This window comes from Coptis chinensis, chromosome 3 (genome assembly GCF_015680905.1).
Source record: "Coptis chinensis isolate HL-2020 chromosome 3, ASM1568090v1, whole genome shotgun sequence".
Classification (NCBI taxonomy): Eukaryota; Viridiplantae; Streptophyta; class Magnoliopsida; order Ranunculales; family Ranunculaceae; genus Coptis; species Coptis chinensis.
Window position 1 is genome coordinate 4,835,164 of NC_141458.1, and position 71,630 is coordinate 4,906,793.

Below are 71,630 nucleotides of genomic sequence, written 5' to 3' on the forward strand. Positions count from 1 at the left end.
GATGGTAGTTTGTTTCATATAAGATGTAGTGCCCATATTTTAAATCTTATTGTGCAAGATGGATTGAATGTGATTGCTCCTTTTATTGTTAAGATTCAAGAGAGTGCTAGGTATGACAAGAATTCTCAAAGTAGGCATGAAAAGTTTTTGAATGCATTAGCTCAGACAAGGTTAACTGGGAAAGGGGTTTCTATGGATGTTCCTACAAGATGGAACTCTACTTATGACATGCTCTGTAGTGCCATCCGAGTGCGTAGAGCCTTTGAGCGTTTGGCAGAGTTAGCTTCCGACTATAAGCATTTACCTTCTCCTGAAGAGTGGGAAATGGGAACTAAAATTTGTGAGTGTTTGAAAGTTTTCAATGATGCTACACTTCATTTCTCAAGGCCCAATACCCAACTGCAAATTTGCATTTTAAATATGTTTGTGATATTCATCATGATATTCTTGAGTGGTTAGACTCGATTTTTATTATATCCGTGATATGGCAAAGGCTATGAAAGAAAAATTTGATAAATATTGGAGTGAATGTAATTTATTGATGAGTTTTTTGTGTTATACTTGATCCTTGTTATAAGATGGAGTTTATTGAGTATGCCTTTACTATGATTTATGGTAAGGAGTCTACACAAGAAGAAGATGTGAAAAATTCTTTGAATGAGTTGTACACCATGTATGCAATGTCCGATTCTTCTATGGTTGATGTCGGATCATCTTCTAGTTTGTTGAATTCATTTTCTAGTGACCAAGGGAGTTCTAAGATGGATGAAGGTTTCCAAAATTTCACGAAACAACGTTCGGAAAGTTCAAAAGTTCCGAAAACAGAGTTGGAGAAGTATCTAGAAGAAGATTTATTCCCATTTGATGCTAATGGGAAAGGTTGTGACATATTGGTTTGGTGGAAAAACAATGGTCCGAAGTTTCCTATATTAGCAAGGATGGCACGTGACCTTCTAGCAGTTCCTGTGTCGAGTGTTGCTTCAGAATCTGCATTTAGTTCCGGTGGTAGAATAATTACCGACTCTCGTTCATCATTGGGTGTTGATTCTGTGGAGGCGTTGGTATGTTTGAAGGATTGGTTGCCTAAACTTAATGGTAACTTCCTTCTCTTGAACTTTATTTAAGAATATATATATATATATTCAAGAATTACATCATGTCTAACTTTCTTTATATCTTAATTCATTTATGCATTAGTACCGATTGTTGGCTTGGATGCTTGACTTGTGATAGAACAACTTTTTGTCTCGATACTATGAAACAAGGTAAGAATAAGACTAGTAAGGTTAATTTATATCTTGTCTACTTTTTTAAGTAATTACTAATTAGTGATACATATGTTTCTTTAAGTTTTCGTGAAGTATTTACTTATTTATTTTCAAATATAATCTCTAAATGAGTTGGTTGTGATTTTACCTCTATGCAGGTGTTAATGTGTTAATTGATTGGAACTGTTTTGGATGCGAAAAGTGTTGTATGGGTAGGGGCCAGATTTCTATGTTTATGCAATAGAGATGATCTCTAGTTTGTAATATATTTCTATGTTTGTAATAGGTTATGAGGGTATTTTCTTAAGTTAGAAGTATTTTATTAATTAAGAGGTTGAACTGTTGAAGTTTGTTTAACAGGTTAATGAAGCATGAACTGACTGCTATGGTAATGTTAATTTAGTGTTTAACAGGTTGATTTTGATGAAATATGAATAAGGTACTGCCGGAGCTTTTAACAGGTTAATTTAGAACATGATTTGGACTGTACTAGGTGATAAGGTCCATGAAAATATGAAATCATGAAAGCCCATCACGAAATCATGAAAGCCCATGTTTAGTGATCGGATCGGATATTATCCGATATCCGAATCGGATATCGGATATCGGATTCGGACATTATTTTACACATCCGGTCGGATTCGGATTCGGATTCGGATGTAGGTAATATCCGATTCGGATAGGATGAAGGCATATCGAATCCAAACTATCCGTCTAGCCCCTACTACCGCATAGCCAAATAGTGGTTTGATTATCTCGTTCGCAAACTTTAGAACGAGACGCGCGTTATTTTTTTTATGCTAAATAGTGACATTACTCACATAATGGCTTTCGTGTGAGGGTTACCTAGTATGTGATATCCTGTTTAGGGTAATTACGCACGAAGTGGTCCAGTATGTAAGGGGAGGCATGTGGATGTACATGTTCAGCGTTGGATAGCGATTGTGGTAGCCATAGAAACTAAGTAAGACATAGAGACGACGTGATTCTAGAGACACTTAAAGAAACTCTAAACAATAATTGTGATGATATAACAAAGTGTACGTTAAATCTTAATTAAATGATTTATTGTAATTTATGTTGCATTCACAATGGTTCTGCAGAAGGGTGAGTTGAATTGATTATTTATGCAGGTGTAACCCACTCTGTGATTAAGCCTATACCAGTATAAGTATAGAGTAAGTTTTAGTTTTGTCCTTTTATTATTAGATGCAGTTGATCTAGTATGGTTTGAAGCTAAGGCGCCTCAGTGGAGGACTAAATGCCTTATTATTGTTGAATTGGAAGTTAAGGCGCCTCAGTGGAGGAACTACCTACCTTAATTATTGTAATTAAGAATGTTATATTTGTCGTTGGAAGTTAAGGCGCCTCGGTGGAGGAACTAACTGCCTTATGGATTGTGTATTTATATATATAAGTATATTTTGTATTTTAAGGCTACTCATACCACCATTGTTTATAATGTTGACCCAATTTGCATGTTTGCTTATCGGGTGTGTTCATAAAATGAACCCTGTTGATAAGTCTTGACAGGATTAGTGTTGAAGAAGGTTGATTGCTGCTTGTTGTTTGCGTTAGTGTCTCATTTCAGAATATGTTTTGTTTTCCCTTGAGGTGCAATAGATGTGTAATTGAGACAATGTTTTTGTATTTTCAGTTGTAATTATAATTAAAGAGTTGTTGAAAGAAAATTTGTAACTTAATCATATTTGTGAATTTTTGTAATGAAGAGGACTTTTGTTTATATAAAAATTTTATTGGTTTCAAATTATTGGAATAATTAAACAGGTTATGGATTTTACGGGAGTTAAGAGTGCATCACACCTCGAAAGTCGAAGAGTCGGGAACAAATATTGTTTTTCTAATTTTGTCGAAATTCGGGGTGTGACATGTGGGTTTCTACCTACGACCTGATGTTGAGGCTGAAGGGGAATGTTTGCACTCATGCTTGGGATAAGAGTTGCCTATATATCAAGTTTCTTAGGTGAACTTGAATCAAGCATTACGTAGTTTATCTCTCTCTATTTATAGGTGTTTGATCTGACTTTCCTTATTTGCCTCAGACCATTGTCAAGTGTAGATCCATATTTTGTGCTCTCTTGATGATTCATCATTACTCCTGCTGTTACAAAATAAATGTCTCCTTTATTGGTGCGTTGACTGAGCTTCAGGATCGCGGTAGATCATTTGTTTCCATGTATGATTGTATTTGATATTTGGGATGACCTGAGTTTGGGTCATGGTTACGTCCTGGTGGCATGGTACGACCTTGTGATATACGAGCTGTGATGATATGACCAGATGTGTGGACACGTGTCCTATAGTGATTGGTTTGAGAACATAGGGTACTTACACTCTCTCTTTTTCGTGTTCCAGTCTGAATTTTTCCCGAATTCAAAATTTTCATTAGAGCATTCTCAATGCAAGCAACAACTTGCTACCTCCACATAGGCGCCACATAGAACTATTTCCCCTCATAGTTACCTTCTTGGTGATAAGCTACTAAGGGTTGCACAATGTAAATGTGACTTTAAAATTTGGATGGAATGTTTTATTCCGTCTGAATGTAAAAAAATTGAAAAAAAAAACACGCCGGACGGAATGAAACATCTCGTCCGAAAAAAAAAAAAAAAAAAAAAAAAAAAAAAAAATCGCAGGATGAAATTATAAGACCCCAAATTATTTTTACATTATTTCGTAACAATATTTAGCATTTCGGAATTTGATATTTATTTCTTGGTCAACGGGCTAGTAAATGTGGGCTTGATTTTTTGATAGAAAGAGAAAGGAGGGAAAATTAGTGTTTTGAATTTTGAATTTTTGTGTAGAGATTTTTATTATTTGGAAAGTTTTCAAAAGATATTAATATAAGATATGTAATAAATAGAGAACTTTTAATAAAAAATTATATTCCATAATTAGGAATAGAGATAGTTGGTAAAATATGAAGTTTCTAAAAGGTTAAACATAATATATGGTAGGTAATATTATTTAGAAAGGTCTCCGGAAAGAAAAAAAAAATAAGGTTTTCTTAAAACAAAAACTAAACAGCTAAAACAAAGAAGAACGGAGACATGGATTTTGCAAGCTAGCTTAGAATGGGTTTTCTTGCGTAATTTTCTATATACACTTTTTCGCGATACAAGATAAGTAGATATTTATGAATTTTCTTAAATTTCTCGTTTACTGTAGATTGCACGAGGTTGGAAAAAAAATATGATTTTTTTTACTGTTCACATAATGTTTTACGATTCGGTTTTAGTATTGTATACTATTAGGTGTTAACTGCATTTACATGTTGTTTATCGTTTGAAGAACTAGTCTGGTCTCCGGAAAACTTGTCCAGATCTATGTATTATATGCGTTTTTTCACGATTTGGTTTGATGGAGGATTATTGGTTTGTGGGTGCTGTCGGGATTGAAATCGGTGGTTAAATTGTCGGGGTGTATGGGTGAAGTGTGTTGATTGAACTGTGTTTGGGGATGTAAAGACTCAAATTCTCGTTAAGGGTATTTTCATAAATTACATAACAAACCTAGGGACATTTATGTAATTGGTCGGTCGGGTTTACATTTCAAACGTACATAAATTAATGAAACTTAACTCCGACTCATAAGCCACGTTAGGTAAGCAACTTATATGCAAAAATTAGACAAAAATGTCGGTTAGCGGCTTTTCTGCGTTCAAAGCTGGCACGAGTTAACAGCTTACATGCATGAGTGGGTTATCGTTATAGCATGCGATGGGATAGAATGTAGGAAATTAAATTAAGCTGGATGGGCCGGAAAATAATTACGACGCTAAGTCAAATTAGTTAGTAGTTAGGAGTTTAATTATGCTTTATGCCTAGTTTAGATATTGGGCTTGGGCCTTAATTAGCTTAACAAGTAAAGACAAAAAAAAAAAAAAAAAAAACTTATCGCACCAAACAAAACAAAATTGCACGACACCAAAATCACACCCAATTCTCCAATTTCGCCACCTCTTAAAACCTAGGAGAGAGAACCCTCAATTCTCCCCAATTTCAGTGATTAAAACAAATAATTCGAACACCCAATCCTTAACAACAATAAACGCTAGTGTGGGGATTCAAAAATTGATTGGAATTTCGTCGTATTCCCGCGAAAGGTGAGTTTAATTTCGTTTCAAATTAATATTTAGATTCAATTTTGATAGCTTGAGGGTGTATTGATGAAATTGATTTAACTGGGGGTGTTGAATGTCGGCAGTAGCAGTTTGGAGGAGCTAGAGTTGAGTGGAATATCGGTGGAGCCGAAAGCTAAGGAGAGATTTTGTTGGCTTGGTAAGAATTGTATATATTCATTCTATTTTGAGAAGTTATGTTAGTTATATACTTGTTTAGGATTAGGTCGAGTGAGGAACGATGAATAAGGAACACAACCGTAATTGTTGCTAGATTTAATAGGAATCGAAGGGTGTGGAATTTGATGTAGTTGGAAATTTGGAAGTGATATGATTGGTGTTGACGTGAGGTACAGTGCTAGAAATGGCTTGTAGCTCTGTTAACTGTAGTTAGAGAAAAAATTTCCGGAAACCAAATTCGTAGTATCGAGACTTCTTCTCGGCTTGCGTTAGATAAGAATTTCTCGTTAGTTGATCAATTCTAATAACCGACGTATATGTATATGATGTTATAGGAGTTAAATAAGAGTGGGCTTGAGGAGAACGGAGCTTGCTAAGGTAGGAACTTACATACCAATATATAACATGCTTATTTTCATGCATGATTTGATTGCTTTAAATTGGGAAAGATAGTTTGTGTATCAACCATGCATGTATATGTGATATTCATGTTTTGCATTGTATTTACTTGATATAAACTAAATATATTAATAGCTTTCGTGTGAAATGGTTTTGCGAAATCTGGGTAGCGGGGATTTATTTTCTTTGTTAAAATAGCAAAACTGGTTTTGGGAAGGGTTCTCAACTCTTGTCTCGGTAAGGAGACAGAGAGATGGATTTTGTAATGCGGGTAAAGATTACCCGGTTGTTTGTAACTATGTGTGAGGTTTTGGATTGTTCCACGGATGGTTCGTTGTTATTTACGATGATTCGCTGTTTGGGAATCATCGGTTGTCATTTGCTATGACTGGCCCGTTTGGGAGTCATAGGTTGCATTACTCGATTGTTGGAAATCCAAGAACTCACACATACAGAACCAACAGTTTTAAAAGAAAAACTAAATATGTATCTATAGTATTTGGAAATAACCGGTAATACGAGTATATATATATTACTATGCTTATCACGAGGGGATTTAGAAAAGGAATTGTGAATTCCTATAAAGAAGGAACTGTTGTCGCATTTCGAGATCTAGTTCGCTTCTAGAATTCAACCGTGGTGTACACCTTTCGAGGTGGTGGGCCACCTTTAAAGGGATGCATCCTTTGGATGTAGTCCCGAATTCCTTTTCTACTTTTCTAGATAACCATGTTTGTGCGTGTCATTTGTATGGTGCTTAGCTTGTGTGAGGTTACATGTTACCTCGATGAGGTTTAGACGCCGAGGAGTGAGAGTTTAGTCCACTCACGGATGTGTATATCGGGGATCCTAAGCAGTCAAGTAAATCGTCGAACGGTTGACCACTGTAAGTTAGGTGACAGCCCGTATGGAGGTCGTGGTTATAGGGCCCACCTGAGCCCTAAAAGCTTTGAGGATTTTGTGTGTACGAACACAACAACGGCATTTCATCTCCCTGCTGGTAAAATCAGGAAAACAATGGTGCATGGTTCACACTGGGAAGTCTTGAACCGAGATATGCCTGTGGATCGGGCCGAAAGTACCCGGTCATTACCCCACCATTCTAATAGGATGCAACGGCCACAATAGTTGTATGATGATTGTGAAAAACTCTATTTTGAATATTAAAGAAGCATGCCGATATGATTGATGTTAGCTAGTGATTTATTATATAGTCACGATATTTTGATTATTATTATGGAAAAAAAACCTGCATGTTTTAAATATTTTGCTATAAGTAGTCTATTTATTGGCTATGTGCGTTTCTACTGGGCATAGTTGTTTGCTCATCCTACATTAACATTTCAGACGAGCCAGTTGGAGGAGACTTTCCCTACCACCGATGATGATGGGTATGGGGATTTGGGTGGTTTTCCCTATGCTTGACGAGGGGCAGAGTCAAGTTCATTTTGGGTTGTATAGAGAGAGGCTAATTCATTCTTTTGTTGTATATATAGAGAGCTAGTTTATTTTGATGTAATACTCGATGTAATTGAGTAGCAGTTACACTTAAATATTTTGTGGATATATAGATATATCACTGTTGTTTAGAAAGTTGGTTTGTATATATATGGTTGTTGGAAGGATGAATTATGCGATGTCCAGGTTTTATGACAGATTTTTGTATACGAAACGTCGATTAAACAAAGGAAACTCCGCCGAAATTTTAATAGAATCGTGATAGTGACTGCCTCGAGATTTAGCTCTACGTCCTCGGGATGTGTGTTGGGTCTCAGGGCGTTACAGGGGAATAGAGTTTTGATTGTTTAGTGGGATGGGTGTTATTGAAGCTCCGGAGGGGGCGTTAATGGCGGTCGAGATCTATGTTTGGGGAGTGATCTCAACAGTTAATAAAATCGATATTGGTGTGAATTAAAGTTATAGGGTTTTGCACCAGGACCAAAACCGCTGGGTTGAAAGGGGAGGAAGAGGAAAGGTGGTGGTGGCTGAAACATGGTGGAGGAGAGCTGCTGGTGAGGGAGGAAGACGACTTGTTAGTTTGGTTGGGCTTGGGCTTAGGCCAAAGCCAATGAGTTTGTTTTCTTTGGGCCAGGTTATGATCTTTTGGGCTCAAGATTTGTTTAATTGGTTTGGATCTGTTTGGTTAGCCTTGAGTTGGGCTTGTTGAGTTTGAGTGGACCAGATCTGTTGAGTTTGAGTGGACCGGAATCTATTAAGTTAGATGGGCTTTGGTTAGAGTTTGTTTGTTTCTTTGGGCCGAAACCAAATTAGTTGGTTTCTTTGGGCCAGTTTCTATTTTTTGTTTTGGGTTGGGTCCATATGACTTGAATTGGGTCAGGTTGAATAAATGGATTGGTTTTAGACTTTTGGTTTTGGGTTTTTTCCTTGGTTTTGGTTAGTTGGGTTAGAACTATGGCCTATGGGTGGAAGTGTTCAAACATGGGTTTGGGTTAGGACCTGTTTGGATGACCACCGGTTTAGGACTAGTGACTGTTGGGTTTGACTTGTTGACCAGTCAACCCTTTGACTGTTGACCGTTGACTGTTAATTATTTATTGTTTTACTTTTTATATTAAATTTTATGGACTAATCAAATGGTAGAATGTTGTAGAAGCTTGTATAAACTGGTTAGTCATTATCTAAGAAAGATTTGACGTTGATATTGTGCAATTTTTGACACGTGACGAGATTGAAATTTTAGGAGACATAATATTTTTAAAACGTTATAAAAAAAATGTTATGCGGTACGTTTGGAGCAATTGTGACATTATGGGGTATGTTGAAACTGTTGTTCTGTTAAATGATATCATATGTTAGGATATCTATTAAATGCAATATCTTTGAGAAATAAATGTAAACGCTCCATCATTATATCTGTGAAATGCTACTATGAAGTAGTATAATATTTGTGGATATTTCCCAAGGGATTGTGGCTTAATGCAATAATTTATTTGGCACATGAAAGAATGAAAGTTGTTATGAGATGTATTGAGATATTTCTAAATATTGTGGCTTAGTGCAATAATGTATTTGGCATGCACGTGGTAAAGTAAAATAGTTATGAGATACTAATGTATGATACCTGAATAAATTACGTAATGAAAATCTTATAACCTAGCTACCACAACTCATGTGATTTGGCCCTTGTGTTGGGCGTATGTGATATGATTGGCCCTTGTATAGGGTGTATGAGATGTTGATTGACCCATGTGTAGGGCAATCGTAGCCGAATAGTGGCTTGATTTTCTCATTCGCAAAATTAGAACGAGACGCGCGATATTTTATGGCGAATAGTGGCAGTACCCATATAATAACGTTCGTGTAGGGGTTAACTGGTATACGATATCCCGCTTAGGATAACTACGCCCGGAGTGGTTCATTATGTGATGGGAGGCATGTGGATGTACATGTGCGCTTCTTCAATTTAGAATTTCCTTATATTGTTTGTATGCAAAAAAGTCAATGATTGTTGTAATTAAGTTGCAACTTTAGTATCATGTTAAAGATAAGGTGGAGAAGTACAGTTCACTATAATTGTCCTAGCACGTATGGATTGTCATGGGAGAACTAGATTAGCCTATGTGTACTTGCCTATATGCATATCCTTAATGGAATTTTATGAATCTATATATGATACTGAATTTTGGCCCTTTCTGCTAAATAGTTTATCCCAAAAGAGCCTAAAGTATGCAACTTGACAACATTTGTGGGTATCTGTATATCTAACTCAGTGGACCTAAGCCAGTTAGCTAATTTAATATTTTAACATACTGAGTTGTGTGTTAGATCTTACGTAGTAGAGTTATATATGTTTCTTGAGTCACCAACCTATTTTGTGGCGTAAAGATATTATTCAATCTGCATTCCATTGTTTGTTATTTATTTTATTGTAAAGGTGCGAAGTGTGATGCCCTAGAATGAGTAACTCCTACGACCCGAAAACTTTACCATCTTACGTATACATAGGAATAAGATTTGTTGCAAAGGCTTTTCCAGTACTGAGATATGCTTATCTTCCATTTGTTTTTACTTGATAGGTGTATACTTATCTTGAACCACTAGAGATATGTAAAATTCAAAGAGCAAGGGGCGTGGAACAAATTTTGCTCGAATTGGAGAAGCTTTTGGGGTTTGTATAAGTTCTCTTTAAGATTTGATAGTTAAAACAAATAGAACTAAAAGTCCTAGATACTTTTTTGCAAGCAAATAATTGATATATTTCAAAGTACATCCTGGTTGTCTAAAATATATTTGGGGTGCCTTCGTTAATAGATTTAAATGATTTCATCATTATCATCCATCGCTTCTAATAAGTTGTTTTAGACTTTAGTTGATTTGAACTTATTGCTACCTTAGTTTAACGGGGATTCCTAATTGTACCATTCTTGCAGTCAAACTTGCCCACAATAAAGCTTTTTGGTTCTTATATTTATCACTATGTTTCAAATGTTCAATTGTTATTATATTTTTTTTTTTTTTTCTTTTTGTCGTTATGTGTATAGTACTGAATTCCCAGCCACCATTAAAAATTCAGTTAGAAAATAAGGGTTGTCCGTGTTAATAGGTGCAAGAAATTAATGAGCTTCTTACTGAGTATATGGTTAAGTTAGAAATCTTAGTCTTGCTTAAACTTTTTGTTGACAAGCGTCCTAGAAAATTTGGACAACCCACAGTGTGAGATACATACCTAAAGTACATAACACTTTTTGTCTTGAAATTCGAAAAACTAGGTAATTTATTGGAATCTCTCGATGAAAAGTGTTGTTTTTACTCAGGTGAAATCTTCACCTATGCAACTCATTGAGATGGCGGATAGCACTCCTCCAATTAGTTAATTTATCGACAAGTAAAACCTTGAAGTTTGTCAACAATAGCATTCACATCATTATAGTGTATGGATGAACATTCTAGCAGTTATCTCATACTAACTCCATGACACATGATTGCTATATATCAAATATGCTTGTATGATTCAAGCATACCCACTGTGACGTATGTGAATCTACTGTTCATCGACTCCCATATTTTTCTATAAAGTAAAGATATGCTTGCATGATTCAAACATAAGCATTGGCACCAAATTTAGTAAGAAAAGACGAAGCAAGGGATGCCTTATAAATAAAACCTTTTGAAAGTTTGATTATTAATACGAAGTTGAGTGTGAGTGTGATTGCGTGCAATGGCCAAAGAATTATGCTAGAATTTCAGAAGAAACGGTACATAAAATTTGCTAGGCCTCCTTCGCTATCTCGAGTTATTAGTCCAAACTATAGGGAAGAAATGCAGTAATAATCCAATTCCCATTATTTGGATCTTATTTGTTGGGGCCCCTATTTTGTTTGGTAGTATCTCTGTCTGTTTAATACAACGTGCGTGAGTATGTGCATGAGGCTAGTATGTATTAATGCCTCACTACTTGAGCATGTCTCTTCAACTTAATCAAATAATGGCAACACACCATAATTCTGAAGAAATTCATACTATTTTGCTAGTCTCAAGTTCAATCATTTTATCGACAAAAATTCTGAGCTTTATTTATGATATCATACGATAATATCATACTATAAGTACAAACCATGGCACTCCCTGGGGCTAATGCACGCACCAGTGCTCATCGCCCTCTTGAAACCTAGCCACACGCCAACCAGATTATGGCCTAATTTTGTATCCTTTCACTCGCTATAAGCCCATGACAAAGGGAAGCCCAACAAAGTGAGTGAGGACCTGCTCACGTAAAACGGTAAAAGGTGACACAACTTACAAGCAAGAATATACAAGGCCCAAAATGACAGTAATGCGAACACTAGTGTTGCAGGCTTGCAGCTCATCCCATTACGACAGCACCTTCTCAGGATCTCCTTAAGATATATTATGTAATATATATTGAAAAGAATTATGAAATTACTTGATCATCTAATTCTCATTTGTCGACCGTGAATATTGTGACTATCTACAGACTTATTCGTGAAAGCACATTTAAGTTGTAACACACTTGGATCTAATGTAGATTGTACAGACACGAGGATGTATATGCATGCGTTACACGGGTATTAAGAGCAGTACATAATGCACTCCATTGATTAGAAACAAAAGTGTTGACATGTGAGATATACAATGTGTCCAACTAACGAATTCTTCTGTATTTAGTAATTAATTCTGCATAAACCTCTAGTAGACAACAAATAGTGAGTGAATGTACTGTTGTATACTTGTATTCCTCATGGAAGAAATAAAAGAAGGGTACCTCAAGGGTAGACACTAGACAGAACCATCTAATAAGAGGACATTCAATCATGAAGGGTGGAACTCCAGATGACTTGAAGAAGGACTGCAAAGCAACAACACCAGAGAATCCAGAATATAAAGGTCCTGGAAAAAAGAGAGCATCCCGGTAAGTTGATGCCAATCAAAATGGCGTCATATGGAAGAAGTTCAAGCATAAACTGAAGCGGGCTTCCTGCTTTCCATAAACTGAAGTGGGCTCTGATGAAGCTTTTAAAGCTAATAAAGCATCTCTCTGGATGTAAAACATCATCAATACGATATTAATGCCAGTCCCATCACAACAGTCTTCCTTTTACCTCATTTTCATAGGTAAGATTGATTAGGGACGATGGTACATGAAAGTACAGAAAGCTGATAATCAGTGGGTTACAAAAGTCCCAATAGCATCTAACACATTAAAAAGTTAAACATGAACCCCGGAACACTGAGGTACAGATCAAACAACGAAATATTTCCGAAACAGTACACGTCAACCGGCTATCTCTTCACGTCAGTTCACAAAGATATATTACGAAGACTTGGTACACTTACACCAAGCAAATGACTGGACGAGTGTTCCGTATCAGAACTATAGATTGTGGCATGATGCAGCCCGCATATGTCATACATGTCTAGCAAAAGTTAAAGAAAGTCCCCAAATAAATGTTAATCTAAGCACAACCAGTTCTCAATGATTTCTATTAATTATAAACTCTTTGCCAGAGTGACAGAATTCCAGAGCTCAAAGTCCGGCCAATATCATCTCTTTGACCACCAAATCCAATTTCTCAGACATCCCGGCTCTACGATACCCAGCAACCAACAAATCATAGGCTGATCGAGTTAACCTGTAAGATCCACGAATTCGTTCCAAGAACAACTCTAACCTCTCATAAGCGGCACACCTGAAATAAGAACAAATAGCCTTCTCAACATCATCTGGACATGTGAATGATATCCCTTGTTCAAGCATCCTTCCAACAGAGAACTCCAAATCATCCAATCTGTCTGACAAGGCATACATCCTTATAATCCCACAGTGCACCTGTGAAAGCACCCCCAAATCTTGATTCGTCCTCGTAACTATCAGCAGTAACTCCTCCATTTCTTCAACCTTCCAGACCTCCGAATATATCTCCATGAGCTTCTTAGCCATCTGACCACTTAATTTCAACCCACCATCCAGTACAAATTTCAAAAACTCGTTAACCTTACTATATTGCTTCTTTTGGCATGTGTTGTCAAGCATATTTTGCAACATGCACATATTAGGTGCAATCCCCAACTGTAACATCTCTTCATAAAACTTATCAGCACTATCAAATTCTTGTGTCTTCGAAGAACCAGTAATCAGATATTCAAAGGTACGAACAGTGGGAAGAAACCCCACTATCTTACTTGCCGAGTACCAGACTTGCATAGCTGCAATATCTCCCAGCTTTGAGTAAGTAGATATAAACATATTGTATGTTTCTGAATTGGGTTTACAGTCTTCTGATCTTTGCATTATCTCAAATAAACTAAGCGCCGTGATAATATTATCCGAAGACAAACAAACCGATATCAAGGAGTTGAAAACGACCGAAGTAGGCCGAACTCCCTGACCCTCCATCACTGTAAAGACCTTCAACGCAAATTGTACATTTCGAACTCTCCCACAGATATAAATGAGCTCAGAATATCGACATTGGTCTCTCTCATTCTCCTTTAGCAGTTTCTCTAATTTCCATTCCAGTACCTTTCAAATATAAATATGTCAAGCATAGAAATGCAACTCTGAACAAGTCATTTACCCAATCGAAAATCGATAACAAAGACTGTAGTATGCATTTCACATTAAAATCAAAATGACTTGAATTGAGATTTATTCACACCCTTTAATTATTTAAAACTCTCTCAAATTAACTTTAATTACAAGACAGTATGTACAAAGAGTTGCATAGAAACCGTTCCATTAAAGAGAGCTGTTTCCAAGCATTTTTCTAATATTACAGTGAAGTAACTGAAGAATGAAACAAAAGTTAGGATTAAATACCAGTTGAGCTTTTTGAGGAGAAGAAGATTTGAGAGATGTAAGCAAAGGTTCCCATATAAGTGAATCCTGGTTTTCTGCTTCACAATCTAAAGTGGGTTTTATGTTTGAGGTTGAACCTTGAAGTAGTTTTAAGAAAAGGGGGTTGGAACAAGTTGAAGAGGTTGTTAGAAATCTTAAACACCTGCTCGTGATTGACAAAACCCTTCCAACCAAAACCATTTTATTATTACTTTTCTTTTCCCAACTTCATATCATAGCCCATATTCGTCGATCGATATATTTGAAATTTTCAATTTCGGAGGCAGGCATTAGTTTCGTTTGATACTTTGATCTGTTTAACATAGACGCGTCCCAGACATCGTACAAAATATGGAGCCAGATTTCAGGGGTGAGGAAAGTTGGCCGGCCTTCCACCTAAAATAGTCTTTCAAACGGATATCATTATTTATATTTCTCCTAGCTCGAGTCACTCCCAACCATGAGGGTAATTGTAATTATGTAGGAAAGACTCATCTATTTTTTTAATAAAAAATAATTATACTAGATAACTGTAAGGCAGTGGGGCGTGAGCGGAAATGGAAAAGAGAGAGAGAGAGAGATGAGTTTGTAGTGGGGAGAGAGAGAGAGTTGGTTTGGTTGAGAAGGAAGGAGAAGAAGAGAAAGATTGGGAGGTTGGAGAAAGCAGGGAGAAAAATAAGAGAAGGGGAGAGATTGAGGACACGTGTAAAGTGGTTCTTGGATAGTGACCTCAAGAAGAAACGGATTATTTAAGAGATATTAGAAAAAAAAATTCTAAATTATTAATACAAAAGAACTTGTTCTAATATTAGCAAGGAAAATTGAGAATAATTATATAATTTAAGTGATATTAGAGAAATTTTTCTAAATTATTAATAAATAAGGAGTTTGTTCTAATTTTTGTAATGGAGGTGTTTTGAAATTGAGCAACTATAAATATTACAAATTGCCTACTCGATAGTGGAGAGGGGTTCCTAAATACCCGGCTATCACATAGCATATAGTGTAGAGATGAGCAAGAGTGATATTTACACAATTCGAAACAAGGAAAATTATATGTTCTCAAAATCAATGATAAATATGCATTTGAAGAGTATAGTTGTGAGTTGTGACAAGGACTTTTTTGTGATAGGTTTACAAAGTTTTAACCAAATAAAAGAAAAATATCAAGATGGGCAGAAATAAAACAGAGAAGACTGGAAGTACGAAATTTGAAGAAAGTTACGCGTTGAGGCCTGTGTTGGGGCTTTGGAATGCACCTGAGAGCTATTTGGCCAAATGGACTAAAAGTAACGGTTTGAGACTTGCGTCATTTACAACTAAAATAAGCAGGTTGGTTTTTCCACTCCAGTAAAAAGAGTATTGCCATGGATAGAGTAAAAGTGTAGAACATTGACTGCTAGTTGATAGAGCATAAAGTGAAGTATCTTCTGATTGGCACATTAACAAGCATCAATGCTTCCATGTGACCTAAGTCTTCTTTATGTTATTTTCTCTAATATGCGCCAATCAACTTTTCTCCCTTTGTCCACCGCAAACATAGAATTCCATACAATAGGCACCCATCTAAACTGCAATTACTGTATCCGATTAAAAGTTTTAAACGCCAATACTCGAGCCCATAGTACAAAATATCAGAATATAGATATTTATCGATCTCTAATTTATAGATATGTATCGTGAATATATTTCTCTTTTTGAAAATATTTGACATTGTTTCACATACAAATATCGTAAATATATTTAAAATATCAACAAATATCGTAAATATTGTAGATATTTCTTAATATATCATGATACATTATTTATATTTATTTAAAATATAATAATAAATATTAAATAAAATTGTTACATATACAAAATATCGCCAAATATCTCTAAATATCAAAAATATCAAAAATATTATTAAAATATCACCAATATTTACAATCATATATATCTCTAAACATATCGAGATATTTATATATCTTTTTCTAAAATCTAAATAGATATCAACAAATATCACAATATATCGGAATATTTTGTACTATGCTCGAGCCCGCCCATCTTAACTGCTCCACTGTTTCACCCGGCAAAGAATTGACCGTTTAACAAATGTATGTAAAAGTAACTCGATTGATGCCAGCCTTGTTCTTTCAAAAAAAAAGGCCCAAGCATTGTACTATTGTTATATTGTAGCACCTTTGGGTACAACGCTTTAGCCATATAACATGGCAAATATAATGTCAGAACAGGAAAATTGATGGTTTCATCAGTAACAAATTTTTTTTATTAGGTTACTTTGGAACTCATTTGCTCCAAGGCAACGTGAATCCTTCTAAAAAACGATGGTTACTTTGCACAGGATACAGCCTTCAACAGTTCTAAGGACAAACACATAATCCAATAGTACTAGGTTAATTGGTAGTCAGATATTCAATAGTGACCATGAATATTGAATGGTATACACGGGCACCAGAGCAAGCTGTAGATCATTTCCATTCTGAGAGTAGTCACAGAAAGGTGACAGCCACTTAAATTACCAGGAAACAATAAGAAAGTCCTCGCATTCAGATTCAGATTCTTAGCTGCGTACACGTAAAATAAACATACAAATAGCCATCATAAACATCCAAAAATAAATACAAAAATGGTCTAAAATGAAACAGAATTGTGAACAAATAAAAAAACCAACACAAAGTGCTCAGAATCTTGTTAAGAATGGATACAAATTGTCCTCATGATATATGTAATCAGATTAACGAGATGTGAATTCCATCATTGCACCTTTTTTGAGTAAAATTAAACAAGTCTAGAAGTACAAAGAGCCACAAAAAGGCAACTGTAAGTCATACACAGCATTAGCAGTTGAATTCAGAATCCAACAGCGTACCATGCATTGAAAATCTTATCAATATCATTAACACCCATTTGTTTCGATCTCCTATAGGTTTACCACCCATTTTTCCAAAGCCACATCAACCTTTCCACAAATCATACACATTCTCAGAACACATAATCCCAACAACAAACGGCACACTGAAAAGACGTTCCAATATCCTTTAGGATTACCAACCATTAGTGTATATATTGTTAATCACCTTAACCATACTTTCCATTCAAATCAAAATAGCAGCTTCTACTGAGCAAGCAAAATATGATAATAACATACAAAAATAAAAATAGAGAAAGTAGAAAATGAAAATGTGAGCAAAAAAATCAAGAAACAAAAGAGGTGCTAAGAATGAATAAGTGATTTGTCCTCATGATGTATTTGTCATCAGATTAACGAGATATAAATCATCATTGCACCATCTATACATATACCGAAAAAAAAAAAAAAAAAAAAAAAAAAAAACAAACATAAGGTCTAGCGCCCAACCAATCAAGAATTAAACATTTGGCAGCACACATTAAAAACTGCAAGTCTCATTTGGATGAAATGATATTGACCTCCTTTGAGTGAGCACAAATTAAGTCCAACAAGAACATGCCAGCCACATGAGCAATCTTTTACTAGCATAGAAATATCATACTACATATGGATAGTTGGCTAATAGATCAGAAAAATCACATGTTTTATGATCATATAACCAACATGATATGCACATTCCAATGGTGCAACAATAAAATAATGTAACCATTTGCCAGCAAAGTCAAACATGGTACTTCTTGCGATAAAAGAGCCCTACACTATCACATAGAAAAAATATATCCAAATCAGTGCTCACCCATGGACTTTCATTCAACTCCCATTTGTTGATACTGTAGGTGGTTAAATCTATACAGTAACCACATTCATTCAATGAGCATATGACCTGATCAATTTAATCCTAAATTTTTAAACGCACTTTAAATGTTCAAGTCTAGTACAGCCTCAAGACTAAAAGAGTTCAAAGCCTAAAAAGATAGGGTGTATAAATATCAATCACTAGACACCTGCTCTATTAACAATGACATTTTACCAAAAGCAAAACAAGATTTACAGTACACCTATTGCTATGATGGGATTAAGATTTCCCAAGACACTCAAAAGTCTGGTTATATATAACACAGTACTCTTCTGTGAGAGCTCATTGCAAGTGTTAGTTTGAAGAATCAGACGCTAAACCAAGACATCAAATGACATCAATACAGTCTGCAGATCGTGGACAAGTCACGTGAAATACAACAGAATCCAGTACCTTAAGAAAGTCCCCCATATCCCAAACTATTAAGATTCATAAACTACGTGTTCAGTTCACATACAACCACATGACATACCACAATAGCAAATAAGAATAGGAGTCTGCCTTAACCACCCAAATTCTTACGAATTGTACAAATCACTAAATCATCTGTCAAGCAGTAGTATAAACAGAGACATGATAGAAAAACTCTTGCCACCCATATATTAACCTATTGATCACATACCAATTTGAAATACATGCAGACATGATCCACAGAGGTTCTCATAGTAGGAAAAAGTTTTGCAACTCTCTTTACTATTAAATCTATCGCTATCCACATATAGAAACAGAATTATGCATTACAAGCTTATAGCATCTGATCAACTGATCAAGGAGAGTTCACTTAACCAATTAATTGAACAAGCATATTCAACATCAGATCCCACTAGTGTGAGACATGTGCTAATAAAAGTAACTAATCTCAGCTTAGTCATAATGTTATCGTAAAATGGAAAATATCAAGTCATTCATTTCTCTAAACAGACATAAGACACTCTCAAATGTAAAATTCATTGCCCTCGATTCTAAAACAAATACAAAAACAATACCACATATCGCCACGTTCAATCAATTAAGAAGCAGCAGCAGCTCCCTTACTCCTGGGCGCAGCTTGAGTACCTAAAATCATTTCCCATTTTCAATAAACTATATATAAAACCAAACAACTAATAAAAAAAAATGCGGGGGCTTGCTTGCTTGTTTGTTTACTATATACCTTCTCTGAAGTTACTCTTGAATCTGCGAGGAAGATGACGAAGATACTGCATCCTTCCAGTTCCAGTAGTCTTCCTTCGAATAGCTTTCACACTCCAGTTATCTATTAAACCAAATTATTTAATAATAATAGTAGAAATAAAATACCAATATTTTAATGAACAAAAAAGAAATAGATCGTTACATTTTCTGATGCGACTAGCTGGGTAAGCACAAGCAGAACAACGACTCTTCTGTAGATGGAAACTTCTACGTCCACAACGAACACACAGTGTGTGTGTCTTGTTCCTTCTCTTACCGAAACTTCCGGTTCCTTTCCCCTGTTTGATTTCAAAACAAATATTAGAAACTATAGTTTTAAGGTGGATGAAAAACTAGAGGGGAAATGAGAGTACCATTGCAGTTGAAATAGGAGAAACCCTAGATTTTAGCTCCGCTGCTGAGAAAAATGGAAGAAAGTGGGAAATGGTTTTATTTATAGGGAGGAGGTGAGTTGATTTTAGGGCTTTTTGAGTGAGTCAGTATGCAAATCGGACGAGTTTTAAAAATTACTCAGTTTTAGCTAAATGGGTGCGGTTTTAGTTTTTGGGTTTGGTCCATAGACTGGGTGTATTGCACTGTACAACTGGGTCTGGCCTTAGATCATTTCCAATGCGGTAATGGTGGAATTCGAGCTAAACGAGCCGAGCTTTACCATGCTCAAGCTCAGCTCGTTAATTACATGAGCTTTCAATTGAGCTCTAGCAAGCTCAAGCAGCAGAGCTTAAATGAGCCGAGCCCGAGTGGCTCGGTCATTTTACACTACAAATATACTATTTGAGTTAAACGAGCCGAGCTTCATCAAGCTCCTTTGTTACACGAGTTTTAATTTGAGCTCGAGCTCGGCTCATATAGTTAAACAAACGAGTCCGAACCGCTCGGCTCAAATTCCACCCTTAAAGCCAATGGGTGTAAAATTCTGAAAATTGGGCAAAATTTACCTATACAAACTTGTATTTGGACTGGAAAATTCTCCACTCGGTTTATAAGCCAAATAGCCAATACCTATTACTTACGGTTTACATCTCCATTAGATATTTGAGCTAGATTGGACTATATGTCTTTAACTACTCGTGTTTTCAAAAAACTTTAAAAAGTGTAGAACTGGCTCCTATTAGTCATAGTCACAAATTCGGCGAAAATTTGGCAAGGGTTTAAATCACTAATTCGGGAGAAAATTTGGAACAAATCGTGAACCATAATTAATAAAGGGAGGGGTTCTAAAGACATATTTTATCTTTACACATAAACAAATTCAAAATCGTTAGGATATTTATAAGTTTTGGATTAGGCTAATTTTTTGTATATATGATCTCTTAATTATTCTAAACATTGTCACAAATAATCAAAAAAATATAAAATTTCCAAACTTGCCAAATGTAATTAACAATTTACAAAAATTGACTAATTGTATACTGTTCATTTTCACCATTTTTGATACTATATTTGGCAAGTTTATAATTTTTTTATTATTTGTGACAATGTTTAGAATAGTTATGAGATTATATCTACAAAAAATTAGCTTAATCAAAAACTTATAATGTCCTAACGATTTTGAATTTGTTTACGTGACAAGATAAAATATATTCCTAGAACCCCTCCCATTAATAAATTAATTAATTTACACTAGCATTAATTCTCCCCAAATGAGATTTTACTCTTGTAATTGTGTAGTTGTATAACTCTTTGATCCATCCTTCGTAATATGACTCCACATGGAATCTTTGCTCGTTGTCATATATATATATATATATATGGTTAACATACTCTAAATTTGGTTATGTACGGAGACCAACTTGTCTATTGAATAAAATGTTTTCCCTCCCTTTTTTCATATTTCGTTTCAAGTATATTGACTATGATACAACACTTCACATACTAAATCAAACAATACCCAAAATAATAAACACCACAACAGTCAAACAAATCATACTTAAGCTAACATAATTCAACCCACTTCCAAGGGCGGACCTAGGAGAAGGCTACACTAGGCTTTAACTCTAAAACCCACCCAGTTGCCCAAACTAAGAATATTGATCCAAAAGTTTATAAGTAACAAATATAATATATCTATTTACTTGAAGCCCGGGTAGGGCTGGTCATCGAGCTACTCGTGTCGAGTACTAGGGTGCTCAAGCTTAGCTCATATGTCTCTCAAGTTGAGCTCAAATTTTGTTCGAGCTTTATTTCGTGCTCAAGCTCGTCTCATCGAGTATTCAAGTAGCTAAACGAATCTAAATTCCTATTATTTTTAACTACAAATTTGAATTCAATCATAGATTCTCGGGTTTAATTCGACTTGTATTGTGTATAGAATTGACTTCAACCACAAACTATAGATAATTGAGCACAAATAGACTCGGAATGTTATCTCGATACCAAAATAACTTGCTAAACCTATCTAAAGAAAACACAAAAATGCAATTGCAATCCACTAATACCACAATAATCACTATCAAACAACTATTTCAAGGTGTACACATTATGAATACAATCAGTATGTGTTAAATAATTATAATCCAACATACTAACATAAATAATTATTCAAAGTAAGTGTTAACAAAACTATGTAAAATGCGAACTTGAATAGCTTGAGAGCATCTCGAGTTCGAGTATTAAAATGTGCTCGAACTCAACTCATATTATTTAATGAGCGAGTTTGAGTTCCTCACGAGCTACTCGGCTTGATGGCCACCTAAGCCCGAGGAGAGTTGATGTGCTGGGTCCGCCCCTGCCCACTTCATATTATTCTCATCAAAACAAAGTTAAAATTCGAAATAATCAACACCCATTGTTCACTGAGAGGATGTGAAACTAAAAATGTATGCCCTCAAATCCATTTGGTAAAAGAAAACTTAAAAGATGAAGAAGATAACATTACCTTTCAAGCGATGAAGCTTCATCTTTCAATTGTTTCAACTTCTTCAAGCAAAAAAATAAAAAATCAACTTCAAGTAATAGTTGCAATTGAAAGTAATGGAGGATTGGAGGTAGGGTAGGAAATCGGGGTAGGGTTTGACCCAAATTGGCTTGACCCGAACCTAAATAGTTTGGGTTCGGGTTGATTTTTATATATGTTTACTTATTAGGGTCGGGTTCAGGTGGGTTCGGATATATTTTGTGGGTTTTTTTTAAATTTTTAGTGTTATCCGATCGGGGTCGGGTTCGGATATTAAATTTTGGATATAATCGGGTTTGGATTCGGGTTCGAATATTATGAAACTATTCGGATTCGGATATAGCCATATTTGACCCAAACCCAACCCGATCCCTGACCTAATTGGAGGCGGTTGTAGTTTATTTTTGTTATGATCAAACCTACCTGATTGAACGTAATGTGCAATTGAAAGTAATGGAGGATTTGGAGGCGGTTAGCAAACCAAATGGGGACATATTACCCAAAAAATGGGGACTAATTAAATGAGTTGGTTCCATATCTACACCCAACTACACAAAAAGTTTCAACAACAATTGTAAAGGGGTGGTATTGACACCCCACTTTTATGGGGTTGACACCCCTTTGACATAAAGTAAAACAATAATGGTTACTTCTTATATGTCATTTTACACCCCATATGCCCGATAGTTTTACGATATTGGGTTGCCTCGAAATCCTATATTCCACGGTAGGTAGTTGTCGTGAGATCCCATATCCCATAGTAGGGAGTTGCCGTGGAGGATTTTTTTGTGTTTTTTTTTTTTTTCTACTTCAAATTTTGCCGTATTAAATACACACGACATATGGATATGTCATTTTTTTGTTATTTATAGTTTATTTATACACTCCAAGAACAACACCAAATCCATGAAAAAAAAATGTACAATCGAGACATAATTTTACTATCTCTCGGCAAATATTTTCATATGTTATAAGAAAAACTTGTGATCAAATTAATGAATAAGAGTTTTGAGAATTAACACAAACAAAAACTCCATTTTACAGTGGCTATTAACAAAATTTAAAACAAAAAAGGACCTACGACAACAACTTTATGTGGGATATGGGATCTCGCAGCAACCCGATGTCGTGGATTGTGTGATATCATGACAACTTTTTGCCGTGAGTGTTTTTCTATGTGATTAATAGAGGGGTGCCAATACATTGTAATTGGTCAGAGGGGTGCTAATCCCATAAAGTTGGGTGTTGATACCGCGACACATTGTAAATGCCTATTTTTATTCTATGGCATTAACATGATATTATACCAAATGTTTATGACTTAGCTTCTAATCCAGACGAAGAAAGTTGATGGTTTTGGTGAATGGAAATGAATGTTTTTGTGAGTAAGAAGACGTCTACGTATCTAGCACTTTGAGGTGAAATTAGAATTAAGCCAACGTAGTTATGGGGTTGGCTTTTATAAATGTTGTGAACAACTAGTTGGTATGACACGTGTGGTGGTATGGACATGTGTGCTGCTAGAATGAGTGACACATCATCACAAACTGCACGCGTGTGGTGGTTTCAGGTATTATACTGTTCGAGCTGATATAGGAAGAGTATGGTTAAATATGTGATGATGGTAATGATTTGAGTGTTGAAATGGATAAATGTCTAATGTCAATGATATCAATGATGAGAGTGGTGGTTGAATGATTGATGATGACATTGAAAAAGAAGAGATGAAATCGGCGACAAGTAAAGAAGGATGACGAAAGTGAGCAAGTGTTTGTGATTTGATTTTTTTTTTCATTAATATCGGTATGTTTTTTTTTTTGGTGGAGTTGTGTGTGGACTGCATGCACATCACATGCTTGATAAGATGTCCCTTACAACAATCAAATTTAGTGACATTTTATCAGTTATTTTAGGTAAGTACAAGTAGATTAGGGGCCATTAGGCCATCCAATGCACCTAAAAGCAATAAAAATGGTCGATTTTTCTAACGAAAATAGAGAAATTTCTTATTATACAATCGTAATCCACCGAAGGTTGTTTCCCTCAATCAATATCAAGCATTAGGAAATAAATGATTACTTCCTCAGCAAATACAGAAGAGGATAGTTATAGATGTATAGGATAGGTATTTAAGTTAAGAAATGTGGAGTTTAGAGCAGTCCTGACTCTGAGTACGCTTCAGTTCATTAGTGGCTCATTAAAGTCACTTTGTCGTCCAAAGGAATACAATAATTCCAAGGATTACTTTGCAAAAGTCAAAACCAATTACCACTTTACACAGCAAAACGAGAAAAAAATGAAAAAAGGAAAAGGGAAAATATACTTTTCAAGGCAATGACCCACGTAGGAGAACATACAAAGACAATTGACTGTTTTCAGGCATTGCGTGCAACTCGTGGTATGTTGGCTGCATTTCATTTCTGTATATATGACCACGCACACGTCCTCATACAACGTACTTCAACTGGCAACTGCTAACATTTGATTCTACATAAGTTAAAAAACAAAGAGTGGTGGGAATTTTATTCTGGAACATGGAAGACATAGATGAAGCTATAGTTTTGCCAAAACATCAACTAGGCAATAATGAGTTCTGGCATCCTTCTCTTTCCAAGTTTTGTTTGAAGGAGAAACTTGTTGAAGATGAAACTCTTATTAACAAGTTTGGTTTGAAGAAAAAGATTGTTCAAGTTGGTCAAGGATGGGAAGTTCCAGAGCTAGGAGATGAAATCACAGGTGTCCTTTTCTTCATGTTCCAACATGTTATCTTAATTCATTGTTTTCAGTAGCACCTGTCCTTACTTGCTTTAATGAAATGTTACATCATTCTTTTTGGGTAATGTTTTTCTTCTGCTGACCCTTTGTTGCAATATTTAGATGTTTTAAGGTTTGATTAATACCCATTTATTATGTTATGTGTTTGATTGAGATTGCAATTCAGTCTGTGACTCTGTGTAGTTTCAGTGTTTCTCTATACACCTTTTTGCCTTATTGTGCACACTCATTGAGTGAGTTACAATGAATTTTGTTTAGTTTATTTCATTTAGTTCTGTTTTCATCTCTAGCTTCAATATTATTTATTCCTAATTCATTCAGCTGAATTTTACTACACAGTGAACTACACCGGTTCTGTCGTGAATGGTGCAAGGTTTGCATCCAGCACCGAGAAAGGGGAGCCGTTGGTTGCAATAATAGGAAAGGGTATGTAGTAGTTACATCCAGTCCTTCATTATTGGTCATGTGAAGTATCCTTTGTTACTTTGCACTACTCGTTGTGTTTATGCATGTAAAGGTGAATTAGAAGTTATGCGACATACCAGAAAGCCTTTATACAAAATATTGTTTATAGATTTCATCTTCTAAGTAATTGGAAAGATGCAGTACAAAATTTTATGCCCAAAACTTAAAAGTCTCATTTCTCACTACATTACTGATCGTGATCAATCAATGGTTTTTGGTTTGTATTATTTTCACCTGCCCTCTTATACGATGGAAAAATATCTATGCAGACCCCATACTGAAAGGGTGTCAGGATGGCCTCATTACTATGAGGAAGGGAGAGATATCCATTTTCATTGTGCCCCCCACGTTGACCCAAGGAACCCACAGTCTGTTCCCTGGGGTCCCACTGGATGCTACCTTGGAGTTTCATGTGGAATTGATATCTTGGTTCAAGGTTGTAGATATCTGCAAAGATGGAGGGATCATCAAGAAAATTTTGCTTAAAAGTGAGGAGTTAGAATTGCCTCAGAAGAAAGATGAAGTAACAGGTATAACTAAAATGAGAAACATGTAGAATACATCAAGCTGCATAAGGTGTTCCAACTTCCAAGGTCTTTTAACTATTCGGCTTGTAACTTGCAGTAAAATACGAAGTAAAACTGGAGGATGGAAGTCTAGTGGCAAAATCACCAGACAACGGAGTTGAATTTATTGTAAATGATGGTAATCTTGTTATTTTGTTGTATTCTAAACAGTCAATGCTGACATTGGTTTATTTTCCTTATAACGACAAAGCTGGTTGATCTTTTATAGGTCACTTGTGTCCCGCATTCGAAAAGACTGTATATACAATGAGGAAAGGGGAACAAGCTAGCTTGCGTGTGCAGCCCAAATGTATGCCACTCTTAGATTTAATATTTGCAAAAATTTAAATATATCATTGGGATTTCTAGATGTAGCTTCTCTTCTAGAAACAAGAAACATTGAGTGTGTTTCAGTCAAACATTGTCCACAATTTATAAATTTCAAGATGTTTTACTTCCTTTGTAATGTATACTAAAAAGGTTTACTAAAACTCCACTCTTTGTTCCTATTTATCTCAACCTAGGTCACTTCACGATATTATAGTCAAATTCATAAATGTGATTGCTGGCGTAGGATTTGGGATTTGTTCTACAATGCATTTGTAGAAATTTAGCATCTCAACGTATTGGTACTTTAGTTTTTTTTTTTATGCACTCATCCTGTTGTTGTTGTTGTATGTGTATATGTGGACTGGCCATGCAGATGGATCTTGTGAACTAGGAAGATCTACACAAGAAGGTCTTTCTGCGGTCCCACCAAATGCGGTTCTTAATGTCACGCTTACATTGGTTGCTTATAAACTTATCGAATATGTCACGGAAGATCTTCTAGTTTCCAAAAAATAAGTAGTTGTGGACAAGGTTTTGAGAAGCCAAATAGTGGAACCACAGCTCTGAGTAAGTTCCTCAATTTAGGTAGTTCTTTCCTGGAATATGTTTGAAATTTATGATGACGCCAATTTTGTCTTCTGGATGCAGTTAGGTACATCGGTAAGCTCTCTGATGGGACAATTTTCGATACAAAGGGATATGATAGTACAGGTCCATTTGAGTTTAAAGTGGATGAAGGTAAGCATAACCTTTCAATTACTGCCAATTCGAATTCCCATCATATGCTGAGGATAGTTGTTTTTAATGCAGAACAAGTCATTGAAGGCTTAGACCGTGCAGTTGCAACCATGAAGCGAAGGGAGGCTGCTATTGTCATCATCAGCCATGAGTATGGATTTGGAGATTCCAAGACCGAAGCAAAATCTACTGTTATTCCAGCTCGGTCAACTCTGTATTATGAAGTCGAAATGTTAGGATTTACTAAGGTAAAATGCATTTCAAAATTGAGATATTTATCATACCCGCAGTATAAATGGTTAGATCTCTGGATGGAGTATGTGATTTCCCTTCTTTAAAGTTGGAACTAAGCGAAAAACACATCTGAAAGTATAGACAAGTTAGTTTATGGAAGTATAGAAATCCCCGAGTAGATATGAAGTAAGATGTGATACATTCACTAATGTTACATTGATCTTATGTAATGTACTTTGTTTTAGTATGGTTCCCTCAGCTTGACGTCTTATTACACAGGTAAAAGAGTCCTGGGATATGGAAGCAGATGAGAAACTTGAATATGCTGCCAAAAGGAAAGAGGAGGGCAATTCGTATTTCAAAGCTGGAAAGTACAGTCGTGCAGGATTGAGATACGATATGGTCAGTCTTTTCTGCTGCAAAACTTTTTAGTTCAATACCTTTTGAACCCGTTTCTGCATAATATCTCTGAGGAATCTAAAATAAAGAATCGACCAAGTCAAGGACAATTGATGGTTCTATTTTTCCATTCATACAGTAGACAATAGTACCACACTTGCCAATGATATTTTTCACTGAATTTTTTAATTGGACCACAATCAGGCTGCAAAGTATGTCGAGTTTGATAGCACATTCAGTGCGGAGCAAAAGAAGCTGGGAAAGTTTTTTACAGTAACTTGCAATCTTAACCATGCCCTCTGCCAACTTAAGTTGAAGGAATTTACAGAAGCTGCTAAACTGTGCACAAAGGTATTTGTGACTGCAATCACTTCTACATACTCTCGCTTTGGATGACAGAGATTTCATTCATGATCTGACAACTTAACATTTAACTTCACATGCGTTAAAGTTATGTCAGTCAATCTTATTTTTGACTATCTAGTAATATATATCAACTTGCTATTTCAATCCAGGTGCTGAAGCTTGATCCTTGCAATGTGAAGGCACTTTACCGGAGAGCACACTCATACCTAGAGTTAATTGATCTAGATCAGGCTGAGCTAGACTTGAAGAAGGCACTTGCTATCGATTCTAATAATGGGTCTGTTCCTGATACTGCTGTCGGAAGCGTCATTTTGTTTCAAATATTATATCTATATATTTTCTCAAAATTCACATATTTTTCCATTATGAATGTGAGCAGGGAAGTGTTGCAACTGCTGCAACGAGTAAAGAATACACAGTCTTACTATGACAAGAAGGAGAAAACGCTATTTTCTGATATGGTTAGCAAGTTGAAGATATAGATTGATGTTGGAGTTAGTTCCAAATCAACTTTACACCAAATTGCTTAATTTTGGTACTTGCAAGTTGCCATACAAGACGATATATATATGGATCTCATTTAGTTAGTTTGAATTGCTGAGATGGGTTGTACAATCAAAGTTATATGTAGGAACACAAATATATACAACCATTTTTGTAAAAATATATATCAACATTCAGTGTCCTGCTAATTCGGTTCCATATAGGTGCAATAGTAAACTAATGATGGATTATACATGATCAGCTTCTTGGCATATCACAGTTCATAATTTCGTAATTCCGTAAGTTTAAAAACCAACAATAAAATCAACAAGATATTCATCATTCCAGAAAATATCACGAATTGATTGGAATATCACGGCATTTTGTACTATGCTCTTCCTTTTATTTGGGCTTGAGTTTTGAGACAATGCCTAAAAACTGTTCAACAAAAAGCGCGGGAAGAAAACGTAGAAGAGGCGCGAAAGTAGACACGAAAAACGAACGAACCAATCAATCAATCAATCAATCTAACAAGAGAAAAATGACAACAGCTAAAGAAGAAGAAGAAGAAGAAGCAAAGTTTCCAGCTTTTCCATACAAACCATACGATATACAAATAGATTTCATGAAAGCTCTTTATAAATCACTAAACAAAGGTGGTGTTTCCATGCTCGAAAGTCCCACCGGTATTCCATACTCCCTCTCTCTCTGTTTATTATATTTATTATTTATTTATTTGTTGTCATTGTTTGGATTAAAACAGGCACTGGTAAAACCCTGAGTTTGATATGCAGTGCAATGCAATGGTATGTTGATAATAAACAACGGTTGAAAAAAAATGAATCTGATAAAAATGTCGTATCTCGAGATGGGGATGATGATGATGAGCCTGATTGGATGAGAGATTTTAGTGTAGAGAAAAATGAGACAGACTTGAAAGTGGATAAGAAGAAAAGGAGTAAGAAGTTTGTGAAGAGTAATAAATGTAGAGATTTGTTTACGAAGAAGGATGATGAAGAGGAGGGGGAGAGAGGGAGTAGTGAGAAGGTGAAGGGAAGAGAATGTGGTGGTGGTGGTGGTGGGGAGGTGAGTGAAGAGAAGGAGTTTTTAGTGGAAGAATATGAGAGTGAGGATGAAGGGAAGTTGAAGAGGAAAGGTGGGTTTGATGGGTTGAGTTCGTCGAGTGATGAAGACGGGTATAAAGAGGAGGAGGAAGTGGAGGAGTTGAAGGTTTATTTTTGTAGTCGGACACATTCTCAGCTTTCACAGTTTGTAAAGGAGTTGAACAAGACAGTTTTTGGTTCGGAGATGAAGGTTGTTTGTTTGGGTTCCAGGAAGAACTTTTGTATCAATGAAGGTGTGTGTAAGTTACTTTAAGTTTTGGATATTTAGTTTTGATTCGTTCTGTGAAATTACAATCTCATATATTATATGTTTTGGTTGGTTTGATTGTTTGTGTTGTAGAGGTAGTAAAGCTTGGGAGTTCTACTCGGATTAATGAGCATTGCTTGGAGCTTCAAAAAAAGAAGAAAGATGTTTCCAAAGCCAAGGTAGTAAACCATTTCTGATTGATTGACTTAATTGCTACTCATTCTATATCAGTTTAGCAAATGAATGTTACCTAAGAGCATCTTTAGGAGAGACACTATTGTAGCATCAAACACCAAATTTTTCAAAAATTTGGTGTTTTTTCATCTTCAGGAGAGACACCTTTTGATAAAAACACTAAAGCAAACACCAAATCAGCCAAAATTTGGTGTTTGCTTTGGTGCTGTATCAAATCTCTCTCGCGGTTTTGGAAAAACTGCGCGGTGTTTCGAACACCATATGGGCTTGGGCTAGAGTGTGGGCTTCAATGACGCGGTTTTGTGAAAACCGTGCGGTGTTTACAAGTAAGATGAATAGCAATAACCAAGTAAGATGACACACCGCGCGGTTTCTGGAAAACCGCGTGGACTTGGGTTTCTGTGGTGGGCGTCTATGGCGCAGTTTTGCGAAAGCAGGATGGACTATATGGCGCGGTTTATCCAAAACCGCGGCATTTGATGTCAACTTTTTGTTATTGCTCCCGAAGTTGGTTGGTATAAGTTTGGTTTGGTTAAAAAATTTGGTGTTTTTTTGGTATTGCTCCTAAAGATGCTCTAAGGATACTTTGAGTGGTTGTTGGCATAGTTGTAGTAAGATGTTCCCTCCTTGGCTTTTTCTTGAGGTACCAACTTAATTTAGTTGAGAAGAATGGTATTAGACTGATATATCTCACCCTTTGTAACTTTCTCTTGTGCTTATGCACTTTTCCTCCATAAAATTAACTTATAAAAAAAAAAAAAAAAGAATCGTATTAGACTGATATGATTCTACTTTGAAAATTTCCATTGTGGATCCTTTTCTTAATTTCACAAGGTTGCACTACCGATGTGCAGATGTCAGGAGGAAGACTCCGTCGAACCAAGGCTTCTTCTGGATGCCCATTTTTGAGAAAGCCCAAATTACAAAAACAGTTCAGGACAGAGTTGTCAGAAGAAGGTGCTTTGGATATTGAGGATCTCGTCAACCTTGGGAAAAAGATTGGTACTTGTCCTTATTATGGTTCACGAAGTTTGGTACCGGCGGCTAATCTTGTGGTCCTTCCTTATCAATCTCTTCTCACGAAATCAGCACGGCAGTCACTTGGTGTAAATTTGAAAAACAGTGTTATCATCATAGACGAGGCCCACAATCTCGCAGACTCCCTAACTAGCATGTATGACACAAAAATTACTTTTTCACAGGTAAAAGTTGTTTATGTTCAGTTTCTCTTAGACATGACAATTTTAGAAGGCCCTGGAGGCCTGGACTTGTTAACTTTTTTGGATGCTCTATAATGACTGTTCGAAGCCACCGTACATAGATATGTCAATATACTATAGAGGGGAATCGGGTGTTTTTTTTTGGGGGGGGGGTTGGGGGGTGGTCACGCAGACCCCCACCTGTTTTTTGATTATGTTAAAAAACATTCAAATATCCTTTTTGATGTGAATAGAGTAAAATTAATTGAACAACAGGCTACAGAAAGTACAAACCTTTTTTCATCGCTACCAACTATAGATAGTGAAGTAAATTGTTATAATATTTAATCATTGCAGTTGAAGGAGGTGCAGAGCCAGCTAGAGCTGTACCTTGGAAGATTCCGGAATCTCTTGGGAGCAGGAAATAGAAGATATATCCAGACAATGATGGTACTTGCTCAAGCTTTTCTTAAAGAGTTACTAATGGAAAAAGACGCAATGCCTCTTAATCCTTGTCAAAATACTGGGAGGTTTAGTGGCCAGAAAAGTGTGTATGCTTCTTCCATGGCCATCAATGAATTTTTATTTTCTCTCAACATAGATAATATCAACTTGGTTAAGTTGCAACATTATATAAAAGAGAGCAATATCATTCATAAGGTGATTGTTACTTGACACGAGATTTTGCTTCACTACTTAATTTTCTTTCGAATATTAAAATAAGTCATTCTGCAGGTCAGTGGATATGGAGCGAAATTTATTATTTCAGAAAGAGATTCAGTACTTGGTAATGATGAGAACAACAGTGCAGGGGGTAGTGTCTTATCTGGGTTTCAGGCATTAGTTGGTATCTTGCATTCACTGACAAACAACGATGGTGATGGGAGAATGATAATCTCAAGGAGAATCAATTGCTCTAGTGAAGAAGGATACCTGAAATATGTTATGCTTGCAGGGGAGAAGATTTTTTCTGAGGTTGGTGCCGTGTTGAAGTAATTGACTGTGTTTATTCTAAGATAACTTCCTTTTTCATGAACCTTTTATCAATTGAGAAAATTTGTACAGATTGTGGATCAAGCACATGCTGTCGTGTTAGCAGGAGGAACTTTGCAACCTATAGAAGAGACAAGGGAGCGCCTCTTTCCCTGGTTATCTGCTGATCAGTTCTTTTTCTTTTCATGCAGTCATATTATTCCTGCTCATAGTATTTTGCCCATTGCTGTTTCTACTGGTCCAACTGGAATATCTTTTGATTTTAGCTATAGCTCCCGCAGCTCTCCAAGCATGGTGAGCGTCATGCCACATTATTCTCCATATTATTAGTTCAGTTATATCTTGTGAATATTTCTTCTAATCTTTACTAGTGTAGTTGCTAGTAATACTCTTAGGTTGATAGTATTCTTCAGAGATGAAAATACTTGTTCCCTGAGAGACGCAGACGTCTATCAGAGGAAAACTTCTGTTATATACAGAGGTGGTGTGTGTGTGTGTGCTCGTGCGCGTGTGCATGTGCGTGTTGTGTGTTTCTGGAATGTATGTATCGAGCAGTAGGCCACTGGACACCTTCACCAGGGAAAGGGGTCTAAAAGGGTTTAGGGAAAGTGCAGACAAAAAGTAAACTGTTGGGCGACTTATGCCGTCTTTTGGTTAGAACTTTCGCATGCTGTGGTCGTATTATCTTGATTTCAGTGAATATTTGTTTGGTTATAAACTTTATATCATGCTTTCGTATTTCCTTATTTTTCTCTGAAGTGTTCACCACTTATCCTTGGGACGCCTTAACAGTGAATGATTAATACAACGTGTTTCATATTGCAGATAGAGGAGCTTGGACGTTTACTTTGCAATTTGGTGTCAGTGGTTCCTGAAGGGATTGTTGTATTTTTTCCTTCTTTTGACTATGAAGGACAGGTTCACGATGCATGGAAGTCCTTGGGCATCCTTCAAAGGATCATGAAGAAAAAGCGGGTGTTTAGAGAGCCTCGGAGTAGCTTAGACGTGGAAATTACTCTTAGAGAATACAAGGAGACTGTCACACTTTCTGGTGCAGATTCAAGAGGAGGTCCACAGCATATCAGCGGTGCTATACTTCTAGCTGTAGTTGGTGGAAAGATATCAGAAGGAATAAACTTTAGTGATGGAATGGGCAGATGTGTAATTATGGTTGGACTTCCTTATGCCAGCCCATCTGATATTGAGTTGATAGAGAGGATAAAGCACATTGAAGGACTGGGAGACTCAAGTACTACTAAAGTTGCCTTGTTTAACAACAAATTATACAGTGGTGATGTTGTTCAAGCTGGATTTGACATTCTAAGAAATTGCAAGCGGCGAGGGAGAGAGTACTATGAAAACCTTTGTATGAAAGCTGTAAATCAATCTATAGGTGAGTTCTAGCCATTAACAGTCACATAGTTTGGATATGGTACACATTAGATGAGCAGATCACTGTAATGGTTTACCAATTGATTAGGTACTGGTAGTAAACCTGCCTTATGAGAACACACAGTTATGTGGTTGGAGCATTTGTAGTGGGTCTGGCCTAGAAGTTATTATCCACTTATTTAGATGAAGTGTTGCTAATGCCAGACCTGTAAACAGATAGAGTGTGGGTCTCAACTTTCGACCATTATGTGTCCCCACATGGTCGCTGCATCTTTGTGAAGTTATCTACGTATCTGATCACTGTCATAGTATTTCTGCTTCCAGTTGCAATTTTTATTTGTTTAATTTTAATTATTTTATTTATTTCTTGCTATAGGTAGAGTGATTCGGCACTCAAATGATTATGCAGCAATTTTGTTAGTTGATTCACGTTATGTGTCTGATCCAATAAAAGAGAGCTTTTCCCACCCAACTAACAAGCTGCCAGCGTGGATTAAAGCCCGATTTGTTTCTGCCACTCAGAACTATGGGGAGGTGCATAAGCTGCTTCACCAGTTTTTCAAATTCAACAAGCAGAGAGAATTTCCATAGAAAGTTGAATACGAATTTGGCTCAGACCCTGAAATGTATACACGAGCTCATGTCAGAGAGCATGGATATGATTCATGCAGAAATTGCTCTGCGAGTTGGCAACAAGGGCAAGGTGAATGGTGATGAAAGCTAAATTGGAAAGGCTGATTGCGAGGCTAGGTAAGTTAAGAATTCTTTTGTTTATTCCTTTTTTTTGTTCATCATGGTGTAGAATAATTTCTTGGCTTCTGTGCTCCTAGTCATGAGTAGTATTCAGATAAAACAGTTATTAGAAAGATTAATTAGCACAAGTGTTAGGTTTTGTTAACTAGCAACATGACTTATTAGAGGACTTATTTGAACTATGTGTAGCATATTATTGGAAAGGAAACTTGTTGAATTTATGGGTTAATTAGACTGAACCCCCATTATATATACATGTTTAGACTAAAACCCACTATTGTATGATTCCTTAGACATAAATCCCCATTCTGTTTGTTCCAGTCACACCAACGTTGATATTTCACTTAATACCCTAACTACCCATGTATCTGTATTTCACACATTACACAAGTTCAGCATAATCAAGACAAAGACGTGTACAATTGTATAAAATAATCGAGTTTTTGTACAAAATAATGCACAAACAACAAAATGAATAAAACAATTCGTAAAATATAAAATAAGGAATAAAATATTGTAGAAACAACAAATATCTAGTAACGCAGTAAAAAACAAAGAGGGTTAAAAAAATTGAAAATTTTGTTAAACCATGAAAAACCCTAAGTTGAAAGGAAGAGAAAATGTGACAAGAATTTCGAAGAACGAATAAAGTAACTTGAAAGAAGAGCAAATTGACGAAGAATGACGAAGAATGATGGGGAACTCAGAGCTTCAATAAAGACGTCGGTAGGGCTGTCCATGGTTTGGTCTGGTTCTAGGTAAAATTACCACCTGAACCGACTGACTCAGTTTCTAAATTTTCAAACCGAAACCGAACCGTGACTTTGTGAAGACCGAGTTGAAACCAAACCAGAAAAATCGGTTCGGTTCAGTTTTGTAACCGATTCTAACTGTTTACTAAATAGAGTAAGGGAGAACAAGAGTTTTAAAAGAGGAAAAAAACGAAGAATTTAAATAAAATTGAATAAGAGACAGAAATTAGAGAAAGATTAAATGAGAGAGACATTATAAAAAAAAAAGATTGAGAGAGTGATTGGTGTAATTAGAGTCTTGATTGAGGAAACCAATTTTTTCATAGAGAAGATTGAATGAGAGAGAGAGATTAGTATAATTACTTTGTTAGTTGTTAATGGAGGAGAGTTAAGAGTCTTGGAGATGGTGAGTTGATCTCCTCACTTGTTGGTGGAAAAGGGTGGCGGCTAAGTGTTCGAGGAAAATAGGGTTTGAAACTTTGATATGAGTAGAGGACCATAGATGATCTAATCCAACGGTTCATGTTATAACATAATTTTTAAATTCATTATATAAGAAAATTGGTTCGGTTCTACCGGTTAACCGAGGCCTCAAACCGAAACCCGGACTGAGCTGGTCGGTTTATAATATTATCTGAACACTGAACCGGTATTAAAGAAAACGGAAAAAACCGTCCGGTTTGGTTTTCAGTTATTCTTGAACAGCTCTAGACGTCGGCAATTGGGCCTTTATTTTTTCCTAAAACAACTTGTGTCGTAAACTAAAATATTCTGTAAGGGTAGATAGGGTATTAAATGAAATACCAACGTTGGTGTGAGGGGGGACAAACAGAATGGGGGTGTATGTCTAAGGATTCATACAATAGGGGGTTTAGTCTAAACATGTATATAAAATGGAGGGTTTAGTCTAATTAACCCTGAATTTATTAATATCTTTTACTCTTCTGTAAAGTGTGTGTGTGCCTCTTCTAGTGTTTGCAAATAATATCAAGCTCTGAGCAAGTCTTTTCCATATCAATATTTCATTAAACTTTACTGTCTTGTCTCTGATAAAATCTTTACAATAAAAAACCATTACTTAGTGATAATTTCTAGAGGTAAGCCGGGCATGACATGTTCACACTATATTTAGTAAGCCTATCCGCAATAACATCACATATCTAGTTCAATTATTCGATAATGTGAATGTTCCTTTATCACAATATATATATATACTTCTAAGAACCAAATATGATATATAAGTGCTGCTTTAGAGAGGTGCCGACTAGCAAAGTCGGTAAAACCTTTGGGTGATGATACCAGAGGTTTGGGACCCGAACCCGCCAGCATCAAAGAGTTACTGATCTCATTTAAAACAGGCTTACCAATAAAATAAAAAAAATGATATATAAGTGCTGCTTTAGAGAGGTGGCACAGGAATGGCATGTACATGCATTTTTATCTACTATCTAATATACATATCTTGTTTAATATAGCAAGTATATATCTGAATTTTTTCCACCAAGTTATCAATTTATCATCAATATTTTTAGAGAATCAAATAACATTAATAATCGTAATGCATGTACTTTAGTTTATTGTACTATACTTATTGATACTTAATGTTGCAGACTACAATTGTTTTTATCATTCATTGAATGTTCATATTAGAAATTTTGTTTCTTCTAAGACATAAATCAGATTTAGAATTTGTGCCAAGTTGGATATGAGCTGTGCGCCTAATTGCCTATGCATGTTGGGAAGGCTGAACGGTAGCATCATCTTCATTCATTGCCATCATTTTGTGTTATAGTCATCTCATCTATAGATCCTGCCAGTTGCCACCAGAATATTGCCTCATTCCAAATGGTTAAAAAATGATGTCAAATATAACCAGCTCAATTCATATATCAACTAAATACATGTTCATTATTCACCGTTGTGTTTGCTTTGTTAGTTATTATCATTGTTATATTTATTATTGTTTTTGTTATAACTCAAATAATAATAATTATTTTTGTTGTAATTACTTTATTAGTATGGATATTACTACTACTATTATTGCTTTGGAGGCCATAGGAATCATGGGAAGGTCCCCTTCATATCACACTGTATAATGCCGCATTCGCTTGTCGCACCATAAAGTATGGTGTTATTAGAATATATACAAATGTAAGAAAGCTTAAGATCGTGTGAAAAGAGCAAATAAGAAGCACTTGACCACTCTTGAAATACTTTCGGCCTCAAAGATGCTTCAATCAAAATTCTTTAATATTTTGCATGTTTTCCTTATAAGTAGCAAGTTTGGTACCCTAAGGAGAATAGCTTTTCTAAGGCTTCTCTGCCTCTTTGCTTCTCAGCGTTTTTTTTTTCTCGACTACCCATCTCCAATCCTTCAGTCGTACCTCTCCACTTGAGCAGGTGATTGATCATCAAGCTGTTTTCTCCTTGGTCTTCATCCAAGACTTATCCACCATCTTCATCATTTCTTGAAGCTAAGCTTATTGATAGCCTACTATCTGCTTTAACTCAACCACCTCGGTCTCTCAGAAAACCTAGATTGATCTACCAGTCTTTTTCTTTTATCTTTAAAGTACAGAATCTAGTCCTTTTCATTCTTTGGGAAGATAAAGAATCGGGGTAAAAAGAGCTGGAAGCCAGGAAGTAGATCTTGTTTTAGCAGGTACACGTCTGATATTTAAACTTTGATTTTAGAAATCTTTTGCAACGTTAATGTGGATCTGTACTTTTTGTGTTCAAAACAGAGCAAATGAAAGGTTACAGATCAGGTAATGTTTTAGGGATCACTTTTAGGTGGATAGTTATATGATACATTATTTCTTAGAATCCCGGGAATTTATTATCGATATGATTCGGGTTTTTGCAAATGTAAGTTGGGGTTGTGCAAACCATTCTGCTACCTTGAAGGAATCGAGTCTATGATTAATACACTACTTTGTTCGCATCTACAACTTACAATCAATGCAGAATTGCAGATCTTCATCCTCTTAACCCATATCATCTCTCCCAATTAGAATATTATAGTTCAAAAACATTTCACAACTCATTGTGTAACAACATTGGATATCTAGGTTTATATAACGTACTTATTCTGTTAAGAAAGATACTATTAGTTTCACTACATTTACATTGTTTTATGGGACTATACTGTCTTAGATATGTGCCTTGATCTAATTAGTAGTTTATACTCATAATGATCTACAGAGATTACTTTTTAATATCATGTGATTATTGTATTTGTATTAGCTATCATGGGGAAGAAGAAAACAATTGTCCAGGGTCAATTTCAGAAGTTTCTATAATGAATTTTGGTTATACACTAATACTTATTTGAGCATAATTATTTTCCAATGGTAAGTGATAGGAAGAGATAGTGAACACTTAAATAAATCAGTGTGCAATCATTTTACTCTGAAACTTGAATGTACGTGAGTGATCTTTGTTTTCTTACATTCAATAAACTATAGACTGAGGTGTCCATTTAACTTGTTGAGAGTATCATATATATTTTGTTTTTCATCAGATCCTAAGGGATGGGTAATTAGTTTTTCTATTTTTTTTTTGGTTCCAGGCCACTTTTTAACAAATGGAGTTAGAATTAGAATCACTGACAAACTCTAGTCACTCTTGTAGGACGGTGCACTGGAAATGCACCTAGCCGGTGATGGGTGATGGGTTCTGTTTGTGTTAGGTTTTGAAGATTCTGGATCTAAGTAATTAGGTATTAGGTACTAGTGTCGAGACCATTTGAATCACAAAATCACCAGGACCATAAGACCTTTGGGAGTATGCGCTGGTAATATCTGGATGGGTGAGCTCTTGGGAAGATCCATCCTGAATAAAATCACATTGCTGGAGCACAGCAATGACTAAGTGCAGATCACTAAAAGAATGTGGTGTAACTAGTTGTCCGGGCCCTCTAAACATGTGATTGTAATTCCTTCAACTGAGTCTGTTGGGAATCTTTTGCAAACACTATGTGACTGCTATCTCAACACTCACACCCGTCTAGATTCCATGAGTATATGTCTCTCCGTATCAGTGGTCACATTTCTGTAGTGACAAACCAGTATGTGACCACTCATGTCAACGGCTATACTTCTCATGAACCAACATCTGGCACTATCAGATTTCAGCTCTGCAATTGGTCATATTAGGCAGTCTCGCACCAGACAGTCTGATTGAACACGATTGCAATGGTCGATTAAGGTACCCCCTGTAGCACTGAATCATCCCCTTAACACCACTAGCTTATTGTAGTCAACGGTGCGTTCTCCTCGACATCCCATTCTCCAGGCAATGTGGGGATGTGGTTTATTGGTCTTCGTTTCAGTAATTATTGTAGTTTATTGGAATTGTTTCACTAATTATTGTAGTTTATTGGTCTTTGTTTCCGTAATAAATAATTTTCTTACGATGCAGGACAGAAAAAAGAGTCCTTGTCTAAGGTAATAAGTAATCGATGCAAAGGACAGAAGAGTTTGGGAAGGAAAAGAATGATAAGTTGTACATACCTCATGAAATCATAAATCAAGAAATTCTTTCAAGGCTGTCTGTTAAAAATATCTTCAGATTCAAGTCTGTCTCTAAACTGTGGTACTTCTTAGGTAATGACTCTAAGTTTGTAGAGAAACATCTTGATCGTTCTCGCAATGCACCTAGCTTGGTAGTCTTGTCTTACAAGAACGAGGAAGACGTTAGCATCATTTCCTTCAATTCTCTTCGTGTAGCAGAAAATGGAAACAAGACCCAGCTCATGTTTACCGTTCCACTCCACTTGGATATCTATGTGATGGAACCTTCATACCATGATTTGGTCTGTTTCTCAGCATTGCTGAGACAGGAAATTTATGTCTGTAATCCCGGCACACATGAGTTTATGCAACTTCCGAGGGTTTTGACAGGACTGAGTATTTTCGCATTGTAAGGTCCCTGGATTTAGCTTAGACCAGAGCACAAATAAATACAAAGTGCTATGTACATTCCATCCCCCACTTGATGAAAATATAAAATGTTTTGTGTTTGCATTGGGTTCTGGATGGTAACTGGAGGCAACTTGATTACATCTCTTATCCGATTCAGCCAATGCAAAGTTGTTATCTTAATGGATCTGTGCATTGGATTGTCGAAAATCCTGGTCAAGTCAATCCACATGGAATTCTCTCTTTCAGTTTCCAAGATGAAAAATATCGACTCCTTGGAAAAATATCGACTCCTTCCTCTACCAAAGTGCAATGTTTACAAGTTTTATAAAGAGTTTCGGGGGCTTCACTCATCTGTGTATTTAAAAGTTCTTGGAGGACATCTGAGCCTCATTACTGCGTTGGATGGATAAGATGCAGGCTTTTGAACGTTGTACTTTTGGAGATTAAAGGACTACGCTAATTGTGTGTGGACTTTTGAGTTTTGGCTCATTGTCGACCAAATATGTGCTTCTATGAGATTACATCCACCGGTTACTGTAGATATTGAGAATGAGGTGTTACTTTCATCAGGGAAAATATTTCATGATTCGATTGAAAATATTTCAAGGGAAATCAGTTTTGACTGCGAAGATGACCTGAATATTGGTAGGAGATATCAGGCTAATTATTCGGAGAGCTTGGTCTCAGTAGAGGGTGATTATTGATATTGGGGCGAACTAGTGTTACCCCCACTAGATGAGCCAATTAGGATTGAATTAGGGTCTTTCTCCTAAATACACACAAAAAAATTCAGTCAACCCAATTTAACTATTTTTTGTGTGTATTTAGGGGGAGACCCTAATTTCCCATCTAGTATCTAGTGGGGATTTTAATTTGCTCATCTAGTGGGGGTAATATTGGTTAACCCTTGATATTGCTTTAATAATTATGCAGAACCAAATAATTTTTACGTATTTGTATTTGGAACTGAATGGTTACTCATAGTCTCATAGGACTCATCTTGGATGTTTCGATCTGTATATGCATTGCAATTGCTATGTGTTCTACCATTTGGACGTTCACATTGCTCTTGTTTAGTGTAGTATGGTATAATTTGATTTCTGTTTAGGGTCTAATGAGGTTCAGATTTTCCAACTAGTGACTTTAGGAAATAAAGAAATGATCTTGGCCTATTCTGACTTCTGAGCTGAACGTGTTACATGTAGAGGAAAAATAGTTACCCTCCCAAGAAATGGACCTCACCTCGCTGATTATTCCTAGTAAACTTACCATTACCCTAGTTTAGGGACCAAAATATTACCTTGGTAAACTGATGATTCAACACGCGCACCACTTTCCACACAATACAGGAGAAAGATTGAGACTCGCTCTTTGGTAAATTGAGGTAGACTCTGGTTATTAACTTTTATTCATTTGTACATCAAGATAATGTACATTAGAAATAAGATCCAAGTTGCTCAAGTTCAGACGTTGTACATTCGATGCACAAAACATAAGATCCAAGTGCTCAAGTTCAGAAGTTCCTGATCAGTAGTAACATAATAAAACAGATCAGGCTAAAGCCATATGATATTCAACTTTTGTTGAATAAACCATCTTCCTGCATTCGAATTAATGCCTTCTCGAATTGGTTCCATCTTTGCTCCAGTGTTCCACTGTAACCAATAGACATTCTTACCATACCGGGAGAGATACCAGCTAATTCTTGCTCCTTGGCATTCATCTCACTACTAGTACTACTGCCGGAACAGGACATGAGTGTTTCATGGTATCCCAAACTAACTGCCATGAGCCCAAACTGAGTAAAGTTTTGCAAGTAATTCATTAACTTGTTCGCTTTCTCCTCTGTTTCCATGTCTAGGCATAGAATGCCACCATAACCATATTCTTGATTCACCATCGACTTCAAAAGAGCATGTTGAGGGTGTTCTTCAAGGCCTGGGTATATGACTTTGAGTCCAAGTTTCTTCATCCTTGTAGCATATACTAATGCTCGACGACAATGCTCCTTCATTCTCAGACCCAAGTGAGGGATCCTCTCGGAAAGTTCAAAAGCTACCTTAGCGTTCATAGTGGGACCAAGAAGCATTAGTGCACCTTGATGAAGGTCCATCATGGAGTTCACCAGACTCGCTGGCCCACACACAGCCCCTGTAATCAGATTTATGTGTTCAGTAACAAAGGTTATGCCTTGATGAGAGCTATGGGCACCTTAAAGAAACATGAAGGCCTACATCGATTAGATTAACATAGCTGAGTCCATAAGAGCCTAAGTTCACTGTTTTAGATTGATATAGTATATTAGAAACTTCGTAAAGAATCCTAATATATTGGAAGGCCCTACCTCAGAGAGTCAGAGCTCCTATGCTTTGAGATTCCAAGTTAATATTTATGTCATAAAGAATTAGAGATCAAAGATTCAAAGTACACCATGTACAAACTTTTCGTGTCATAAAAAGTAGAGGTGGGGAGGTCTGTGTTGTAATTTGTAAAAATGACATAAAGTAGTAGCCACTAATCCTTTTATAAATCTAAAAGTGTCTGCTTTTATCATATCTTTTTTTTAATATATAGATATGCTTTTACGGCCATACATGATAGATATATATATCATATCAATAGAGAATAATGTCCCATACGGCCATACATGATACATCATTATGCTTATGGATAATGTAGTTAACATAGATATATTGAAGCAGATAATAAGGAATTTTTTAAGACATGTCTTTTAAGTTTTAAGCTGTTTTTTGTATTGAAATGAGATGTGACAATCATAAAATCATTTCACAGGCCATGACTCCATGAGTGGTCTAAAGCAAAGCAAATTATTGTAGATAATTATGTGGGTGAGACTCATCAAATTCTGGCTACAAGGCTTTACCAAAATAACGAAACAAAGGGCATGGTGCGTTGCGACAAAATAACCACAAATATATGTTCATTTCGTGTATCAGACCGACGAGTGGGGTGTTTATATTAAAGTAAAATTTGCAGTTTCGCAGATTAACTAGTCGAACACATGGGCGCGTGTTAGTGTGCGAAGACTACAATACTTACCAGCAATAATGTCTGCCCCGCCACTGATATACTTCGAGATACTGTGAACAACCACATCTGCACCCAACCTTGCTGGTGACAAAACCATAGGAGCAAAAGTGTTGTCCACTACCACCTTCACACCCTTAGCATGAGCTATCCTACACAACTCAGGTACATTAGCGACTGTCAGTGTTGGATTCGACATAGATTCCCAATACAACACTTTGGTCTTTCCTTCAATTATTGCTTCTTTGACGCTTTCATGATCTCTCATATCAACAAAAGTTGTGTTTATATTGCAGGCTCTTGGCATGAAATGAGTCAATAAAGCATGCGTCCCACCATACAATGTTTGTGATGCAACCAAATGTTCACCACTGCTACATAGTTGTACGAGTATTGATGATATTGCTGACATCCCACTTGATGTGCAATAAGCAGCTTCAGTCCCTTAGTGCACCAAAGGAGAAATTAAGTGAGAGGTCCAACCAAAATGTAGATTAATAGAAAATAGTACCATATAGGAAATTCAATTGTATAAATGTTTCAACAATAATTGTATCATCCTAAGAAAATTTATAAATTCATATCAGTCGAACTTTGATAAAAACAATATCATAATGCGTGGATTATTTCATAATTTGATGAGTGTAACAAAAATAAAAAGTGCACTTCTGATACCTTTGGCTTCTTAGCACCAGGATTATTTTAGCAGTAAGGTTCCAATAAATATTCATTCATTTACGTTCGCGATTCAGAAAGGACCGGTGGGGCAATATACTGCACGCTTGTCCTCCACCGTTGTGTAACTTCTTGTAACAGATATATATATTCTAATGCAAAAAAAAAAAAAAACAACAACAACAACAGAAAATTTGTGATCATGGTGGTACCTTCTATAGCAGCCATCTGACGACTGAGATTTAAAACAGTTGGATTAAAGTGACGGCTATAAATGAAGCAGTCATGGTCAGCACCAAGTTCACCAGTGAACATTTGACGCAAGTGTTCAGGTTCCATGACAGTGAAAGTGGCTGAGGCTTCAATTGACATGTTAACACCACCATGTTCACCGAACTCATGCCGAGCCAATGCTAGGGCCGACTCTGGGTCAACCCACGCTGACTCGACCTCTTTCGTCTTCGAAAAAACACTAACAACATCTTCGAATTCGGCCATTGTTTTAAGAGAGCGTGGGAGAGAGAAGTGTGTTGGATACTTGTAACAGGGATTGTTCTGTGGACACTGAGCTTGGTTGTTTTAGTATATATAACATTATATATAGGAAATATGGTAGGCCTACCACTCCAATCACTACGTGAAAGTGCTTGTTGCTTTAAGTGGTATGATATGATACTATGATAGATTGATAGTAATGGGTGAGCACGTGAAATCGGTGAAAATATACAGGCAATAGACCCGAATAATGAGGCAGTATAAGAATCGAATCTGGAAATTTAATTGAAATAATCATAAGTCTAAAAGTAAAATGGAAATTATTGTGTCCATTTATTGGACAAATAATTGCAATTTCTGACGGATTAAGGATTCCCTTCTAGTAGAACTGGCATAACTGGGGCTGTACGTTTGCAAGTTTGTTAAATGGGGCTGCCACGTAAGTACGTAACATATATGTACAGTGCAAGTTACAGGTCGTTTATGTTGGAGCTAAAAGTAAGTGTTTCTTTATTGGATGTGTTAGAGGCTTAGAGCATTGCGAAAATTAAGTGTTTCTTTATAGGATGTGTTATAGCATTTGCAATGCAAGTGAAAATAATCCCCTCCTTATCATCGCCACTTTAGTATTTATTCACTTTCTTTTTACTGTTTTAGTGAAAAACAAGGTGAAACTGTGCAATGCAAAGGTAAATAAAATATCTTGGATGGGATGTTAGGTTCCGTCTGGAGGTTTTTATGTTGAATGTAACATCCCGGCCCCGATTTTGTCCGGGTTAAAAAACCGAAAAATATCGAAAAACACGAATGAAAGACGGAATGAAAAAAAATCGAAAAAAACACACGAGACGGAATCCAACATCCCGTCGGCCACTATCTCGGTGAAAGGTTTCACCTTGAAATTAACTGGGGACTAAATTCACCAGTTTTTCACCTCTGCATTGCACAGCCATTTTTGAACAAAACTGGTGACTATAGTCACAAACCCCTCATAATCCCCTGCATTGGGAATGCTCTTAAGGATTTCTTTATGATTTTCTTATTCACCAATTTAGAGTATGTTATGCCTAATAAAACTTACAATAAGCCAGATATGTATATAGTTTTTAGTGTGGTTTGGTGTATGTTCTCGTTCTGCTATCTTTTATTGTTGAACTTGTAAGAGCATCTTTAGAAGAGACACTTTCCTAGCATCAAACACTAAATTTCCAATAATTTAGTGTTTTTTTTCATCTTCAGGAAAGTCACATGTTGATGAAAACACTAAAAATGTAAAGGCCTGAAATATTATGAAGGGTAATTTTGTAAATTTCATATCAACTCTAGGGTCGGTTATGTAAATTGGTTGTCGGGTTTATTTTTCAAACGTGCGTAACTTAAGAAAACTTAACTCCGACTCATAAGTCACGTTAGGTAAGTGACCATAGGCGGAAAATTTGACAAAATGCGGTTATGCTCGGCACGAAGTTAAATTACACTTGGGTCATTCTATATACGGTGAGATAGAATATAGAAGATTAAATTAGCGGGATGGGCCGGAAAAATAATTACGACGCGACGTCAAACGAGTTGGCGGTTAGAAGTGTGAGGACCTTAAGTCTAATTGTGATATATTGGGCTTGGGCCTAAATATATCGGCCCAACTAGAGAAAAAATAGAAATCGCTAAACAGGAAAACAAGCGAAATCGCGAAAAACCGAAAGTCGCATAAACCCATTCTCTTCTTCCCCAAATCGCGATTTCGAAAAAACCTAGGAGAGAGAAACTCCCTTCTTCCCCAAATTCAACCGATTCAACCCTCAATACTTCGCCCTCAAACCTAGAAACACTGGAGTGAAGTGAGAGATTCGAAATCTCTTAAAAATTGAGCATCTCGAAGCCAAATCGCGGCGGCAGTTGAGGTAGTTCCTCTTCAATCAATTCAAACCCACGAATTCGAACAACCAATCACTAACAACAGTGCATTCAAGTGTGGAGACTCACAAAAATTCGGATTTTTGCCGTAACACAGCGGAAGGTGAGTTTTATTTTCGTTTCAAATAATTATTTAGCTTCAATTTCGATTGCTTGAGGTTGTAATGCTGAATTTGATTGTGTTGGGGGTGTTGAAGGTCGGCAGTGGCAGTTGGGAGAAGTTAAAGTGGAGGGAAACATGGTGTAGCAAAATTCTTGGAGCGCGGGTTTTAGCGAAAGGTTAGTGAATTTCGCTTTACAAATCGATAGTATAAACTCGATTTCGAAGTTCATTAGTGGTATTGGAAAGAAAAATGATAATAATAATTGAATTGGTTGTTTAATGTCGGCAAGTGCTTCGGGTTGAGAAGGAGAGCTACGATTTTGGTGGAAAAAAGCACGATTCGGTAAGAATCTTTGGCTATTCAATTTCGATTTTGAGCAGTTTCATGTCGGGTTTATAATTGTTTAAGAGTAGATTAAGTAATGAACGATTGATAAGGAAAACAACAGTAAATATTGCGAGAATTTAATGTGAATGAAGAGTGGAATTTGTTTGTAGTTGAAATTTTGAATTTGAATTGAGAGGGGATAGGATTGGCGTCGATATGAGGGCCTGCCATGGTCGAAATATCGTAGAGACCGTGAGTAACAAAATGATTTAAATGGCCTCAAAAGCTCTGTTAACGGTAGTTAGATAAAAATTTATCCGAAACCAAATTCGTAGTGTCGAGATTCTTCTCGACTTACGTTATATAAGAATTCTCGTTCGTTCGATAATTTCTAATGGTCGACGTATATATATATGATGTGTAGGAGTAAATACGAGGGGATTCAGCTTAAAGCTTTGATTAGGTTAATGGGCTTGAGGAGAACGGAGCTTGCTAAGGTAGGAACCTACATACCAATATATAGTCCGCTTATTTTCATGCATGATTTGAGTTGTTTAAAATGTTAAGAAATAGTTTTCAGATCAAATACATGTATATATATGATATTCATGTAGTTTTCCAATATGAATTAAGTATATGGATAGCTTTTCGCATGAAATGGTTTTTAAAATCGGGGGTAGCGAGGGATTGTTTTCGGTTAAAAGTGAAAACTGGTTTTGGGGAAAGGTTCGCGTCTCTCTTTGTCAAAAGGAGAGAGAGATGGATTTTGTAACGCGGGTAAGGATTACCCGGTTGTTTGTAACTAGGTGCAAGTTCGATTGTCCCGGATAAAATTATTTACGATGATTAGCCGTTTGGGAATCATCGGTTGTTATTTACTATGACCGCCCGTTTGGGGAGTCATAGGTTGTTCCGCTTTCGATTTGGAAATCCGGGAACTCACACCTATATAATCAAAGTTTTAAAAGAAAAACTAGATATGTAACTAGAGTATTTGAAAATTAATACGAAAGTATATATATATAGATATTACTATGTTTATCACAGGAGATTTAGAAAAGGAATCGGAATTCTATAAAGAAGGAACTGTTGTCGATTTCGGGATAGCTTGTATTCAATGGTGGTATTTCGAGGTGGTGGGCCACCTTTAAAGGGATGCATCACCGGATGTAGTCCGGGAATTCCTTTTCTACTTTTCTAGATAACCAACGTGTGATGGTGATTAGCTTGTGTGGGGTTACATGCTACCTCGATGAGGTTTACGCCGAGGAGTGAGAGTTTAGTCCACTCCCGGATGTGTGTCGATCTTCCTCCGAACGGTTGACCACCGTAAAGTTAGGTACCTTTATGGGGGTGGATGGTCACAGGCCCACCCGAGCCCTAAAAGCTTTGGGGATTTTAACGAACACAACAACGGCATTACGGTAAAATCGGGGAAAACAACGATTGCATGGTTTTGGGAAATCTTGAACCGAGATTGCCTCGCGGATCTCGAAAACCCGTTATACCCCTCACCATTCTAATAGGATCGTGACGCCACAATAGTTGTATGATGATTGTGAAAACTCTATTTTGAATATCAATGAAGCATGTCGAGATGATTTCTACGCTAGTTAGTGATGTATATATACATAGTCACAATATTTGAATACTATTATAGAAATGTTTTAAATGTTTTCTATAAAGACTATTTATTGGCTATCGATTGGGCATAGTTGTTTGCTCATCCTACTTAACATCAACAGTTACATTGCGGAGGAGGTTTCCCTAACCCCAGTGATGACGGGTATGGTGATTTGGGAGGATTCCCCTTACGCTTGACGAGAGACGAGTCAAGTTTACCGTATAGAGATAATCTAGGTTATTCTTTTGTTTGTAGATAATGAGCATAGCTCTTTTCTTTGGATGTATAGAGATAGTTCCTTCTTTTGTTGTATATATATATAGAGCTCCGCTCATTTTGATGTAAAATTTGATGTATTTAAGAAGCTTACACTTACATAGTTGGTGGATGGGATGTGATGTTGTTTAGAAGGTTGGGTTATATATATGGTTGTTGGAAGGGTATTATGAAGTGTCAGGGGTTATGGCAGTTTATGACAAAGTTATGACAGGTTTTAGGGTTTACTTAACGCCGATCAAACAAAGGAAACTCCCGGTAGAATCGGGATAGGTGTCGGCCTCGAGATTCATTCCACGTCCTCGGGATGTGTGTTGGGTCTCGGGGCGTGACAAAAAAAAACACCATATCGGCCAAAATTTGGTTCCAGCTTTGGTGCTGTATCAAATCTCTCACGTGGTTTTGGCAAAACCGCGGTTTTTCCAACACCGCATGGGCTTGGGCTGCTAAGTGGGCTTCTATGGCGCGGTTTTGCCAACACCGCCTGGGCTTGGGCTTCTATAGGTGTGGTTTTGCCAACACTGCGTGCGCTTTTTCTAAAAATTAGGAATTGTGCAATTTAAGAAATTAGAAATTGTGCAATTGTATGAAGAAATTAGGAATTGTGCAATTGTATCTAAAAATGATAAAAATTATTATGATTATGTATCCAAAATGATCAAAAACCTATAATTATGATTATGTATACAAAATGATAAAAATGATCCAAAATCTATGATTATGATCCAATATCCAAAATTATCCAAAACCTATCATATTACATAAAATTTATTTAGCTCTCTTCTTACGCCCCTTACCACTCGATGCCTCTCCTCTCTCTATTTGGATGTTCCGAAGTTGCTCTTCTAAGTTCCTAACCTGAGAACCAAGATCTTCTTTTGTTCCGACGAAGGTTAACTACCACCAAGTTCCTCATATTCGATGATGTTAACATTATACACACGCTAAATATCCCGCTTTTCGAGTCTCGTCATACGCACGTTGGGATTGCTGATATGTTTGAGAATATACCTCATCTCTTTCTTGGCTATAATGATACATGGCAGTCCTCATCCCATCAAACATACAAATCTAGTTCTCATATCTTTTCCGAACCTCAGCCTGAAAATCCAAGAAAATACATTGTGAGTACATATTATATATATAATAAATAAGAAAAATAAAATAACTAAACTCACCGTGATATACTGATCAATCTGCGGCTCTAACTCATGGTAACGAGCACGAGGCACCTCAGGAATGGAAATGTAAGTAGCCTCCCCATCAGGTCCACACACGGCAAACATCTGAGGATTCTTGGCGCATTACGGAGAGTTTGGATTCAGAGGTTGTGGGTTGTAAACAGGCTGTGGCGGATGAGAAATACGTAGCTCACGTCTCATCCCTTCTAGGCCCACAAACTCGAAGTTGCTAGCCCGACCAACAGGAGGCAACAATGGACCCATGGAGACACGGTTCCACCATCTATAATACTGATCAGCAATCTGCTCAACAACAAAAGAAGACGCATCTGGTCAAGAACCATAACTGGCATGAATTTCATGAATTTGAGTTCTACTCCACGACTTAGCATCACTAACATCTGACATGGGAGCACACGAAACTCCATAACGTCCAGTCATCTGTCTCCAACATCTATTGCCACATTACCAAACCTTACTGTCACGTGCGGCAAAAACAACTCTGTGACGTGACAACACACAAACATGTTGCACAACTGGATCGTCAAAGGCAGTAGACAAACGCCAATGTCTCCACTCAATAGATAACAATGATCTAATATCAATCTGAGCATGAGCCATACATACATTATTTCTAATCTGGCCCCTGTTATGAGTCAAGTGAGGCCCTGACCAACTAGCAAATCTAGGGCTAGTATCAGCAATCATGTCTATGTTAGGACAAAGACAACGAAAGTACTCATAAAACCAAATCTCTAAAAGTCCTGTGAATCCTACAATCTGAAGACTTCTACTTCCGAATGTTTATAAAGATTTATCTAACGCCGATATCAATGTGGCATATACTAAGCTACCAAGGTCATAATCTCTCATATTATGCAAATCAGAAACATAAGCATAATATCCAAGTTGTACCGTAGAATGACCATTTAGAAACAGAACATGCCTAATAAAAAACATAAAAAAGCCCTAACATACATATCAACACCCTCACTACCAGGTAGAACAGTCAAAGCTAACTCCGCCCGTGTATCAGGATCTAAGAGGGGTTCCATATATACAATCTTAATATGAGATAACTTAATACTAGAAGAATCATAAACATCTGCATCCAAGCGAGAAAATCTCATAAGCATACTACCCATATTTTCATAATTTGTATTAAAAGGTATCGGTTGGCCTATACCGATACTCAACCCATAAATCATGGTGAACTCTAGTGGTGTGAACCCTAACTCTGCACAAGAAAAATAAAATGTATGAGTTGTACTCCACCATCTTTCTACTAAAGCTATGACCACTACCCAATCAGCCTTTTCATAATCTACATCAACCAAAAGACCCAAAGGTGTACACATAAAACTATCTCTGATACGTACAAACTCATCCAAACTCTTAATAACCTTCCACCACTTTTTAACACAAAGTAAAGCCGATCTAACTTGATAGTCAATAACTTACTGATATTATGAAAAAAAAAAAAATGTATATAAGATAAATAATTAATTGGTCCAACTCAACTAATTAATGCATAATATTCAAAATATTTAATCAAAACTTATTAATTATCTGAGAATTAGCCACAGCACTCGACACGTGTTTTGTATCACGTGTAGAAGACACAACTTGCATATCAAGTGTTTCACCGAGATTAAATTGTCAATCGAAGTCGTTCATTTGATACTCAGGTACATAGGGATGTCTATCAGTCGACGCGATATCCTCGTCTTTTCTTCTCCCCCACTGTCTTGTACTTCCTCGGGTTTAATTTTTGTACCTCTCCCTCATCGCCAATGTCGTTTGTGTACTGCCAATACACATTGTCATTATCGTCATCACCGTCAAAAGGTTCAAAATGATTCATATAAAATTTCAAGAGTTTATGTAGGTTTTTTTTTTTTTTACTAAGGAGAGGGTTTATAATTGAGAGAAAAGTTGAAAATGATTGAACCGCGCGGTTTTGGTTATCTTTATATAGAAATAGCACGCGGTGTTGAGAACATCGCGCGGTTTTGCCAAAACCGCATGGGCTTGGGCCTGTCAGATGGGCTTTAGTGGCGCAGTTTTGGGAAAATCGCGTGGGCTATATAGCGCAGTTTATCCAAAACCGCGTCATTTGTTGTCGAAAATTTGATGTTACTACTAAAGATGGTTGGTGGTTTTTTGGTTTGGTGTTTGGGTTGGTTCAAATTTTTGGTGTTTTTTTGATATCACTCCTAAAGATGCTCTAAGTCTACACCCACTAGTTTGAGTCCTGAGTTTCTGCTACAGAACCATGGTGTGTGCCAGTTATGTTTGTTGAATTACACATCTCATCCTTTACGGTGCATGTTTTCGGATTCATTTTCTCCTCTCCGTCCATCTTGGTGTATCGATATCCTGGCATGAATTCCAATTAGGCCACCGCCGCACCACAGTTGTGCACTTGGTGGGGTGTTTCTTTTGGAAGCGTCACTCTGACAATTGAGACTTTTGGGTCTTCTGTTCTGACATTCAGGGTCTTGGTTACTAACTTTCGGGTCTTTTTGGAGGAACCAAACTAGAAATAGGTACGGTGGTTTGAAGGTTTTGATTTGGTGTTATTTTGGTGGATTTACATCGAACACTATATTTGTTCGTGGTCGACAGAAGGAGAAGCTCTTGAGGTGTTGTTGTAACGACTGACATATCAAAAACATATCTTTCGTCTTTAATAGAAATGCGAGGAGTTACAGTGAATTCATAAGTCATTGATTTTCTCCAAAAAAAAAAGCCCATACGTTCTCACTAAATTCACGTAAGCTAGTTCTTGGGTAATTTTGTCTTGATGCAAGAGGATTTGGTCTTTGTATGTCTAAATGTCTGGTCTCACATCGAATAAATGGTCTCATATAGCGGCAGAGCCAAGATTTTGGTCGAGGGTTAGCCAATCTCGATAACTAAACACACTTTGCATCGCCTTTCGATAGGAATTAGGATGTATACCAAAAAACTAAATGTGCATCGCCTTTCAATAACTCTACTCATTCAGCAAAGAAACAATTCATAAATAAGGAAGCCGACTTTTTTAACATAAAACATACTTCATATAATAAGTTCCAAATCCAAAGCACAAAACTCCAATCGGTACTTATTTGACACTTAGGAATATAGGTTTATCAATCATAAAAGACGTTCATAACAGATTGCTCCCTAAATATAAACTAACAAACTAAAATTGAAACCGAAGCATTATTAATTAAATTAGTTAGGCATATATAATCCACAAACTCTTAGAATTTGAACTCATATATGCAAATATGATGAATCATAACAGATATTTACTAGTAAATGCAATCGCCCAATCATCATATTAGAACCCGAGCACCCCAAACATTCACGTTGGAGTTACGTCCCATGGATTCATCATAAAAGCTAGCAAAACTAAAATTTAGTCTCACCTTTAGAATCAACACTAGTTTTCAAACCCGTCCTACAAACGGTTACCGTTATATGAAAAAATAAATTGGTAAAGAAAATATATAAGAATGCAAAATTATGTGCCTATGTATGAGATGGGAACACTTTTACTTGCGTCAAAGAAAAAAGCAAAAAATAAATTGAAATCAATTTTATGGGTTTGCAAATAGTAGAAAAACAAACACTACATAGTTATAGTTGCCATTACAATTATTAGGTAACTTGGAACAATAATCACTTTGTCACACATAAAAAACATATTGGGCAAGATTAAAAAAACCCACTTTAAATATAGATAAATAAAGAGTACCCATTTTAAAATTGGTTTGGATTGAAACATGAAGAGATAAGAAGAAATAGTACTTGTTGGGGAAGTTGTCCTTGTTCATTACTGAGACATGGTGTCTTAAGAGTGTGTTTCTTAAACAGTATATAAAACTTGAAGTGTTGCGTGGAAAATTATAAGCAAATGCTTGTGGGATGAAATTTGAATCACCATATCAAGAATGTGGCCTACCGTTTGATGTGACATTGGAAGTCATTTCACTTGGTCTACCCCCTGTATTAAACTCAGTTTGCAACGTAGAATTTAAATTTCTGACTTCACATATATTTGGGTTTTCTGCCAGGTGCCCAGGTTTCAAGGATTAGTTATTCTCAGTGCGTCAAACACCTGCTTAGCCAGTTCGTCTATAGCTTGAGCCTAAAATACTCATCACATGTTTTCGTAATGAAGTCAAGACTATAAAGTAAATCGAACAGTGATGACTTGTAAGAGCTCACCTACCTATAATAGATGGTATTTTGAGCATTGAAAAACATTTAAGAAGACGTCACGATGTAAGTATCCAAATAATATATCAATCACAGTCCAACTATGCTCCCATAATCACAAATATGGAAATTGACTTACGCTTCACTAATTAGATATCAGAAGATTGGACTAATAATCGAAGCATAAGGTAAAGATCTTGGTCATTTATGTTAATCACACCAAGGGGGCTACTAAGACACTGACTGTAGAAAATCATATATTTGAAACTAAGAACATAAATGATAATGAGCAAACCTCAAACTGTTCCAGATTTTTGTAAGCTCCTTGCTCTATTTCTTCTTTCATAATCATGAAATCCATTGACTCTTTAATAATCTCATAGTATCTCTTAACCTTCCAAAGCAAGAAATCTGCGATAAATATTACTGAACTTTGACATTGAGGAAAAAAGAAAGAAAATACAAACCTCTACAGGGTCAACCAGTACAACAAAGTTCTCACATTTGTCTTTCCTGAAATCAAATCCATCAAGCTGAACACTCTCATGAGCGAGCTAATGGAAATTATCACTTCATAATTTTTAATAACATCAAAATTATCATATATGTTTGCTTTTCAAGTTGCATATAGTTTTATTGCTAACCTTTAAAGCAAAAGTGCCTTGAGGCCATTTGAGCAATCCAGCCACCATCTGTCATGTTTGATAACATTCTTCGTCAATGACCTACATAAGAATTCATACATCAAAATGCAACAAAGCAACAATTTCAAACTCTGCACATCACATAGCTGAAACCACCCTCATTTAACTTCAAGTTTAAAAATATTTGAAGCATAAAATCAGAACTAATGACCCCTGATTACCATATCAATATATTATATTACCATATCAATAAATGATAGAACAGGACCACAATCGATATCAAAGACCTGAATTTCCATAGATTCATACCAATCATGTGTTTCACTATTTCAAGATCAAAAGAAATTTTCATTTCAGACACTCCAAATTCCAAAAAATAACCACAAAACAAAATTTTCCTAACTTCTAAACCAAATTCGCAATCCAATATCCAAAAACACATTTCTCTTCCCATATAGAAAACCCAAACTCCATATCTCAAAAAAATAAAAAAATAAAAAAAAAATGGTTTCCATCTACAAATGGATGAAGTGTAACAACATTAATTATCAATGAAAATAAAGCATAAAATTAAAATCTGAAATCTGACGACCCCCCATTTTTCCAAAACAATCTCTAAAACTCACATTTTCAATTAAAAAAACACAAAATTAACAAAAACCCTGTATCTACCAAATTCATGACCATGGGGATGACATGTCCCATAGACCGAGGTAACTTAAGGCACCAGAGAGTGAGAGCATAGGATACAGGCCGCGACACATGAGGCAGTAGTGGACGGTTAGCGATCTAGGGGAGGGAGAGGTGGAGATCGTGGAATCGAGAAACAATTAGCGATTATGGGAGGGGGAGGTGGAGATCGTGGAATCGAGAAACGGTTACCGGTTATGAAGTATAAGAGAAAGAGAGAGAGGAAAAAAGGGGTGGAGGAGGAGAAAAAAGAAAAGAAAAAAGGAGAGAGAGAGTTGGGATTTCAGAGGTGAGAAAATCTGATCATACAAACCCAAATCTCAAAAAGGAACTAACCTATTTGTCAAGAATAAGAAGCCCAAGTTTAGCAACAGAAAGAGGATAAAGCATCAAGTCTTTAGTATCAGCATGAATAGCTCTATCAGCACCCATAGCTAATCTAGCTCTAAGTGTATATACACATTGACCGCTTCCCATACTCACTGCATTCACTTCACTTGCTAATCCTGCATCTATTATACATAGTAATGCTTATGGCTTTAAATCATTAATCATCCAACTCGAGACGGAAGTAGCTCCCTTGTATACCTTATACCTTATAATGCGGTGATAGTTTGCATGCAATTCATAGGAAGTGACTATGAATTAAATGTGTGTGTACCTTAAAGATCAACGTAGACTAAATCAGCGTCCAAGAACCAACCATAGTCCCAATTCTGCATCCACCTTCAAACGTTCCAAACCTGAACAAAAATACACGTTCAAATCAATTACGCTATCCATAACCTCCATCACATAAAGAGATGGCCTTACATCAAGTTGCAGTATGAAATACTTACAACCAGTTGGTCCTTTTAATGACTTTGAGAGGCTTGCCACCCAATTATGCGATGTAACATATTGTAGCAGCTATTTCTTCAACATTTGGATAGGTCTAAGACAATTTCTCATTATTTTGGATTCCAAGTTTAGCTGCAAACCTATCAACTAAAAAATAGATTCCGCTAGTTATGATTTTGTCATATCCTTTGGATGATGGAAACATTAACTGCATGTCTGCTTTCTATATTTTCAATATTTTCATCTCTTGTGCCATTAAACAAATATTATCATCTCTTGTGCGGGTAAATAAATAAATTATTACCGTGATCCTTTGGTTGCAAAGCCTAGCTGATTGAGTGTGTTACTTAAGTCAAGTAGCACAACCACTTCAACACCTGAAAAATCTCATTGTCTGGCTTCCAGACCACTCATTAATTGCCAATCTTTGGATACTTTCCTAATCCAAAGATATTAAGTACCACATGAAAAAGAATACAACCAGCTGACATAATATAATGTTGCACTATGTATCTTAGATTTCAATGAGTGGGAGAAAAGCATAATCCACATACTAACACTTTATAAATAGCATGTCCAAAATAGGCATATATGCAATTTAATTGACATAGTAAAAGTCCTTACACATTTCATTCATCACCACACACCCAATAGTTTAATAATTAGTCCTCACACATTTCATTCATCATCAAACACTCAATAGTTTTATAATTTTATTATGGTAAATCCAAAATTTCACATTCTCCGCACAACATCAAAATTTCTCTATCTACAATGCATGAGTTATAAACCACTTTTATTTTCAAGAATGCATCATCTAGCTAGCACTATCAGCAATACTCAATTACGTTGTGTGTTCATCACATTTAATCCAGTATAGTGATTCTATTGAAAAGAAACCAGGTAACAAAGCAAGAGCAATCAACTGACAGGGATTACCTAACGTGTAAAATTTGTGTTGCTTACAAAGGTTACCCTCATATGGATATTATTCTCAACTGGTGTGACATGTATCAATTAAACCAATGAAAGTGACCCAAAGAGCAGCATCCCAAACAGTGGAGAAACTCGAGATGAGAGAATGACGAAGTGCTTTTAAGAATACGCACTGATATATATGTTAATAATCTAATTTGGCCATCTGCAATTAATATTCTAAAACTATTAAGTTACAAAAAAAATAATAATGTGCAACTTAACTACAATTATATATGTTAGTTAATCATCTGAACTCCTATAAATTCAATAATAGTTGGCCACCTCAATTTATTTGCATGTCACTATATGTCTTATTATACATACTCTAACAAACTTAAGCTAATGTGTCTGAAACAGCTCCAAACAAGCTCTTTAAGCTAGCACGTTTATATGAAGCATCTGTAATGAGAATACTTGGGTAGTTCTCATTCTCCCGTTTCATATGCAATTTAACAAATACTTGGGTAGTGATTAATCCCGACTTAATTGCTTATCTTAAAAGGATTTGAATTATCATTTTATTTTTCTTGGGAATGAGGCATCCCATGTGACGATCTTTTTCGATAATGTTATGTGTTGGTTTCAGTTGGTGCTCTTCTTGTTCTTCCTTTGTTATTGACATACGATACTTGATATTATCCCAGAATACCATACACAAAAAAAACATTATGTAATCTCACATTATGTAATTTCACGATGACATACTATAAATAAAATTCATCTTTATAAAGTGTGTCACATGAAACATCTACTATACATGAACACTCGAACCATCAAAAATGAACTAAACAAATTAATTACTTGTTATTTTGATGGATCAAGAAGTATATTTGTTACTTAAGTTGAGTCCCTATTAGGCCTTGCAGTAGTAAGCCAAAAACCATTATCTCAATCAAGAGATGTAGTAAAAACTAAAAAGGCAAATACAAATCTCATAAAATCTGTGTATCAAGGAGTAGAAAACCGAATATGGGTTAATAAATGATGTTTAATTAACTAAAGTTTTCTTCGATAGTGGGGTTGAGGTGAGTGGTTTGAAGACTGAGTCATCAGCTTCGTCAAACAATTGAAAGGAAACGAAGGAGAGGAGGTTTTCTGATAAGGTTTCTGTAAAATTTAATGTTTGGTTTTTTCTTAGTTTTCGCAGTTTTTTCCTATTGGAGTGTAAGGTTCTATGAGAATGGATTAAGTCATTCCGATGAGGAAGGCGACATGGTTTTCTCTACCATTGGTCTATTTATATTTCCCTGTTAACAACTATACACAGTCCTACCGTAACTATTCACTAATTGAACCCGTTTTAACTATTTACGGTCCCACCGTAACTATTCTCAAACCGGCCTCACCTTAAATATTTAAGGTCTTGTGTGTTAGTTATCAACTATACAACAATATATAATACATGTACAAATAAATAATAAATAGTAACGATATATTACTAATAAAACTGGTCGATATCTAATATCAACCTATGGTAATTTCATGACATTAATAAATATATATCATTACTATTCTACTAAATTTAGTCATGCGAAAAAATCAAATAATAAGTTATGAGGGGATGGCTAGCTAGGCGATGGCATGACAATGGCTTGGTGATAACCTGTTGCAGCCTGACTTGTGGGCTGTAGCGGCCTGGTACGGCTTGGTGCTGGCCTGGTGCGGCCTGGCAAGTGGCCTGGTTATTTTAACTCAATATATTTCGTTCAATTCCTTGTGTTCTATAAGTTACCAGCGCATCCTTGGGCTTAATTTGCTATATGATCGAATAATCCACCAAATAATATAGACTCAAGTATATACTCTTAGTCTTTGCCACCAATAGCAAGTTATTAAAAGCCAACTAACACAAAGAGAAAACCATGTAATTGTTCGTACCTGGTGTATGGACACCTTGGGAAATACCGAAATACAGGCCTAACAATCCTATTTTTAGCTGCCATTACCTTACTTAAGAACTCCCAAACCATTTAGTGTCCTGTGTTTTTGGCTTGTGTACATCATTCTTCGAGCACATGCATAAGCTTCTGCTTCCCTTTTATGAAAATCTAGGAAGTTCATAGAAGTGGGACCCCAATATAATATGAGAATACAATCTGAAACATCCTAGCGTGTATTACTCATCCTTTTTCAAGGCCCGGCCTTATGAGAATGGATAAGAATCAATTTGCTCCAGATTTGGGAAAAATTGTCTCAGGGTCTTCGTATAGTTAGGAAAATTTGCCTGCATAAACAAAGCAACTCAATACTTCAGTACGGAGTAGGACATAATCATGGGACAACCCTCACATTCAGTATGCAATCCGGGGAGGTAAATCTTTTGTAAAAACCAATATGACGGATAAAGAATCGTACACATGGGTTGTGTTCAACGTAGATGGTTATGAGTTTATCTCTTGAACCAGCAAGAGCTAGATCAAGGCCATCTAGTGATGCAATTTGGTTGTCGTTCATCCAAAGATCTTCCAATCTACATAGCAACAGTCCATAAGAATGTCTGGTCAAAATGTAAAATAAACTATACATGCAATGACAAAGAAAGAAAAAAGGACGAAAAACTAGGAAAAATAAAAGCCAGATGGTAATAATAACAGAAGAAGAACGCCCCTTATTATAAAAAAAAAAATAACACCCGAGAAAAATCATCTAACCCTGGTCAATTTTTCAATGTCATCCACTGTTGTCAGTTTGTTGGAGGAAATATCCAAGATCCGAAGATTAACTAATGTAAACTAAAGCCTTCCATTTTGGAAATACCATTATGGCTCAGATGCAACACAATCCTAAAAGGGAAGCATGTAAACTAAATTAGTCACGCAAACGAACATTTAACAATCAGAAATCCCAACCTTAACTACACAAAATTAATAAAGATTAATAAAAATTAATAGAGGGGGAACCGATTGGGGAGCTTACCAAATTTTTGAACTCCCACTATTGAGATGTCCACTCTGTTACTAACTCATCAAAGGAATTCTATAAATAACCCGAGAATGAGAGAGAGAAAATTGATTTTTCCATCGGTAAAACAAAAAACTAACCTTTTTTAATCGGTAAAAAATAATTTTTGATTTGGTAAAAAAATTGATTTGAAATCGAGAGACTCAACTCACTCACCTGGGATTTTAGAAAGATGGAAAATTAGAGAAGATGAGAAAAGAAAACCAAAATCCAAATTAAAGATTGAAAAGATTAGAGAGAAGAGAGACAAAATTTCACTCTAGGCTGTTTTTAATTTTAGTCGTGGGGGTTTTTTTTTTGGGAATAGTCGTGGGTTTTTGAGGTGGGTTTGTATCGCAGTTTTTCTCTCCTCTTTTTTCGTAATTAGTCTGGACACATGGACACTCTAGCAACGCTTCCTCAATTGAGAAAGGGAGAGCTATATATACGTTTAAAGTTCTTAAATGACTTCATTTAGTCTCACGTTCGGACAAGCTATGATTTGGGTTTCTGTTTTTGGTTGGGTTTTGGATTCTACAAAGTACATTTTATCTTTTTGGAAAGTGAGAGTGCGTCAAGTCGTACCTTGGCCCCCTGGCTCTACCACTGGTCTCATAGTTGTAGGTATCGTTTGTTTTTAGGAATACACTTTTTTTCTTGACCAGTAATTCCTGTCAATCACTTCAATTCATAATACTTAGTAGAGTCAGGGCAAATATTTTTCCTGCATTGGTTGCATCCAAATGTCCATTTTTCCATTTTATTTAGCAATCTCATATAACATTCATTCGTCATTGTTGAATTCATAAACTAGGGTTACAAGAATCTGTTATGGAAAAGCAGATAAACCTATTCACACGGCCATACATAAAAAGATATGGAAGATATATGAAACTATGTGACAAAACATAAACATGTTCATACTCAAATTAAATGCATAAAGTAGTAGTTTATAGCTATTATTATAAATACCATCAACCAAACATACATATTTTAACAAGGTAAAAACTAATAATTCACCATTCAAACAACATCAAACACTCTAATTCTAAGATTAACATAGTGGACAACGAGTTTACAATATGATGTTCTAATAAGTATGGAGCTCAAACCAACTTTTTATTGGTCTTTTTTGTTGACGACAATTTTGTTATTATGGCTTTCCCTCCATTCTTTTGAAAATAATATGTACTTTGTTGTAACGATGTCATATCAAAATCTCATCGATATGCCATGTTGCTCAATCTATATTTTTGTCGAGATGTAAAAAAGGTGCAGATTGAGTGGATATGATGAGGGAGTTACATTAACTTCTCAAAGTTGGTAACACACCTCTCATCCTTTTGTTGTAATACATCAAACCAAGTGGTATATTCCTTCAATCATCAGAGGAATCTTCTACTAGACCCATCCAAATATCAATACAAATTAGAGCATTCCCAATGCAAGTCATTATGAAAGGAAATTGAGAATTTTTTTAAGATGTTTCATTTCGTCCGGCGCGTTTTTTCGATTTTTACATTCCAACGGTTCCGTCTAAGGTTTAAAGTCACTTCTGCATTGGGCAACTTTTTCTTATTTTTCACCACAAAAATAGCAAAGAGGAGAAATAGTTCTAAGTGGAGGTGAAAAAAAATTACTTGCATTGAGAATGCTCTAAGGGGTTTTTAGACATAGACCACCATTGGAGTGCTCATTTGATATAGACTCCCAATTTAGCATACATTTGTTTTGGACTCCCAATATCACTAGTTGACTGGGTCCACTACTAGTAAATGTAAGTTGACCTCATGTAGTAGTACTTGATCAAGACCACAGATTGCACATGACACACCTGCAAATTCAAATGTCAATATTGAAAAATGGTAATAAGAATAGTGAAAATGGTGAATAATACAAAGAATTAACAAATAAAACATCACATTCACAAGAAAAACCCAACAGTAAACTGACTAATGGTTGAGATTGGGGGGTACAAAACAAATGTCTTGAAACCAATTGAAACAAATTAAGATTCAGAGATCGGGTTCATAAGCATCTTCCGAGAAATACCGTCTCGGAATTCCGTTGCCATATATATTTCGGACGAAATTGTGGAAAACCGAAAGTATATCAAACTCTCAGACATTTCGAAAAACTAATTCTGTTTGCAATTATTGGAACACAATTTTTTTTTTCCCATTCTTCTTTCTCGAAAAAAAATACACCAGCTCCAAATCCATGGCATCTCGAAGACGTATGCTTCTAAAGGTCATAATCCTTGGTGACAGTGGGTAAGCAACCTATTTTTTTCTCATTTTTTCTATTTAATTTTTCAATTTTTATTTGGTTAATTTTTTGTAATTTGTTACAGGGTTGGTAAAACATCTTTGATGAATCAGTATCCTTGAAATTATGTAATATTTCGTTTAATTCAATGTAATTAGATGTGGTAGAGTGTGTAAAGTTTCGATTTTTAGTCCTTAAATTGGTGAAATTTTAGATATGTGAATCGTAAGTTTAGTAATCAGTATAAAGCAACAATTGGAGCTGATTTCTTGACTAAGGAAGTGCAATTTGAAGATAGACTTTTCACTCTACAGGTCTGTTTATTTGTTCAATTTTTTTTTATAGTTAGTATCATGAACTGTGAATTGTTACTTGTTTGGTTCTACCGTTGATGCATTTGTTAGATATAAATGTTAAGGAAACAAATATATAACAATGTCTTTGTTGATTTGTTTCCATATGTAACTATGCTATGTGTAACCTAAGGAAGTGTGTATATCTAATAGAGTAATAGTACCTCCAATAGAGAGATGAATACACTGAAATTACTTTCTTAACATGGTGTCAGTTAAGGTCAATTCTCTTCATACCCTTGCAGTTTCCTATGACTAGTTTTCGGTGCTTTGATCTGCCCCCCTTCTCTCTGTAAGGAATTCTATTACAAGACCGTGACTCCCAAAGGCGGTCCCTTTATAAATCTAGTGGTACTAAATTTTGACAATGGTTTTTCTATTGGATAGTCGCACAAACTTTGGCTGAATAGTAAGACCTTATTGCTTTAGTACTGAGTTTGTTTATTGTTTTGGAATATGGCTATTGACTGTGTAATCACAGTGAGCACTCATTGCAATTGGGCCATATTTTTTCCTTTGTGGGTCCATCATTACTGTTTCAATTCCTAGTTGTTAGTTTGCAAAAGAAAGTTTGATTACTTTGTCTTCTGGAAAAAGCAAAGTCAATTCATCTTGCTTGCATGTGGTGGTAAGTTCTTGCATGTAACACTTCTGTTTATGTTTATCCTTTTTTAATTGTTTATACTTACTTTGTCTACATTGATTCTGGACCTCAGAGTCGAACTTGCTTTTTATTCATCTTTAAGCTCACTATTTGCAGCAGAATACAGTATATTATATGTTTGTTATTGGTTGTCACATTTCCAATGTCAACTGACAACTCATTAGCATCTACTCTTTCGGCCTCTCTCACAACCATGGCATTTGCCATCGTCCCAACGTTCTTTATTCCAACTCTCACAAATCTTGTTACTGTCAAGCTGAGTGATGATAACTTTTTATTGTGGTCACACCAAATTGAGGCTTTTCTCATTGGGCAGGACTTTGGTCTTACAAATACCCTGCCATTACAGATTCATAATACACTGTTTGGCTGCGCACTGACTAAAATAAAGTGAGCATTATTTTTGTCACTTTGTCGTTACCAATTCTCTCATCGATTATTGGTTTTAAGTCTTCCTCTGCTATTTGGTCACGTTTTCAAGAGGACTTTTATCAAAAATTCATTGCCAACCTTTTCAGATCCGTCGGAACCTCAACTCTCGTCACTGTCTCTACTTTCTGGAGGTTAAAAGTTATGCTGACGCCTTATTTACTATTGGCGAACCAGTTACAAACAATGACTTGGTTAATGTCATTCTACATGGTCTTGGTTCTGGATATATTACGTTGGTTACTGCTCTAGTGAGCCTTGATATTTTGCCTATGTTCTTGGCACTCCGCTATCATATGCTCAACTATGAGGCTTGTCATCATCCACCCCCTCTATCGGGTCCTCTCAGTGCTACTAGTTTCTCATGCCTTTTTCTCAAAATTATCATAAGGGTAAGAAGAAAAAAAGGTTCTTCTCACTACTGCACGGATGCACCGGTTCTCAGAATTATAGGGGCTCTCCCTAACGCCAGTCAGATGTGCTTGACATTCTTAGAGTGCCCCCTAGTATTGGATCTTGCCAGGTTTGTCATGGCACTGACATCTAGGGCTGAAAATGGTGCGGGGTTGGGTCAAATTCTCACTCAAAACTCTTTACCATATTCGGATCCATCCGGATTCGGATCGGATTTTGGATATCCATATCCATTAAAAAACACAAAAAAATACACTATTTTAATAATTTTCATATATAAATGTAAGATATAAATTAATTTTTAGGCATCAAAATATGAATATTGTTAAAATGGTTTGGTTTCCGGATATTCGGGTCGGATATATTGGATTCACATATGGTCGGATTCGGATTGAAATCTGTACCATTCCCAGCCCTACTGACATCTTGCTTCTAATTGTCTAATGTTGCCTCGTTTTGCCAGACTTCGAGTCTCTTGCTTTCTGTACTCAACATTTGCGGGATTATTGATTGTTCAACTAGCACTTATGCATAGGGCTGGCAATGGGTCGGGTAAGAACCGATACCCGATCCGGTCCGAATCAATAAAAACGGGTCTGAGACAGGTAGTTAGCATATTGGACCGGTTCTGAGTCTTGAAAATAAGAACCGGACTCTTATTGGATTGGTTCTGGATTAAGTATGTACCGAACAGTTATGGGCATGATCCGATTAAAATTTTTAGTCTTATTCTTCATAATTTTCCTCTACCATATATTTCTATTACCTTATGCAACATTGCAATATTTAAAGTTCCAAAATAAGATATGCCAAATATATATGTAATATTACGATATTTTTTTACATAATAAAAATATGGTTTCTATCTAAAGTAAAATCCTCCTTTACAAATTTGGATTTCAAATCATTCATTATGCCTTTTGGATTTGTGTACCTTGTTTTTGTGTTTAGCAAAAAAAAATTATTTAATATTTGTATAACGAAAATTATGATCCAATTATAAAAAAAAAACTCAGTTCATCGGGTTGAAATTGAGCTTATTGGTTCGGAACGGATCGGATCCGGAATCAAAAAAAAGTTTTCGGTTCGGTTCTGGTTCTCTAACTCAAATATCCATTCGGGTCGGGTCCGGTTCTGGGTTTGTATTGTTGAAAAGCGGATCGGTTTTGGATTTGCATATATCCGGGCCGATCCAACCCATTGCCAGCCCTACTTATGCATGTTTATTTCTTTGGCAACTCATCTGACTATACTTCACAACATCCTTATAATCGTACCCATCTGGTTATCTTCACTAGTGCACCCTATACGCTGGATCTGACTCGGTTCTTCTTAGCAATGATGATCAACTTCCCATTATTTACATGGGTATCAAGGAACTTCCCATTAGTTCTTCTAAGTTTCATCATTTTGGGGTCCATGTAAGTAATGGAGAGTTGATCACCGCTAAAAAGTATTGAGTCAGGTCCAATGTATGGGGTGCACTGGTGAAGATAAGATGGGTTGTCAGTCATATGAGTGGTGACACTTGTATCAAGATAATAAGCATGATCATATGACTGTTGTGGAGTATAACCAGATGGGCTACCAAAGAAATAAGCCTGTGGAGGTGCAGGAGGAACAATTTGTAATCCCACAAAGGAAGAATGCAGAGAAACCAGGGACATGAGATCTGACAAAGCGGGAAGCAATGGACTAGTGGAAGCAAGATGCCCAGTGGCATAAGTGCATAACACAATTGGCAAGAAGATCCATGAGCAGGGGATGCTCCAAGAATGTCGGGCGCTAGATGCGTTGTTGAGGAGGACCCTTATAATTATGAAAATTGGATGCATCTGTGCAGTATTGGGAAGATCCCTATAATAGTTTTTACCTTTCTTGCCCTTATGAGGATCCTAAGAAGATGCATGAGAAACGAGCAATGTTGAGGGGCTTGAGAGAGCAGGTGCACCATGATGAGCTTCATAGTTAAGCTGACGAGAGTGAAGTGCCGAGAACATTGGAAGTGTCAAGGCTCATAACCAAGACCATTAAAAACAATATTAACCAAGTCATTGTTGATGACTGGTTTGCCAATAGCTGATAAGTAAGGCATCAGTGTAAGTTTTGGCCTACTGAAGGTACTCCGAGAGAGAATGAGTACCATGAGAGTTCTCGTTGAGATTCCTACGGATTTGTGAAGAGTTGGCAACATATTTATGAGAAAACTACTCTTGAAGACGAGACTAAATAGTAGCGGAATTCTGACAACCAATAATCGATGAGAGAATAGGTAGTGATAGTGACAGAGAGAATGCTCAATAGGTTCATGTCGGTGTGCAACCAAACAGTGTATCCTGAATTTGTAGTAGTAAGACATTTATAAGATCCATCAACGAACTAGTAAAGATCCCAACCAATGAGAAAGACCTCAATTTGAAGGGACCACAATAAAAGTTATCGTTGTTCATTTTAATAACAATAACAAGATTTGCGATAGTCGGAATAGAGAATGTTGGCAGGTGAGCCAGAAAGATTAGATATTGCTGACATGCCGAATATTGTAATCCATAACAAAGTGATAATAAGCTATGATGCACAGATACTGCTGTTTACCTATTGCACCGGTGTCCACTGGGTACGGTATTGGTATTGGATACACTTTGGATATTGCTGAAACGAATTGTTCCATATCCTCACATAGCTATGAATAAACATAGATGGAACATAAAAAATAGAGAGAGAGGAACTCATACCTACTTTGTTGCTAATCAATAATCACACGACCACCTTATGTTCGAAATCATATTAAAATAATATTTTTGGTAAGAATTTTATATTTATATTCTCGTATCCCTATCCGTACACGTATCATAGATTTTCAAAAATGCCATATCTTACCCGATCCCGTGTCATCATATTGGTACCTATATCCGTGCATCATAGATAATAAGTTAATAACATGCTGTGTTAGCAGTGTGCTTGAAGATGAATAATATGTGTGACATGTGAATCCAGAACCAATGCAAATGACGAAAATGTAGACAAAATATTAAATAACTTTGAAAGAGACAAAAGTAAACAAAGTCTTGCTAAGCTAGGTTACATTGACACGGGTAGGTGTGTCCTGAACACGGATATGAATTGTTGGACACGAAAAATATCAAAATTTGAGGTAAATTACATACAATATGAACACGGACACGTGGATACGTATTTGACACGGATTTTTTTTCAAAATATGGCGTGTCTATGTAACCTAGTTGCTAAGCAAGAAGAGACCATGTGCAGGCAAGATGAATTAAAACAAAGTAATCAATATATTTCATAAACAATGGTTGAAGAATAATGATTGAATCACAGAAGTGAGAATATGGTCCGACAGTTAATGAATGCTTACTGTGATTACATGGTGGTCAATAGCTAGATTCCATGACAATAAATTCTGTACTAAGCCAATAAAGGCTCATTGTTCAGCCAAACTTTGTGTCACTAAAACAATAGAAAGCCAAGTCTGGAAATAGCACAACCAGATTCATGAAAGTCAGAGCCTAGCTGTGATCTTGTAAGAGAACTGATTGGTCAAAATAAATGACTTTTCTGAAGGAGAGGAAGAGGAAAAGACCAAGCCACCAAATAATGAAGTGAGAAAGAACTAGCCACAAAATGGAGACGCTAGGGTTTGATAGGATCAACCTGTACTGATACCATGAACTGTGGCTTGGAGAGGATAGTTGGTAGGTTTTATTTGTTGTTACTTGTTTGCTCTACCGTTGATGCATTTGTTACTAGTTGGAGATAAATAGATACTTCCAGTTTGGTGATACAAATGTAACGCACATTATTGGACTGATTGATATCATTGACATCAAAGGTGACTGACTAAAGACCAATAAAGAACTAGCAAGTAGTTTGTTGACATACTATGTTACTCATATACTTTGAAGTTCAGTAAGTGTTTACTTGCTGTGTATACTTATTCACGGATTTGCCTTATATCATATATTTTTAAATACTTGCAAGCTTATTTCAATCTAAGCATTAAGATTCTTTACAAAAGGAATGTATTGTTAAGGCTGGCAAATATAAAAGGGGAATTCTCTATTCCAGTTGTTTTGTATATATGTTACTTTCCATCTTGTTTATTTTCTCTTTTTTGAGGATAACACCTTGTGCTCATAGACAGATATGGGATACAGCAGGGCAGGAAAGGTTTCAAAGCCTTGGTGTGGCTTTTTACCGTGGGGCTGACTGTTGTGTTCTTGTATATGATGTGAATGTTATGAAGTCTTTTGAAAACCTTAACAATTGGCGAGAAGAGTTCCTGATTCAGGTGATTGCCTACTAATTAAAGTTGATAGTAGCCTAAGTTCAGGGGGACCTAAGACTTACATACTTCTTCTTTGTTATGCTGCTTTTGTTCAGGCAAGTCCATCTGATCCTGAAAACTTTCCATTTGTGGTGTTGGGGAACAAGGTAGATGTTGATGGAGGCAATAGCCGTGTGGTGAGATGTTTCCCATGTTTCTTTTCGATTTATTTTTAACTCAATCTAGAAAAACAGCAGGTTTTGGTAGAATTGATTGAAGACATCCTTACCTTCACAGTTCTTACTGAAATCATCTTATACCCCCGTTTGTTTACCAGGTGTCTGAGAAAAAGGCAAAAGCATGGTGTGCCTCTAAAGGGAATATCCCTTACTTTGAGACTTCTGCAAAAGAAGGTTTTAATGTTGAGGCTGCTTTTGAATGCATAGCAAAAAATGCACTTAAGAACGAACCTGAAGAAGAATTGTAAGTATTCATCATTCTTATGCATTTCATACCCATTTATAATACATGAGAGATGTACAGCATGTGGATTCCACTATTTGTGTACATTGCTTGTGCATCTGCTGCCAAGACCTTTTTATAATACATGAGAGATGTACAGCATGTGGATTCCACTTAATGACGTGATATCGGATAGTTTGATTACTGAGTATCTGTACCAGGAGAGATATGTTAGGTCTAAAGTTCATCCTATTTGATCAATGTTATTAGCTATTAGCTACGAATGATTTTTCTTTTCTTTTTGGTACATATGATATTCTATCAATCCTTTAACGCCTTTTCTGTCTATGATGCAATCTGCGATAGTTAGTGCGTCATATGTCGAAAGATTCCATTTGGCACATTAACAATCGGCTTACATTGCACAGATACTTCGTAGATATGTCATGTATATAGTTAGTATGTGATAGTCCGTTGCCGTATCAAGGTTGTTTTGTGTGTCTGAGGTTACTCAGTTGTATTTATATATGAAACTCGTGAAGATTATTCAAAAATATAGAAAAAATGATGTTTTTGGATTTGTTTGAAGTATAGAAATGTAGCCGAGAGTGGCCAAATTTTGTTACTGACACTGTAAATTTTTATTGAAGATACCTACCGGAAACCATTGATGTTGCGGGTGGAGGACGACAGCAGAGATCGTCAGGCTGTGAATGTTAAGTGTCGATCGAGCTGCTTAGCATTGGTCTGCGATGAAAAGGGTTACATCATTGTATCCCCATTAATTGTATATTAGACGTAATCACAAAGATAGAAATCAATGGATTTGTATTAGATTTTTGCCAGATGACATTTGCATTCCATTTCTGTAAAAGAGTGCTGCAAACCTTGTGGAATTTTTCAGTTCTCTTTACTCTGGGCCATCTTTCTCATGGTTCTTAAGCTATACAACTTTGGAAGATCTATTATGTAACATACAGTATAATTAAATGAAAAGGAGCCCAATTTGGAGAGCTCTTGATGATACTTTTGTTGACCTGGTGACATCCCATCTCTGCCTCTGGCCAGAAGATTAGGTAAGGGTGGAATTCAAGCTAATCAAGCTGAGCTTTACTATGCTCAAGCTCGGCTGGTTTATTTAGCGAGCTTTGAAATAAGCTCAAGATTGGCTCATATATTTATATGAACTAATGAACTAGCCCGAGCCGAGCTTTAAGTGAGCCAAGCCTGGATAACTTAGTTATTTTACACTACAAAGATGTTATTTGAGCTTATCAAGCTGAGCTTCATAAAGCTCAGTTCGTTAGCTCGTTTGTTACACGGTCCAAACTTGACTCATTTAATTAAATGACCGAGTTTGAATTGAGTTTAAATGAGCTAAACCCGATTTGAGCCCGAGCTGTTCGGCTCCATTCAACCCTTAAGCTTAAGAGATATGGTGGTAAACAGTAATGCAGGGATGTAGTGTGGACTGTGGAGTCTTAGCCGGAAGTTTTAATATGATGTGGATCATCATGCGTTGGCAGCAAGTTAAACTCATGAAATCCATACACGAGATGCAAGCTAGGCAGCCCGTTTGAACGTATTTCCTATTTAAGAGCACCAATTCTACTTTCCAGGTTATTCTCCCTCTACCTTCAAGTGGCTACATAAAACCCCCCTACTTACGGACTAAACCATACCCTCCCTGTTTTTTTTTACATCCAGAACATACCAAAATACCCACGTAATTAAGACAACTCGGGCCAACTTTCTCTCTCTTTACGAGAGAAAACTTCTCCAAAAACTCAGCACCATCTCAAATGGTATTGTCTTTCCCACAATCCCAAATTCTAAGAATTTAATATCGATTTGATGGTGGAAGAATTAAAGAAGGTTATAGATTCATATTCAAACGACAATTTCGAAGATTGAAAACAGGGTGAAGATAATGAAAATTCAATTTCTAAATCTGTTCTCATTATATATTAGATTAAATATCGACATTGTTGATTTCCTATTCGAAAAGAGAAATCCAAATGCTAAAGATTGAATGTTAATATTGGTTGTAAATTTTTTGCAACAAAACTTGTGTTTGGCCATTTGGGTTTGTTGGGGATCTTTTTCTTTTTAGTTCTAGCTTTCACAACGATTAGAGAGTTAAAATTAAAATTTTCAGAGTGATGTGATATTACTATGTAGTTTTAAGTTTGCATAATATTACTACTATGCATTTTTAAATTTGCATAGTACAAATATTTTTTCATCAGCCATGTTTTGTTTCACAAATCTATTATGTAAACTTAAATTTTCATATGTAAATTCCAATTTTTTTATATCAAACTACTATATAAATTCAAAATTTCATATATCAAATTATTCTGTAAAATTAAATTTTCATATGTCAAACTACTATGTAAATTTAAATTTCCACATCGAGCTTGTTCGGATTTTAAAGTTGGTATGGTGCCAATGGTTAGTTCATTCCTGGAATTGAAAACATATTGTGTTTTAGAAAGGGAAAGCTACAAACCTGTTAATAATTGTTACTATGCATTCTTATATTTTCTAAGTAGTCAATTCAAAAATTCATGATGTTAGAGTTTTGATAAGCCTTAATAGGTAGGTCTTTGAGTGTTTGTGTCTTTGAAGCTGTTATTATATGAAGTTATTTAGAAAAAAATATTTGAAGTTATGGGGATGTAAACATGTGGTGACGGT

The 71,630-nt window shown here is 36.2% G+C and overlaps 5 protein-coding genes, 1 non-coding gene and 1 pseudogene across 13 annotated transcripts; 3 read left to right on the forward strand and 4 right to left on the reverse strand.

The window, feature by feature from the left end:
- Nucleotides 1–11,454: 11,454 nt before the first annotated feature.
- On the reverse strand, nt 11,455–14,819 carry LOC147507439 (pentatricopeptide repeat-containing protein At2g30780-like). Of its 2 annotated transcripts, XR_015217665.1 has the most exons (3): nt 14,291–14,819; nt 12,236–13,993; nt 11,455–11,715 (listed from the first exon to the last, which is right to left on the reverse strand). XR_015217665.1 is itself a non-coding variant. In XM_086600144.1 (2 exons), the coding sequence occupies exons 1-2, from the start codon at nt 14,507–14,509 to the stop codon at nt 12,998–13,000; spliced, it is 1,215 nt and encodes a 404-aa protein (XP_086456270.1). In that variant the 5' UTR covers nt 14,510–14,819; the 3' UTR covers nt 12,104–12,997. The 2 variants fall into 2 exon arrangements, 1 of the variants encoding a protein (XP_086456270.1); XM_086600144.1 differs by lacking the exon at nt 11,455–11,715 and having other exon boundaries at nt 12,104–13,993.
- A 2,170-nt stretch (nt 14,820–16,989) lies between these two features.
- Nucleotides 16,990–17,073, reverse strand: LOC147507440 (small nucleolar RNA U30). The gene has a single exon (XR_015219710.1). It is a non-coding gene; the product is annotated as a small nucleolar RNA U30 (small nucleolar RNA).
- A 1,722-nt stretch (nt 17,074–18,795) lies between these two features.
- LOC147507441 (large ribosomal subunit protein eL37z) lies at nt 18,796–19,758 on the reverse strand. The gene is made up of 4 exons (XM_086600145.1): nt 19,626–19,758; nt 19,415–19,550; nt 19,232–19,333; nt 18,796–19,134 (listed from the first exon to the last, which is right to left on the reverse strand). The coding sequence occupies exons 1-4, from the start codon at nt 19,626–19,628 to the stop codon at nt 19,088–19,090; spliced, it is 288 nt and encodes a 95-aa protein (XP_086456271.1). The 5' UTR covers nt 19,629–19,758; the 3' UTR covers nt 18,796–19,087.
- A 4,852-nt stretch (nt 19,759–24,610) lies between these two features.
- On the forward strand, nt 24,611–28,705 carry LOC147507442 (peptidyl-prolyl cis-trans isomerase FKBP65-like; annotated as a pseudogene). The gene is made up of 12 exons (XR_015217666.1): nt 24,611–24,904; nt 25,283–25,369; nt 25,678–25,938; nt 26,033–26,113; nt 26,204–26,284; nt 26,678–26,871; nt 26,953–27,042; nt 27,115–27,290; nt 27,556–27,678; nt 27,880–28,026; nt 28,191–28,318; nt 28,421–28,705. The product of XR_015217666.1 is annotated as a peptidyl-prolyl cis-trans isomerase FKBP65-like (transcript).
- Nucleotides 28,706–28,844: 139 nt separating this feature from the next.
- Nucleotides 28,845–40,202, forward strand: LOC147507443 (RAD3-like DNA-binding helicase protein). Of its 5 annotated transcripts, none has more exons than XM_086600147.1 (10): nt 28,845–29,210; nt 29,288–29,881; nt 29,989–30,074; nt 30,945–31,292; nt 31,647–31,949; nt 32,025–32,264; nt 32,355–32,576; nt 33,108–33,675; nt 34,051–34,424; nt 39,602–40,202. In XM_086600147.1, the coding sequence occupies exons 1-9, from the start codon at nt 28,952–28,954 to the stop codon at nt 34,263–34,265; spliced, it is 2,835 nt and encodes a 944-aa protein (XP_086456273.1). In that variant the 5' UTR covers nt 28,845–28,951; the 3' UTR covers nt 34,266–34,424; nt 39,602–40,202. The 5 variants fall into 5 exon arrangements, with proteins under 5 accessions (XP_086456273.1, XP_086456274.1, XP_086456276.1 ...); XM_086600148.1 differs by having other exon boundaries at nt 39,607–40,202; XM_086600150.1 differs by having other exon boundaries at nt 31,647–31,739.
- A 1,272-nt stretch (nt 40,203–41,474) lies between these two features.
- LOC147507444 (methionine gamma-lyase-like) lies at nt 41,475–44,400 on the reverse strand. Of its 2 annotated transcripts, none has more exons than XM_086600153.1 (3): nt 44,040–44,400; nt 43,165–43,587; nt 41,475–42,255 (listed from the first exon to the last, which is right to left on the reverse strand). In XM_086600153.1, the coding sequence occupies exons 1-3, from the start codon at nt 44,323–44,325 to the stop codon at nt 41,678–41,680; spliced, it is 1,287 nt and encodes a 428-aa protein (XP_086456279.1). In that variant the 5' UTR covers nt 44,326–44,400; the 3' UTR covers nt 41,475–41,677. The 2 variants fall into 2 exon arrangements, with proteins under 2 accessions (XP_086456279.1, XP_086456278.1); XM_086600152.1 differs by having other exon boundaries at nt 43,165–43,596.
- A 17,765-nt stretch (nt 44,401–62,165) lies between these two features.
- Nucleotides 62,166–69,956, forward strand: LOC147507445 (ras-related protein Rab7). The gene is made up of 7 exons (XM_086600155.1): nt 62,166–62,325; nt 62,406–62,432; nt 62,535–62,634; nt 68,346–68,492; nt 68,585–68,665; nt 68,806–68,951; nt 69,581–69,956. The coding sequence occupies exons 1-7, from the start codon at nt 62,273–62,275 to the stop codon at nt 69,648–69,650; spliced, it is 624 nt and encodes a 207-aa protein (XP_086456281.1). The 5' UTR covers nt 62,166–62,272; the 3' UTR covers nt 69,651–69,956.
- The last annotated feature ends 1,674 nt before the right edge of the window (nt 69,957–71,630 follow it).

Coding starts and splice junctions, on each gene's coding strand:
- LOC147507444 (XM_086600152.1), bottom strand. CDS start 44,325: ATGGCCGAATTCGAAGATGTTGTTAGTGTTTTTTCGAAGACGAAAGAG. Junction 43,597..44,039: donor TCAGATGGCTGCTATAGAAG/GTACCACCATGA, acceptor TGGTGCACTAAG/GGACTGAAGCTGCTTATTGC. Junction 42,256..43,164: donor CGGGGCAGACATTATTGCTG/GTAAGTATTGTA, acceptor ATCTGATTACAG/GGGCTGTGTGTGGGCCAGCG.
- LOC147507445 (XM_086600155.1), top strand. CDS start 62,273: ATGGCATCTCGAAGACGTATGCTTCTAAAGGTCATAATCCTTGGTGAC. Junction 62,433..62,534: donor AAAACATCTTTGATGAATCA/GTATCCTTGAAA, acceptor GTGAAATTTTAG/ATATGTGAATCGTAAGTTTA. Junction 68,493..68,584: donor GAGAAGAGTTCCTGATTCAG/GTGATTGCCTAC, acceptor GCTTTTGTTCAG/GCAAGTCCATCTGATCCTGA.
- LOC147507443 (XM_086600147.1), top strand. CDS start 28,952: ATGCCTAAAAACTGTTCAACAAAAAGCGCGGGAAGAAAACGTAGAAGA. Junction 31,950..32,024: donor AGAGCAATATCATTCATAAG/GTGATTGTTACT, acceptor GTCATTCTGCAG/GTCAGTGGATATGGAGCGAA. Junction 32,577..33,107: donor CCCGCAGCTCTCCAAGCATG/GTGAGCGTCATG, acceptor TTCATATTGCAG/ATAGAGGAGCTTGGACGTTT.
- LOC147507441 (XM_086600145.1), bottom strand. Junction 19,334..19,414: donor AGCTAGTCGCATCAGAAAAT/GTAACGATCTAT, acceptor TTGGTTTAATAG/ATAACTGGAGTGTGAAAGCT. Junction 19,135..19,231: donor CAAGAGTAACTTCAGAGAAG/GTATATAGTAAA, acceptor AAATGATTTTAG/GTACTCAAGCTGCGCCCAGG.
- LOC147507439 (XM_086600144.1), bottom strand. CDS start 14,509: ATGGTTTTGGTTGGAAGGGTTTTGTCAATCACGAGCAGGTGTTTAAGA. Junction 13,994..14,290: donor CTCCTCAAAAAGCTCAACTG/GTATTTAATCCT, acceptor TATATTTGAAAG/GTACTGGAATGGAAATTAGA.